The 62,358-nt window shown below is 46.5% G+C and overlaps 2 protein-coding genes across 2 annotated transcripts in view; both read right to left on the bottom strand.

Moving 5' to 3' along the window:
* Positions 1 to 3,846: 3,846 nt before the first annotated feature.
* On the bottom strand, positions 3,847 to 42,820 carry Hadh (hydroxyacyl-CoA dehydrogenase). Its single transcript, XM_051185501.1, has 8 exons — positions 42,660 to 42,820; positions 24,794 to 24,922; positions 20,966 to 21,123; positions 18,321 to 18,447; positions 14,709 to 14,798; positions 12,211 to 12,283; positions 6,092 to 6,208; positions 3,847 to 4,694 (listed from the first exon to the last, which is right to left on the bottom strand). Exons 1-8 carry the CDS (start codon positions 42,786 to 42,788, stop codon positions 4,576 to 4,578), a joined length of 942 nt encoding a protein of 313 aa, XP_051041458.1. The 5' UTR covers positions 42,789 to 42,820; the 3' UTR covers positions 3,847 to 4,575.
* Positions 42,821 to 59,709: 16,889 nt separating this feature from the next.
* The window catches only part of LOC127223029 (cytochrome P450 2U1), a 10,364-nt gene continuing 7,715 nt past the window's right edge, over positions 59,710 to 62,358 (bottom strand). The window contains exons 4-5 of the mRNA XM_051185502.1: positions 60,850 to 61,017; positions 59,710 to 59,904 (exon numbers count right to left, since the gene is read on the bottom strand). Coding sequence (XP_051041459.1) covers positions 59,726 to 59,904; positions 60,850 to 61,017 — 347 coding nt within the window. The 3' untranslated portion in view covers positions 59,710 to 59,725. The remainder of the gene's footprint in view (positions 59,905 to 60,849; positions 61,018 to 62,358) is intronic.

Below are 62,358 nucleotides of genomic sequence, written 5' to 3'. Positions count from 1 at the left end.
CTAGAGGTTTTCCCTAACAATGCCTGTTCACCCCCGAACAGGCATGATTTTTGGTAGGATGTCCCAGTATGGGCACCTACAGAATGAGATTGAGACATCGTATCAAGACCTGGAGACAGCATCTAGACCCCACAGTCTTTGAGGACCCAAAAGGTCTGCACCACCACCTGACCTGAAGGGATGGTATTCCTTCCATACATGGGCTCCTATTTCAGGCAGTTACAGTCTCAAATGCCCCTAAAAGATGAGCCAACATCAGCCCCAGCGAGTACAGACATCTTCCCCCTCTTGCCTAGTGGGAACTCACTCCCTTCCGATACCATGAAACACTTAGCAGCTCATCCAGTGTTATTTGAAACCACAATATAGGGGTCAGGAGTAGAAATATCGCCCGGTGTTAAGAGCAATGGCTTTTCTTGCAAAAGACCCAAGTTTGATTCTGAGCCCCGACATGGTGGTTCACAACCATCTGTAAATCCAAATGCAAGGGTATGGCGCTCTCTCCCCTGCCTCTGCAGGCACAGTACACACACAGTGCAGAGATACATGCAGGCAAAGTACTCAAACACGTAAGATACATTAGAATTCTTTCTTTTGTTTTCCTGAGGCAGGGTTTCTCTGTTTAGCTTTGGAGCCTGTCCTGGAACTTGCTCTGTAGACCAGGCTGGTCTCAAACTCACAGAGATCCACCTGCCTCTGCCTCCCAAGGGCTGGGATTAAAGATCTACATTGAAAACTTTTTAAGAAATAAAACCACAATACAACAGGATAAAGTTCGTGTACTACCTCATTCCCTTGCATTTCCAACCTGTCGAGAAAGCCCCTGCCTTTCCTCTGCGGTCTAAATAATCTGGTCTACTACTTATACAGAAAATGTCAGTGACCTAAATGACAGGCACTCCTCCTGCTCACCGGAGTTTGTCACCTCCCTGATCCACCACCCCTCAGAAGACTTGGAAAGCCCTTCCCTGTTAGCTGTGGGAGTGCAATGTGAGCCAGTAGCTGACACTCAGACCTGTCCCCAGACTGAAGCTCGTTTCTCTAAGTATAAAGTTCTCAGGGCTGTGGTAACCCCAGGGCTCCCTCTCCAGATAGCCTCTCTGCACTCCACAAGACGCACAACATCCTTCAGCTTGAGGTCTGGTCATCAGCATCCCCAAGGACAGGTTCCAACGCTGTCCATCTTACCAGAAATATAGATCCAGACAAGAGCCTCTCCGGGTTACTCAGGCAAAGAAAGAGGCTGGAGACCTCAGCCCGGCTGGCTCCTTCCAAAGCCCAGGGCGGGAAGAGAACTCACAGCAGCTACAACTGGTGGGTGGAAATGCAACCCAACATTAGTACCATCGACAGCATTCTGTGTCCAGTGGTTAAACCTTGCTTTGTCACCTCAACAAGGTAGCAAAGCAAAAAGTGACAAAACGTATGGGGGCCGGGAACCTGTGATTATGAAACTTCTAGATCAATTGAAAAAAATAGAACTCAAAAGACCAAATGGATTCTTTCCACGTATGGTTTAGAGAGTGCGGTGATGAGGGCTGAGGGTATAGTTGAGTTGCCTGGACTGCCTGCCTGGTACACCGTATGTCCTGGGTCTGATCCCCAGCACTCAAGAGGACCAGATGTTGAAAGTTATCCTGGGCCCCACAGAAGTTTGAGACCAGCCTGGGACATGTGAGGCTCTGGCTCCAGGTGGGGGATGGGAGGGAGCACAGCAAGGATCCCGCTGCCCAAGTATTTTTAGATTACTATTTACGTCGTTAACAAGAAAATTAGTCCCAGGGAGTTAGTGCCACACCTCAGATTTTTTTTTTTTTTTTTTTTTTTTTTTTTTTTTAACAGATTTAGGTTGAAATGTTAAGGGGATTAAAATTAAGGTGGGACAAGACAAAAGCCTGTGTCACGTGTATGAACCCCTTAACACACCGGAGGGGAAGCATAACCAGCCTGCGCTGTTGTGTAACCCACCGCTCACACGCTGGTTTAACTGTCTCCAGTGATGAACAGCCTAATCTCAAATGAATTTCTGAAGTCTGGCGTTAGCCAGACTTAGCTGCCTGGCAGAATTCAGTGACAAATCCCTTTATAACATGTTCTGAGTGGCTTTGTAGGGTGTAGTGTCTGGCTTTGTGGCCCAGATTGATCTCAAACTCACAATCCTCCTGCCTCGACCTCCCAATGGCAGGGATTGCCGGCATGTGCCATTCCACACTTGACCGACACCAGCATTTCTCAGTGTCAGCAGCTGCTTCCACGTGACCTCGAGCTACATCAATCAGTGGTTCCCTAGAAACAGATTTCAAACTTGGCAGTCAGCAAGTTAAGCGATGTTTTTCCCCTTAGTTGCTGTTATTAACAATAACAGTAAATTTATGGGTATTAAAGAGCCATAGGTTTTGTTCTGTAACATTTCAAAATAATCAAGAATTTCCTTTGAAATGTTCACTTATATTAGAGGAATTAATCACACACGAAGTGGTGGGGGGAGCGTTTTGTTGGTGATGGTGTCTTTTTTCTTTTTTTTACTTAAACCCTGGTGTTGACTTTCCGTGCTATAAAAGGTTCATGCTGCCATTAGGAGGCGACTTTAGAAGCTGAGGCTGGTCCCCCACGAGGGTGACTAAAAACTAGGTAAGACAGCCCAAGGGATGGGAACCTTATTACTAAGGTTTGGTTTTCAGGCAGATTTCAAAAGCCCTGACTATGGGACTTTCCTTCCCACCTGGGGTCACAGAGCCATGGAAGGGGACAGGAGGCCACTCCCCAAGTGCCAACTTGGAGAAGAGGACAAGGTTCCAGAAGCCACCCTGCAGCCCCCGGGTGTAAGATGGCAAAGGAGTTGAGAGGCTGGGCCTCCTGAGCATCTGGCAGGGTCAAAGCGCATTTGAAGATGCCATCTAGGAACAGTGTTGTGTCCTTTCCCACCCTGGGAACTGACGGTTGCACCACCGAGTTCTTGTTCTTTCCTGAAACTTAGTGGTTAAGAAAGAGCTGGGCCATTTTCAGGATGAGTGCCCACATCCTCTGTTGACTCTGGTTAGAGGGTGACAAACTGAAGTCTGTGGGCCAGGGGTCACAGAAAAGGTCAAGAGCTAGCCTGAGAATAAGCAGGCTATGAGGCCACAGATGACCTAGAAACGGGGTGAGATTTGGGGTGCACAGCAGCCACCCTCTCGGGAACCGGGCACTGTATAAGAACAGCATCAACACATCAGGTCCCAATGTGTGCGCACAGGCATACATGTGTGCACTTTCTCCCTGTGACACTCAGGGCATTTTAAATGAATAATTTCCCTCTTACCAATCACTAACTGGGGGGGGGGGGGAAAGAAAAAACTAAGCCAAAAATATCCTGACACAACTATGGCCTGAGATAACAAGGACCTCCACTTGTTTGGGGAATGTTCTGTCCGAAAGTTACATTTGAGATTTCCAGATTTATTCTTTTGCACTTGTCATCTAAAGTCTAAACCTAATCCAAAATCTGCTACTAAACGTCTGATGGCCTTGGACATATCACCGAACCTCCCTTCACCCCCCCCCACTAATGAAGCCGCTGGACCTCAGGGCTCCTGGGGGCTTTCTAGGCCCACACTCAATCCCGGGAGGCACTCCGTCAACCCAGTGACTCTTACGTTGTGTTATTTTACTTTGTTGGCAAGGAAGAAACAGATGCTCTTAAAAACCACCCTTCGTGCCCTTATTTCTATTTTACTGCTAAGAATCATGGAAGGGGCAGACACGGGATTCATACTAATCCCCCCCCACCATTCCCTCCCATGCTGCCACTTCAGAACCAGTTAGACGTCAGAGAGGATGGGCCGTTTTTATAATTACTCAAGCATCTTACGATTCTACGTTATGTCAGTTTATTTATTTCCATCCCAATTTTTACAGAGTAAAAGATTGCATTGTAGTCAATTCATAGGCACTTTGTAGCACTGATTTCTCATCAAAAAAACAAAACAAAAAACAAAAAAAAAAAAAAAAAAAAAAAAAAAAAAAACGAGAGCTGGACAGTGATGGTTAAGATTTGAATGGCCACAAAGATGGGCCTTTTCCCAGAAACCAAGGTCACAGGCACTACACCGCCACTCCAGGAGCCCTGTCCAGATGAGAAGTAAACGAAGGCGGTGCCCAGAACGTAGGGTAAGGTTTGAGGCTGCAGGCTGCAAATGTTCCCAGGCAGGCAAGGCCTCAGGTGCAGGCTGCCGCCCTTAGATGCACCTGTAGGCACGATGGTTCCTACCCCCTGGGTTCAACACCGATTAACGTGGCATATTCATTTCCAGAAGACCTGAGTGAATGAGTCTAAGTAATGCTTTTATAAAAACCAGCAAGGTTCAGAAAAAAGATGCTTGCCCCAAGGCACAGAAAAAACACACAGAAGCAAACAGACAAAAGCAGAGAATCAGATCTCAGTGGAGGAATCTTATTACTGCAACTAGTCAGATGGTTGCTTCAGAGAGACTGCAAGGGAGGGCCCACCGGGCAGCCTGCAGCAAGCCTTGCTTGCAAGCACCGCCCAGAGTGCCCCATGGCTGGCTGGGTGCTCCCCGATGGACTCATGAAGCATCATTTGTATTTGTAAAATCCTTCTCCTGTCTTCTTGCCCAGCTTCTTCTGGGCAACCAGATTATTCATGGAAGGACTGGGCTGGAAGAGGGGGTTCTCTGGGTCCATTTCATGCCACCCTGTTGAGAGGAAGGACAAGGGCTCACTTTGGTTTGACATTCTCAGGGCAATCCTGGGGCACAGGACCCATGCAGGCCACCATGGCAAAGACATAAGGCCAGCTTCGCTGGTGTAGCCAACACTGACCCTAAAGTGTGCTTACCACTATTTGCCTGTGCTGCTAGAAGCCTAGCTCCATTGCAGGACGCCTTGCTACCCAGGACTTTCTGCAAACCAAGGCAATTGCCCAAGAGCACAAATAGAATCTGCCATTAGCAGCTGGATTCCCAAGTGGGACACTTAGCTGTGAAGATCCATGTTAAGTCCTGGATTGCTCCCACCAGTATTTCTTGGTCCTACACAATTTCAGATTCCCTTTGTCAACTAAGACCCTTCTTCTCCCCAACATTTAAAGGGTTTTGATGAATGCTGGAGTAGTATGCTACATTGACTTCAGAAGTTCATCATTCATCCAGCTTAATAATTATTTTATGCTGTCTCTCAAACCACTCCCTTTAAAAGCAGTCTGAATAGCTTGATTTCAGTGGAGGTAACACAAATCAGATTGTAATAGCATGGCAGCGTACCCCTGACAATGTGCTGACTTTCATTTTGTAGTGTGGTTATTTAAGATATGCCTGTTGGGGAACTGAATGAAGGGCTCACAAAACCTGAGTTCTACTAGAAACACCTATGATCTATAATTATATCCAAATGAAAGGTTACAGACAGTTGTCCTGTTAAGCAACAATGGGCCATCTCCTTCCTCCTGCCATCTGGGCAGATCTCTAATTTGCTGCTATGGCTGGACCTGCTTTGTTCTCCCAAAGGCTGAGGATTCCCAGGGTGGCAGTGTGGAAAACCGTGGAACCTTCTTCAAGTGGTAGGGCCTGGAAAGGTACTTACAGGACTCTACCCACACAAGTGAACTTACAGTTTTCTCAGGGTCAAATCTAGTGACTAGATTACTTCTTGAGGAAGTGGACAATTACAAACCAGGACATCCCATACCCACACTGTAGACCTTTCTGCACATAGCTGTTTTGCTTTTTAGCCTCTGCCACAACAGGACTATCTTGTCATTTGGAGCATCTCCAGCTATCAGAAACAAGAGCCACACAACTTCTTCCTTCCTTCCTTCCTTCCTTCCTTCCTTCCTTCCTTCCTTCCTTCCTTTCTTTCTTCCTTTCTTTCTTCCTTTCTTTCTTCCTTTCTTTCCTTCTTCCTTTCTTTCCTTCTTTCTAAAGTATCCTACCTCAGGCATGTGGTTATAGTAACACAAAATGGATTTGGTAAGCCAGAACTTTGAAACTCTTAAGATTCCTTGTAATTTTTATTAATTGACATTATGATTTATAATTCTAAGAGACCAATTAAGCCCAGTTTTTAAAAAGAAAGAAGAGATTTTAATTCCTACCATCCAAGATGAACTTCGTAGTATCCAACCCAACATAGTCAAGCAGCTCAAATGGACCCATGGGGTACCCAGCTCCCAACTTCATCGCAGTATCAATGTCCTCCTTAGATGCGTCACCTGTAAAGGGCAGCCCTGAGTCACCACCACCTTCCTCCAACTCTTCCCATGCCTGGGTCAGTTCTAGAATCACTACAATTGTATAGACACACACATCCAAAAAATGTATAGAAGCCCATGTTCCTGGGGTGGGTAAGGTTTTTGTCTCAGATCACATGCCACAAAGGTCATAAGCTTTTTAAACCAACTGCCCTAGATGAGGAGATCTCCAGACCCTGCTGCCCAGTTCAGCGTGAACAGCACAGTCCTGGGAACACTGGACCCATAACAGCATGGGATTTCTCAAGTCCAGAGCCATTTACAAAACATATCATTTGATACTAGAGTTTTCTTTTACAAATGTGCTTCACACTTACACACATGCATGCACACACATGTATACACATATGCACAGACATACATTCACACATACAAACTTGAGCATGCACACAAGCTTAGGTTTCTGTTTATGTGTTACATGTGTATTTTTATTTTATTTTATTTTTTTTCACAACGAGCATTCTGCTGGGCCTGGGCTCACACAGTAAGCCACCCACTTAAAGAAAGTCCAAACAGCTAGAACTATGATGTACCGTTTGTTCTGCACTAATGAGAATGGCTTGCAAAGCCATGCTCAGTTGGTAGCAGTGTATAGGCACTCATCTACAACGCCAAGCTCCTTCCTGGTATTCTAAGGGGTACAGCAGCTGTCCAGTGAGTCTGAACCAGGAAGTGATCTTGTGCTTAGCGTTCACTGGGTCTAGAGGATGGGTTTGATTAAATAGCTTCAGGTAAGGTAGAACCACTGTGCTGTGTTGAGTACCTGAGGATGGGGGTTCTGGGCTTTTCCTTTAGACTTCTCCCTATGCCATCCTGTTGATGGCCTTATGGAAAGCAACCACACATTCTGCCTCCAGTATCAGAGATGGGAACCACCTGTATGACATGGCTATCTATCTAGAATTTTTCTTCAAAGCATAAAGCAGTGGTCAATAATTACCAGAGCTAAATGAAGTGCTAAAACAGTGATTTCCATACCTAGAAACATCAGACACCTCAACTGGGCCCTTCCTCAACAATAAACACTTCCAAGTCATACTATCACATTTCCCAAAAACACACAAAGTACTAAAAGAATGCCAGAGGATGTCAGTGCCATCTAAGGTGATCACAATACTGAGCACAGTGGCATATGCCTGAAATCCCAGCAGCTGGGAGGTGAAGGGAAGTGAACAGTGAGTTCCAAGCCAGCCTGGACCACCAAGTGGGACGCGCGCGTGCGCACACACACACACACAGAGAGAGAGAGAGATGAAAAAAAGCCACTCTTATTTTCTTTGAGTGATATTAAGGATTTAGTATAAAGCGTATACTAGTATAATCCTAGTAGGAGCACCAGTATAATCATAATTAAGATTTGAGGGGCTGCCGGAGAGTACTCAATAGTTAAGAGAAATCATTGCTCTTGTCCAGGACCTATCAACCACATGACAGCTCAAAACCTTCTGTAACTCCACTCCCAGGGGATTTGACACTTTTCCCTGACCTGTGTGGGCACCAGACACACACCTGGTGTACAGGCATACATGTCAGCAGAACACTCACGCACTTAAAAAAAAAAATCTTTTAAAAATTAGGATTAGAGGCATCTGGGAAATCACACTTGGAATTTTACATAGTAAGAAAGTGAAAATGGTCATATGCATCTCATCAGGCGACCTCACACCCCCATCCTCCCTCCTGGTCCCGTGGCAGGGTGGGGACCAGGGTCTCAAGCATGCTAAGCAATTGTTCTACCAGAGAGCTCTATCTTCAGCCCTGCTTTGCTCCATATTGGTATCTATTACCTACTGGGCACTAGAGACAGCAGCAAAGCCAGGCAGTGGTGACTTAATGGGGAGAAGGAGTAGATGCAACACCATCGCAGCATCCTAACCAGCGCCACCCCCACCCGAAGCCCTGGTTCTGAAGGATGAAGAGAATCTCCAAAGAGAGCTTGAGCGGCACCATAGACAAACTACAGCAGAGGACATGAGATGGCACATGTAGCTGGGCTCTGACTCCACACATCGTTCGGGATGTGCACACTGAGGCGTCCATGATGCTACAGCTGCCTCCAGATGCCGGAGCCCTGACAGGCTCCAGCCCAGGACCCTCCCTCCATGCTGTGCCCTGGGTCAGTAAGCCTTCCTATACCTTCAGGTCTCAACCACTCCCTTCCTTCAGGCTTCTGCTCGGGCGGTGCCAATCAGAGCCTCTACATCAGTCTGTGAAACAAGAGCTGCCAAGACTGGGAGCCAGGGCACCCCTCACCTCTGCGAGTCTTCACAGCTGTCGGTCAGAGCCTTACCAATGGCTCACTGATCCAGGCAGTGTCCTCTCCAAAGAACGCACACAGCCTGGGGACAAATCTAACAGCATCTAACTTAACCTAAAGCCATTTGATCAAATCCAAGTCAAAGACTATGGGCCCTAAAAGACAAGGCTATAATTCCCATTTCAGACCCGCACTTGGTTATTACTGTGTTTCCAAAATTACTGGAAGTACAAAGCACTGTTTAAAAGAAAGAAAGAAAGAAAGAAAGAAAGAAAGAAAGAAAGAAAGAAAAAAACAAGCATCTGAAAAGTTAGCAGAACTCTAGAAACAATTCTTTCTTAAGTAAATCAGTAAACAGGCAAAGAGAAAAAGACAAAAAAAGCAACATGCACAATATGTTTAAGTACTGGATACTACAAGAGTTTAAGAAATACTGAACGAGAACACACACACACACACACACACACCACAAAGCTCTGCTTCACTTTTTCTACACCCCCACCCCAATACAGAGCCCTTAACGCAGGATAATGAGGAGTCTCTTCCTCTGAGAACCCCCAAACCTGGGACCTGCTGCCATAGCTGAGTTGGTCTCTGGCTCTCTGGCGCCACCTGCCGGCCAGTCTTAACATTACCAGCTGAAACGCCTACTCCAAGGCATTGTCTGTGTGGACAGCACTACTTGTGGACTGATGGCTGAATCCTCACCCTGTCTGGCGGGAGCTGTGAGAGGCATGAAGAGGAGGACTCCAACCATGCCCCCAGGAGGGAGGACAGCTGGAGAAGTCAGATGTGTCACGCCACAGGGAAGAGTGGCAAATGACCCAAGAGAGCCAAAGCTAAGAGTAAAGGCAGATTATGCCCAGCCTGGACCTCAGGGACAGCAGGTAGGGCTGTGTGGGGAAGATGGAGTGGGGTATGTGGAGATAATGGCAGAGTCTGAGGGTGAGGAGGAAGACTTAGTATACAAGTTACCAGAGAACCGCTGCATTTGAGCCATGATGTGGTAGGGAGTGTGGCGTTGGGGACTTTTTGTGACTGAATAGGACATCTTACCGTGACTAGAGGGTAAGCTTATGACATCCCCAGGATATTACAGCATAACCCTGCTAAGAGGAGCTAACCATGTGCTCTGGCCACCCTGCTGGAGCTGAGTAAGCACGTGACAGGGTCTGTAGGCTCCCAAACCTACCTCCGTGACCCTCAGAGTTGGGACACTGCACCCATCCAGCCTCCACCAAGTCTGAAGGAATGAAGCAAGCAATGGACAGCACTCAGCTGTGAGAGACATGGAGAAGGTCTACCACAGGAAGCTGTCAGAGGTCAGAGGTCAGAAACACAGTGAGCCTCCATGAGATTCTTTCTACACAGGGTGTGAGAAGTGTGGTGGACACTCATGGCCTATCGGCAGCTGCTGGGCTCTCTGAAGCCTTGACCAAACTGTCTCCCACACATCCTTCCAGACCACACACACACACACACACACACACACACACGGTGTGTCAATAGCATAGGTCAGAAAAATTCTCCCCCAAGGAGCTAAGAAAGTCAGAGCACAGGCTGAGACTAGGCCCCAACAGGTGCACGGACAGAAACGGACCGGTTTTCTTGGCAATACAACACCTTTTTAGCAAGCAGAGTGGAGGGGACAGACCTAAGAAAGATAGCAGTAACCAGGGTGTCCGCCTGCCTGAGCCTCATTATAGTGGCCTGGCAGGAGCTAGGGCTGGGAGAGAGAGGGACAGAGATAGCAGGGAGGTATCAAAGGTAACAAATGGCAAGTGAGACTGGGTGGGCCTAGAGTCTTCAGTGGAGACACAGAACCAGTGAATAGAGACCAGGGTCTGCGCACACAGCTAAGCACACATTGGTGTTGGCTAGGTGAGCGGTTGAAGGGACACTAGAAGAGGCCTGGAATCCAGACCACAGTGTGAAATGTTGCAAACCCGACCCAACATGACACTTAGCAACTCCAGGGTGGACAAATGCTCCGTCACAGGATGCAGCTACAAAGAGAGGCCACAGGACCAGCAATGACAGGCCACCCAGAGAATCACCAAGAGCAAACTGAGAGCATGCCCTGGGGCCAGGTCCTGCCTCTCCTGGTACACCGTAAAGGTGAGGACGAGGGGCAATGAAATGAAGAAAATAGTTTCCAACTTAACATCAGATACTTGGCACACGGGGGTGGTATCAGAGGACAGCCAGTTACAGAGGGGGAAAGAAAAACTATGAAAAGGTGCTACATTCTGAAACATTGCATTTATTAGAGAGAGAGAGAGAAAAACAAAACATGGATGTCTTTCAAGGTAGGCCAAAATGCCACACACTTTCTTTGAGGTGTAATTAGGCGCATTTGTTGAGGATAAACCTAGAAGTTTTGGTTTGATCTTGAAGTAAAAGTAGGCAACTGCTTCCATAAAGCAGAGGCAAGTTTAATATTTAAAGGCAATTTTGAGGAGGCAAATGCGCTTTTATGTGCTGGAAGGAGCTGTGTAAATGCTTTGTTTAGGGAATAGCATTCTTGAGAGTATTTGTAAATGAAGTCACTCAAAGAAATGCTCGTACTTGTGTTTTACCCTGTACAGCTTGTTGGCATGGAGAGGAGACATCACACACTGTCCTCAGAAATGGGAAAGAAGTCAGGCATGGGGGTGTGTGCCCATCTAACCATGGACCACATCATGAGGCTTACGTTTCTACAGTGGACAACGTCATTCTTTCTCAACTAGAAGAGGACATTTTGGGTCCAGGTGATAGCTTAGCAGGTAAAAGTGTTTGCCACGGTGGTAGACATAGTGGCGTAAGCCTTTTATCTCAGCACTAAGGAGGCGGAGGCAGGTGGATCTTTGAGAGTTTGAGGCCAGTCTACAGAGTGAGTTCCAGGATGGCCAGGGCTGTTACACAGAGAAAAACCACACACACACACACACACACACACACACACACACACACACACACACAAAAATAATTTTTTAAGAGAAGGCGACATTTTACATCACTCATGAGATGTAATGCAGCACTTCATGACTTTTTTCCAATAAGGACAATGTCCCTCCCTAATGTTCATCAATCCTGTCATTCATTTCCCATCTCCTGTCACACAGTTACAGATTTTCTACATTAAAGAACTTTAAACAACTTCTAGTCTGGTTATTTTTCCATAACTATCTTTTTGAAAGCAGTAAACCCTCATTATTTGTGGTGTTTATTGCGCATACATTTGTGCATATGTGGGTGTTTCTGTATGCATAACATGCACCATGCAAGCTTGTGTATGAGTGGCATGTCTGCATATGTGTGTATGTGTATGAGTGTATGTAACAGGCATCACGCATGCATGCGTGCCCAGGCTGAGTTACAGGTGTGTGTGAGCTGCCCAGCACGGATGCTGGGAATCGACCTTGGACCCAGCTGAGTCGTCTCTCCATCACCCCCAAGTAGTAAACTTTTAACTAAAAGTGGCGATCCAGGATCTAGATCTGCACCATCGAAGCCAATGCTGCAGCCTGGACTGTCACGGACTCCCCCAGGGGAGGTCTGTGACCCTGGGAAGCCAGTGACAACGGTACTAGGGCCGGGGCAAAGCTGAGCTTAGTCCAGCAGAACAAGAAAGCAGAAACTCCCTTCCCAGGTTCTGCATGGCCCAAGCCTTCCCACACACAGACTGAGACCCGAGGGCCTTAGCCTGGCCTGGGACAGGTACCTCGCTCGTGTAGCCTGATGGCCTCTATGAGGTATGGCACCAAGAGACGGTTCACGATAAATCCAGGAGTGTCCTGTTTCGGGGGGGAGAGAAGAAGACAATGACCTCATTACTTCGGCCTTCCGTTTAGCATAGACCACTCCTTACCCTGGATTGTGCTGCCATTCACATTTTTAAAATGTGCTGTGAAGTTCCTTACTCTAGCTTATCCAGCAATATTCCCTCACTCCATTCTTAAACAGGCCTCCAAAGCGCAGCATTCCCCAGGTTCTCCGGAGCCACCCCAGGTCAGCTCAGTTTGTCTAGAGCTAACCCGACTGCACCCTACACAAACCAACCATCACGGCAATAGGATCCAAATGCCCTTTCACTCCTGCACACCGACAGCAAGGCCGCTGCAGGGTGCGCATGCCCAGCAGGCCGCTGCAGGGTGCGCATGCCCAGCAGGCCGCTGCAGGGTGCGCATGCCCAGCAGTTCTAGCAACTTGGCCAAGATGGTACTAATGACATGGTGCTGTTAACAGCCAAAATATATCCTTCAGGGTCAGGTTCACCGTTGGGTTCAGCAGAGAGTACCGGAGTGCAGTGCACACAGCAAACACAAAGTGAGCACGCACACTGCATGTCAACCTGCTCCAGACAGAAGTTAGTTTTTCCTCCAGCAAGAGCACCTAAGAGCTGTATGAAGCTGGCCTATGCTTCTTTAAACAAAAATTAGAAGGCATTAAAAAGCGTGTTGTGATAAACACGTAAACCAGTGACATCACTGTGTATTTTCAAGTATTACTGTAGGTCCCCTAGCATTACCAGAAGCTTGGAACACACTGCGCAGCTTTAGGATGGCTGCAACTGCCCTGGGGGCTTTCTCAGTTCTACCTTATGAGGCCACTATACATAGGCCATCTGTCCCTAAGAGGAATCCGTCCCACAGCACATAGCTCTATCTACCGCCTTTTACAAAAGCATTTGTGATCCTCGTTCTATGCGGCTGGCATATATAGGGAAACCCTCCTCAAGAGCTTGACTGACCCGGACAGGTCGTCTCAGGATGTCACACACAGAGGTTCTCTCTGAGGAGACCACCCCAGCCTGAGGTGGTCTGCCCCTGCACTGAAGAATGAGCGCACTCTGCGACTTACTGGTCAAGGAGTCCAGGAGAACCCCAGCCTGGAGCATTCCCACCCACCCTACCCCAACCACTACCTTCTTATGCTGATATGCTACTATCATTACTATGTTCTCCACTTAATAGAGAATCAGTAGCAGGAGAGTACAAGCAAGCATAACAGCCACCAGTGTGACTAAAAGAACGAAAAAAAAAATTTTTTTTAGTGAGACTAATTACACTACTTCCTAACGCGAGTCACCTCTTTAGCCACCGGAGCCTATACTACCAGATGGCTTGTTCAGAGAATAAAGGATAAGTACAGCAGGGCAGTGGTGGCGCACACATTTAATCCCAGCACTCAGGAGGCAGAGGCAGGAGGATCTCTGTGAGTTCAAGGACAGCCTGGTCTGCAGAGCGAGTTCCAGGACAGCCAGGGCTACACAGAGAAACCCTGTCTCAAAAACAAAAAACAAAACAGAGGATTGGGGGTGGGGGCTTGGGGTCTATGGAGGTCAAGTTTGCTTTCTGACAGCAAAAACTCCACATGCCACTGAGGAAAACCTCTCGGCCAGGTTAGTCTCCCCTGCCTCAGCACCCTGTAACTCTGCAGTGTTCATTCCAAAATCCCCTCCTTTCTGCTGGGGCATTATGTCCACCAGACTGGACTTGATGCACGGGCTTCCAATTCCCCAGGGACAGAAATGGTTGAAGCTGATGGGACCACAGAAACCCTTTATAAACACAGCTGCTCATCAAGGGGCTCCTGAGTCCTCTGTTTAACTGAACTAAAGGCTCCCTTCTCTCAGACTACACATATGGTGGTATGGGGCTTGGCTTAGGGGTCAGGTTTCCTGGCCTACAAACTAAAACAGAGGCATGGGCTGACCCCTCTTCCAGGACACGGAGAGGCCTGCTGTCAACAGGGCCCATGGCTCACACTGTCTGTTAGCAGTGTTCTCTGAGCAGCATGCCCACATAAAGTCACCTCTCTCCCAGGCTACCGACACTCTGCCCCAGGGGTTCATGTGTTGGAACTCTGGTGTCTGGGAAGATGGAGTAGAATTTCTAAGAGATGGGCCCCAGAGACAGATACTTAGATGGCTGAAGGCTTGAGTCTTAGAAGGGACATTCCTGGATGGAGTTCTTCCCAGCGACCGGACCCGAGCATCTCTCTGACAAAGATGTGTTCCTTCCTCCTGAGTGTTCTCTGGCCTCCGTGACTCCACTTAGCTACAAGGTCCTTCCCTGGTGCTCAGCTGATACTGGCATCATGCCCTCGAAGCTCTAGAACTGCAACCTGAATAACACTCCCCACCTTCTTCATAATTCCCTGACATGAGTATTTTACTATAGCAACAGAAATCAGACAAAAACATAACCCACACCTTACCTTGCAAGAAACAGGGTGCTTTCCTAAGGTTTTACAAAAGTCGACCAGGGATTCGAACGTCTTCTGGCTAGTCATCGGTGTTTTAATGATCTGGAAATAAAAGCAGGGAATTATGACTGGAGAGGGCGGAGACGCAGTGGGATAGTTCTTCTATAGAATAGTAGACTAGTTCAAGGACACTGAGCCAAAGGCTCTGTCTACACAGCTGACAAAAACATCTTTATTTTAGCACAGTAGGCATACCCAAATGTCCACGCTAGACACTGGAGTCTGCAGAATGCACAAACCCAGGGGTTAAGAGCCAAGTATGTGTTGCTGGGGGGGTGGGCAGGGAGGAAGTCTTTCAGGCACTGTGATCCAGGTGTTTTAGAGTCAAATCCCAGCTGCACGGGACACTCACTGGGCATGATTCTTGAAAATGAAGTGACATTAAAACCACTCTGCATCAAGTCTGCATCAAGGGACTGTAAGAAATTCAGAACGGGGGTGAAGCGCCAAGCATTGTGCCTAGTAGAAGAAAGAGCCCGGAAACACCAGCTCTGCTTCCTGTCATTGTTAATGGCTACAGGGTGGAAACTGGTGCCGATTGGGGGGCTTGGGTGGGGCGGGGTGGTGGCTGTTCTTAAGGTTCTCTGCATGGAACCCACAACTGCCGCAGATGAGGTGTGATGTACCCAAGCCACAGCCATCTGGATTCCCAGATTAGCAACCTGTGTGCCCTGGCTCACAGTTCCCCCACAGTTCAAGAGGGTTCATCGGAGAGGGATGCTTTCATTTTAACCATCAGACCCCCCAAAGGGCTGCCATAGGTGCTGGCAGACCTCCTGACCTTCCTTTCAGTGCACCCACGGCACAGCTGCTACCCCACTGGAATCCACAAGAGGCAGCACCAAGCACAAAGTCTCACATTATAGCTCTCGGAGTCACTTGTGGGGAATTCAATTTTGGGTAAATGGAGAACCCAGGGTGAATTACACGCACCACATATGTACACAGATATTTTAAATGGCAGTTAAGAACTTCAACTAGATTCATAATGAGGAGGCTTTGCTTCTACAGTAGACCCTCGCCAGTGTCTCTATCCCCTCTAGGAAATGAGGATCAAGATACTGGAAGTGTAAGATCTGGCTAAACAAGCTAGGTGTGCGGGAGAGAAAGGAGCCGCATGAAAAGCACAGATGAACCCACGCAGCAGCGGGTATGGGGGTAGGGCACTGCAGGGAGTGTAAGAGAGAGAACTCACCCTGACACCCCGGGGAGCGCAAGGGGACACACACTGCAGCCTGCAGCAGCAACAGGGTATAACGCCACCACCGGAAGCCCAGGAGAAGGCACGCAGCCGCAAGCGGTGGTGTGGAACACTGCAGGAAGCTGCAGGTGTAATGCTGCAGGAAGGTGGCAAGAGAAACAAGCAGCTAGAGATGGAGATGAAGACAGAGCTGGGCCAGAAACAACCATCTTCAAACGATTCTGAGGGAGCCTGAAGAGGCCTGTGTCAGATCCAGGCTAGGACAAAGGCTGCTGGACAGCCTTGGATCTTCAAGGCAAGCCGCTGGCTTAAAGGAGTGAGTGGCTGAGGTCTGGGAGTTTTGTAGACAGGAGAGATGCAAGGTCACTCCATTCGACAAAACGGCAACCTAAGTCCCGCTCCAAGGGAAGGAAGGCCCCCTTGGCTCACTACCACCCCATTTTGTGTGCTCACCAACAGCTCACAAAAATCCTAGCCTGGAAAGGAGTTGGCCAGGAAGTCCCACCCCTAGCCCAGGAACTAGTGGCAATGGCTGGGAGCTGGGGAGTAGATTTTCTTTAAGGGTGTGGCCTCCGGTAAGTCAGTTATGCTCCAGTGGGAAGCCATGCACCCAACTGTATGTGCACTTGAAGGCTTTCATTTGCAAAACAAAACAAAAAGACACAAAATTAGGAGGGCAGGGAAGGGTAGCTGGGGCTGGGAGGAGTTGTGAGGGGTAGGGCAGAGATGAATATAATAAAAAGGATCATATGTAACTAATAAAAACAAAAACCTATACGCAATATAATGGAACACTTTCATAGAATACGTTTCAGAAAATGGTGCTAGTCGCTAAGCATTATAATGCGCTACCTCCCTCAAGAAGATGCAGTGGGGGGAGATTCTTGCTCTTTACAGTAACTCTACAGGATATATACTATCTGCAGACTCAAAACCCGCAAAAGCTAGAAACTGCAACCAATGAATCGCCAAGTGTTGAAATGAACACACACACACACACACACACACACACACACACACACACACACACTGCTTTCTGCAGAAGGGCAAACTGCATCTTCTACTGTAGAGCGCAACCGTGTCTCCCTTTCTTTTTAAGAGGTCACATCTGCAGACAAGAGGCACCGCCCCCATTGGGCCAGAGAGTCTGAGGTCATAGATGGGCAAATACCCGCTACATTCTACTTCCCATGGTTCCCCATGCCTCTTCTTTCCACTGCTCATTTCCTTTTCTAGAACGTAATTCTTTGTTTTTATGTGTTTGGGTGTTCGGCCTGAATATATGCCTGTGTACCCACAGAGGTCAGGGATGGGACTAGAATTGTATAGAGATCAGCTGTGAGCTGCCATGTGCATGCTGGGAATCGAAGCCGCCTCCTTTGGAAGAGCAGCCAGTACTCCTAACCACTGAGCTCTCTCTCCAGGACATAACTTACTTCTTTAAATACCAGTCTGGAACACAGAGGGACAATTTCAATGGGACAGGAGAGTTCCTGCCGCAGGAAGATTGGACCTGCCACTTGAGGGTGGGGGGGGGCACACGTGTGGGGGGTTGGGGGGGAACACGGCAAAGGGCTGGGAGAGAAGGCAGGCATGAACAACTCCCAGAGGGACTCCAGCCTGAGTCTGGAGGTTTGCTGGCTCCACACTGCAGCGTCCCCCACACTTCGCACGGCAATAACTCCACAACCTCAGACCAAATGCTGCTTTAATAGCAGTCGCTCCTGGAGACCCTGTAATTAACCCTTTTAAAGGGCAAGCTGCCACATTTCAAGTGCAAATTGTTCAAGTGCAAATTGTCTACAGTGACTCCATCTCCCAGCAAGTGAGCAGATGCAGCCCAAACAGGCAAGTCCTGCCTGGCCCTTCCCTCTACCTCTCGCCTTTGAGGTCAGCAGGCTCCCGGCTGCAGGAAGCTCCTTTTAATAGCTCTGATCACAGCACAAAGATGTACCTCACCTGAGACAATGCTAAAGGACTGTGGCATGGCACCAGAATTCCCACCAGGGGCGAAGACAAGAACTGCATCTCCAGCAAGGAGCAAGCCCACCTCAGCAAGATGGGTGTTTAGGTCTCGCCTCCCTCATCACGCCTGTGACTCCTACTGTCCGTCCCTCCCTGCCTGGTTCCCCTGTCAGCACCGCCATCAGTTGACATAAGCAAGTCAAGGACAAACACAGTAGAGGGGCCTTCCAAGATAGTAGGTGCTTTTTCTTCCTTTGGTCCCAAAGAGGACAAATTAAGGACAAGGGACCTTCCGGTTCCTGTTGAATTTCATACAACCTAGTGCCCAGCAGGAGGGCTGGTGTGACTCAGAAAGCAAGACCAGAGAGCAAACCGCAGGGGACCAGGGGCCCACTGACCTCCACCAGCTTCATCATGGGGACTGGGTTGAAGAAGTGCAGGCCAGCAAATCGGTCTTGCCGGGTGGTGGAATTGGCTATGCTTGTGATCTGCAGAGAAGAGGTGTTGCTGCAAAAGACTGTGTGTCTGTGGAGAGAAAATACGGTGGAGAAGCAGAGTGAATCAGAATGAGTCGCGTGTGTGCCCACAGTCAAATCCTTGTCACTGCATCAGCCCAGCGCACGGGGACAGTGTGTGCCAGCGCTCATTGCAGAGCTGCGGGAACCCTGGTGAGGCAGTCAAGCTCCACGCTGAAAGCAAGGATTACATTTTCATTTAGATCCCTACAGTTTAAAAAGCTGGACGGTGGAGGCTCACGCCTTTGATCCCAGCACTAGAGAGGCAGAGGCAGGTGGATCTCTGTGAGTTCAAGGCCAGCCTGATCTACAGAGTGAGTGCCAGGACAGCCAGGGCTACAGAGAAACCCTGTCTCAAAAAAAAAAAAAAAAAAAAAAAAAAAAAAAAAAAAAACAAACAAACCCACAACAACAAAACCCCTGCATTGAAATTAAGTTACCAGCCTCATATATGTGATGAGGCTTTTCGGAATTTTTAGAAACTAAAGTTCTCTTGTCCACATGTATTAATTTTCAGGATAGGTGAGGGGGGAAGATCTACCCAGCCTAACACAATGAAGTCATCAGACTCATGAGAAATGGAAGGATGGACCAGACACTTAGACTGGACTAAAGAAAAGTGTAAACAAACAATCCTCAGAGAAAATCGGCTGAGCTAGTGAACACCCTTAACTTTGTCATTAGACAAGAATTAAAATGAAAACACACTGCTTTGAACATGCTCAAAGGGAAGTTTACTCACACAGACAACATGGGAGGGGGAGGGGGTGGATGCAAACATGACCCATGTTCACAGTACTGTGCCAGCCTGAAAAAGCACTATTTATTTCACACGTATAGAATCTTAGAAATATCATACTGCCTTGCGACTGAATCCAATTATTTTCTCCTTCTTCTGCTTTCTCAAAAGTTAACTTGTTAAAACCAGAATAAAGTGAGGGGTGCCAAGGGCATCGGGGCAAATCCTCTGGCTGGATGACTAGGCTTTCCTGCAGCGCCACCTTGTGGGTAACTCACAAAACAGCAGGATGCCCTTTAGCCCAGTTGGATCTGCTGACAGTGGCCCAGCCAGATTCTCTGAGGGTTCCTGATTATCTAAAGGCAATGATACAGTCTGTCCAAATTCAGAGGCAGACAAAAAGAAAGCAGCAGGGGAGAAAGGAAATCAGTACTTTGGAAAAGAGAGAAAGGAAAGGAGATGTCAAGCCTGAGAGTGGACACATACACTTGCAATCTCAGAACATGGGTGGCTGAGGCAGGAGGATTATGAGGTGGAAGCATCGCCTTGGACTTGAGAAGACACTGCTTTGGTAAGTGTGGGGAGATGGCTGAAGTGGGTAGGCAAGTAAAGAATAAAGATCTCTAAGGTCAGGAGAGCTGGCTTTCAAGGCACTAGCCTCAACCTCCCTGGCAGGCTATTTAAAACCCAAGCTAGCACTGGGAACGTCTCTGAAATTCTCTACCTCAAAACCCTTAAATCACAGGTTGTAAACCTTAGGACATCCCAAGGTCAGTTCGGGAAGGCAGTGGTGACCTTCCCCATCCTCTCATTTCCCTTCACCGACACCAGGGGGCGCTGGGCCTTTCACTGCCGCAGAGCAACCTTGCCTCATGGCCAAACTGCCTAAGGAGAACAGTGAAGGGCAACTTTTTGTAGACCAGCGGGGTTTGATTGCCTTGCCAGGCTCCGTGCTGACCTGGGAGTCAAGCCCAGTACCACAAGTGTCCTCTTTGTCACATGTTTCTGTAGAGCTAAATGTGCACGGCCAGCAGAATGCTGCTCAGAATCAGGGGCTGGAGCCACCCAGTGATACAGACGAGGATTTACAGCCCAGCAAGCCGATACACAAGTGTTGCTCTTCAGCCACAGATCACCAGTGTTTCCCTGAGAATGACTTTTGTATAGACCCTTACCCCACTGTTCAGGTCTAAACAAGAAGGGAGAAGTGTGGCCAAGTAGGTCATAGGCCAAGCACACGCCAATTAGTTGGGAAGCTGTCATAACTGCCAAAAGCTAAGAGTCAAACGTAACTGCAGGCCCTAGGCTGTGACCCTTGAGCGTCCTCACCTATGCACAATCTCACTGACAACAGAGGCCACCACAAGCCTGGGAATTCCCTCATGCCTCAGACGTGGCTAACATTCCTGGTAAAGGCTCAGTGTTCACTTAATAGCACCCAGAGGGTTATGACTAAACCAGATAAAAATGGAAACAGAGGAGTAGTGAAGAATATTCAAAGGCACTTTGCCTTCAATTAAACAATTCTGTCTGGTGCACTCTAGACTCCCAGCAGACAAAGGTCTGTGCCCCCTAGTGGTTGCAGGAAGCATGACACTGGACAGATAACTCCATTTAACCACTGGCAACTATACCCCTCATGTGGACCAGGACGGGATAAGGGAACCCAGCAGTTTTTCTGCAAGAGGTGTTGGGTAGCAGAGAGGTGGGTCTGCTATCAGAATGGGGGAGAAGCTCAAAAGCCAGAGAAGGAGCTTTCAGAACCCGCACAGCGAGGTCAGTCACATACTCTGCAGCAAACTTGTCTAGCCGCTGGAAAAGTTCATTCTTCAACTTGAGATTCTCCACGATGGCCTCGACCACCAGGTCTGTGCTGTGCACCACGGAGGCTGCGTCGGTGCTGGTAGAAAGGCAGCTCATGGTCTTCGCCACAAATTCATCACCGGCCTACGCAGACAAGAAGCAGAGAGCAGTCATTGGGGCCTGCAGGCAAGGGGCCAGCTCCTGCTGCTGAGGTGGAAGGACGGAGGAAGGTGAGAGACCAATATACCCAGACCCAACAGAAGTCTGGCGGAACTCTGAGATAGCAGACTCCCAAGCTCCCTGCGGAGGGAGGGACGGAGCATCTGAGTGCTTTAGACACCAGGGCTAGAGTCAGCCCGTGGACAAACCCAACTATACACAGAAAGTAAAGCCATCCACTGGGGACAGGGGGAAGGAGTAGTTGGTGCATAATGAATATAGTATCTGTTCAAAATCAGGAGACATGAGAACGTTACACCACAATATAACCGAGGCCACTGAATTAAAAATGCTTAAAGTGGAAGACAATGATCGATCAAATAGAATCAAAATGTACTGTGTATGGCAATGTCATAACATAATTTAGAACTCACCATGTAGACATCACCATACATGCTAACAAAACATTAAATAATTACAATGATGAATGTTATGTTGTGTATATAATGCGTACCACAACAGTAACATGTAGGACAATTGTTGGGACACAGAGGTCCTTGTGGTCAAGCACTAAGAGATCCAAGAGTGTTTATCATGCAGCAAGGGGTGTCCCCTCAATGGAGGAGATTAAAAAAAAAAAAATCAAATACCTGCATTCTATTCAGAAGGCTGAGGGTGGATTTTGTTAATGGCCTGGTGACCTTTTTGCTATCTGTGGAAACATCCTATCCACCTTTTACTACAGAGGCAGACCTCACCCTAGTTCTCCAGAATGCTTATTCCAGACTCTTTTCTCCCGAGACTATTAACCACCTTCAGGAGAGATGTCACATGTACTTTAAGGCCTGAGGGTCAGAGACCACACTAGATTCCAGGCCTTTTAGCTGCAGAACCCACCGTCACGGTCACACGGACTTTGTAAGGGAATCTCTACGGAGTCACATCTTAAGCTTTATCATGTACCTGGAACTGGACTGACTGCTGCGTGAAACCCTCTCCCCAAACTGCACTGTGTTTGGAATATGCTGACAATGATGGACTGGCGTTAGAGTCCCCAAAGTCTGGGCCAGGTTGACAACGGGCCAGTCCGCTTTGGGTTTTCATTCTTATCTCTTCAGTGGTTCAGTCCTACCTGGCACCTGCAGGGACCCCACTATAGATGCCTCAAGTTAAAAAACAAAACAAAACAAAAAATCCCGAGCAAAAATCATCCAGTCAACAGATAGGCTAATAAACAACAGTTTTCAAAAGACATACAAATTGCCAACACATGTTTTTAAAACCGTTTTAAGAGTCCATCACTAAGAAAGCAAATGGCAGCAAATGTTGGCAAAGATGTGGGAAGGAGGGCACAATTACACTTTGTGGAAGACAGTGCGGAGGTTCCTCACACACGCTGACTACAGAGCTACAATGAACGATGCTGAGTGAACACATCACAGAGACCCTTGCAGATCCATTATTGCTGCATTTGTCAGGAGCTATAAAATTCAACCAGCCTAGATGCCCATCAACAGACGAAGGGATAGGGAAAATGTGGTCCATATATACACAATGGGATTGTATTTGGCCATAAAGAAAAGTGAAATCACAACACTTGAAGGCAAATGGATGCAACTGGAGATCATTATATGTTAAGTGAAATAAACCAGACTTAGACAAACAAATCTCATGTTTTCTCTCTCATATGTGAACTCAAGATGTGTGTGTGTCTGTGTGGTGTGTGTGTGTGTGTGTGTGTGTGTGTGTGTGTGTGTGTGTGATAAAAGTAGAAAGGGCACTGTGAAATAAGTAGAGATCTTAAGGGAGGGGGAAGGAGGAAAAGAGTAATGGGATGCACGTGGTACCAAAGCAAGGCAGCACTCTTTAGGAGGAGGTAGGAAACCAGAAAGTGAGAGTGTATGGAAGAAATGATGTATGAGCATGCCATAATGAATTCCATGACTTTGTTTGTAACTATGACGGTTATCTTGAGAACTTCATAAGACCTAGTTTACTTAGGAGACAAGCCTACGGGCCTGTGAGGGACTACCTAGACTAGGTTAACTGAGCAGCGAAGCCTCACCCTCCTGGGTGGAACCCTTCCATGGGCTAAGGTCCCCGACTAAATAAAATAAGAAAGCAAGCTAAGTTTGAGCTTCTGTGGCCCTCTGCTTCTTGACTGTGGATCAGTGTGGCCATCTAGCCTCCTGTTCCTGCTGCTATGTCTTCTGCACCATCATGGAGTGGTTCCCTTGAACTACTGTGAGGGCTAACTTATGTTTCAAATTGAAACTGCAGTGCTTACGAGATCTGTAAAACAAAAATGTCTCTAACCTGTAAGCCCCCTTCCTGGCGTGCTGCTGGCTACCTTCATGTAAGATAACTACACCTGTGTTTTTGCTTTAAACAAGGTTGGTTGCCCCAAACTGCACAAGATGTGCTTGATCACACACGGGCGAGAGGTAGGTAGTCAGGACGGCTGTCAGGACGTACGCTTGCCCCTGATTGGATGAAGGCAGGAAGTACATAGCCTTGTGGGTTTTGTCTTTATAAGCTCCTGACTACTGTAATTTGACACCAGCAGTGTCCTGAGTAGTATCCATGGTTCTGGCCAGTATTTAATCAAGCTTGCTTCAAATTTGGCTCAAAACCTGTGGTAGTCTTAATTTTGCCCAGCAGGATTAACATTATAAAACAGAATAAACACTTTTACATTACAGTTACCCAGTTATTTTATTACAGCATCAAGAAAAATAACTAATGTGTTTAGCTTTAAAAATAGCTAAAACTAAATTTAAATTAAGAAAAAAAACTGGGGGGGGGGACAACTATGCTACCAGGACTCTATATATGAAGAGGCATTCCAGTCAAGCTTGAAGAAAATCTTAAGCAACTTTTAACAAGGTAATAACAGAAATGAAAATTCAGTTGGCTGACTTGTGAAGTATATCTAACTAATGTGAATGCCCGGTGGAAGTGCTGGATGGAAACATAGCAGGTTTCAACATGAAAACCAGCATGCAAGAGCCTCTATCTCTCATGGTCTTCGGTTTCCTCTGCTCAGGCAAACGAGGACAATTGGCGCTCTGACTCCCTAGTATCTAAGCAGGGAAACGATAGTGCCCAAGCCATCAAAAGCATCTGTCTAAATGCTGTCTTTATAACATTCAGGTTTTACCTTACAAATCCCCACTTCCTGTTTCGTTCTCCCTCTCTCCTTGACTTTGGCCCTGTGTCTTACACTGAGCTCCACAGTTGCACAAACCCTCTCCTAACGCTGGGGCAGCGGTTCTCGATCTTCCTATTCTTGTGACCCTTTCATGCTTCCTCGCGTTGTAGTGACCTCCGACTACATTGTTTTTGTTGCTACTTCTTCACCGTGGTTTTGCTACTCTTACGAATCATAGTGCAAGGATGTGCTGTTTTCCCATGGTCTCCGGTGACCCCTGCGAAAGAGTCACGTGATTCCCCGCAGGGGGTCATGACCCACAGGTTGAGAACCTCTGCATTAGCGCCTCCTCCAACAGCAAAGTGGCTGATTCCTTGGGCTTTCTCCTCAGTCCCAAATTCCATTTAGTGGGTCTAAGCTGGTGTGAGTTTTACACAAGCAGTTAGACACACACACACACAAAGATGGAGTGTCAGAGCCTTAAGGACACAGATAGGGACTTACTTTAGGATTTTCTGTGAACTTCTTCTTTGCCATTCTCCTCAGGCTATCCTCAATTCCCTTCTTGGATTTTGACAGGATGTCCTCTGTTTGGTCCACCAATACTACCGTATGGCCAGTTGCTGCAGCCACCTGATCAGGAAAAAAAGTTTTAAGGAAACAGAAAAGCATCAGCTTCATAATTCACATGCCTACTACCACTGTTCTCGAAAGCAGCTCATGAACAAGTATAAGCCAACGTGAGACATGTACTTCTAGCCTGGCAGTCATACAGCACACAACAAATTCCCACCTGATGCAGAAGCAGAATGTGAGGGCCTTCCCTGCCCTGTAGACCTGACTGCCCATTGTTCCAAAAAGGTGCCTGCGTTTTCTCTTTAGAGCTGGGGGCCAGGTGCCTTTCCACCCCTCTGCCCCCCATTTCCCGCTTCTGCAGCCCTTAAATCAAAAGTAGGTGAAGCTTAAAGTTCTAATCACCAAGCCAAAACCCACTCTGTTCACAAGAGCTATTTAATAACAAAACTTAAAGGACAACAAAGTCTATGACTGTCAGCTTAGGGAGGGCAATTCCAGATTCCCTGCCTTCTCCATTCCCCCCCTGGGTAGGTGAAGCCCCTGAGACACAGGCATATTGAGCAAAGCTGTGCCCCAATCACAAACAACAGTTAGTGTCAAGTCAACCCCTCTTTTACCAAGTTCCAGTGAGGCCCACAGGCTAGGAAGGTTATCTGAAGCATCGGCCATTGACTCACCTACACACAAGTGTAAGTCAGACACGTCCGCACAGGAGCAGCGGGACATACCTGACCTACTGCAGACATGATGTGACAGGCAGCACCTGTGAGAGACCCTTTGGGACCCCCAGCACTCCCTGAAGACACTGCCTTAGGACCCATGGACATTGGTGGTGTAGACAGAAGGGTGGGCTAGCTGGAGATCTGCCAGAAGGCAAAATGGCAAGTCTTAAACCACTGTCCCTATGTGAGATTCCTGAAGCCAAGCAACTAAAATTCAAACCAAAGAGGGAAAGAAACAGACAGACGAGCAGCATATGAAGGTAAACAGGTTCAAATCCCGAAGCAAGATCTCTAATGCAAAATCAAGTTTGAAAGGCAGGCTTTAAATTACAGCACCACCCTGAGCATCTCCCACGCAGCAGTACAGGTCAGAGCCTGCATGGCCTGCAGGCTGCTTCCCAGTGCCTGGGAAATGCAGAAGGAAAAAGGTGCTGAGACCCAAGGATTGACAGGGCAACAGGGGTAAGGAGGGCGAGTCCTCTTGATCTTTTATCTCTTTAGAAGCACACGGTGACCTCAGCTGTCAGGGTAAGGCCAAACTATTTCCCAAAGCAGAACACCCATGGACCCAGCCCAGCTTTTCTCCAAGAAGCCAGGGCCAAGAGCCAACAATTCGAATCATGCACAAATCAGAGTCTCCGATTCACTAAGTTCAAGGTGAATAGCCAGAGCAAACTTAGAAACCTTCTAGAAAGGAGCAGGCCGTCCCGGCTGCTGTCAAAGCTGACCCTGGGCTCACATCTGGATCTTGGGTACGGAGAGAGTTCCCATCGTTCTCTGACAACACGGCTTATGCTGCTGCAGGCTCTCCCGAGACAGGGCAGTTTTGGAACGAGCCATGAAGTGGGTGATATCATTGCCCGGTACAAATCCTGGATACCTAGTGTCTAGCCCCCATAGATAACCTTTATACATTTTGTCACATTTTGCTCCTGCGGGAACTGCACATGTCCAAAGGCAGCTCTTGCCTGACATGTGGCATATCCCAGCAGCCTTCCTCTTTGCCACTAATACTTTATGCCCTTTGCGGTAGGTAGTAAATTGCCACCAGGGATGGCTATATGTGGGTCCTGTGGGCCCTCCTAGAGAATCATCAAATCCTTTGGGGGAAGGACCAGTAGAGAAGCTTGAACAGAAATTAATAAATCTCAAGTTCCTGGGTGGCCAGGAAGGTAAGTGATGGCTCATGGCCTGCACAGCAGGAACAAGTAAGGAGCTCCTATGAAATACAATCCCAATGGCATTGGAAACAGGTGGTTTCCACATAGTTTCTCTTGACTTCTGGCCTAGAACATTCCTTGAGGTAATCAAACAGGGTTCCTGGGGTTCCTGAACTCTTACCCACCAGGGTCCCAATCCATACTTCCCCTCTTCATCTCCGTCTGGAAACTACTTAGGTCTTTTCAGCTCTTAGAGTTGGGAAGATTTAAATACTTATGGCATGAGATAGCCCATGGGGACAGCAACAAGGTACAATGGTGGCGGCAGTCCTCCTACATGCAGTTTATAATCTAACTCGTGAAAGTGGAAGCCACCCACGATGAAGCCGACAGTCTACCAGTGTACCCACAATGGACCAGTACCCCAGGAAGCAAGCACCCACAATAGCCCAGCACCCCTGGGGGACAAGCACTAACCCTTAAGGAAGTGGGTCTCCCTTGAGGTGAGGCCACAAGTGATATTTCTAGAAAAGCATCTTACTGGTTACCATAACCACCTCTAGCTGATGCCACTGAGCACTTTTTGTTGGGCTTCAGACGAGGAGCCATGCTAGCCTCACATCTTTAAGCAGGGCAAAGGAAAGCTACGGGTAGTCATATTCGCAGACAACCAGCCAAACATAGCTAACTACTCAATCACAGGAAACTAAGTCTCCAGGCAGTGTTCCAGGAAAGCAAAGTACATGTTACGAGATCACATCCGAGCGACTCTGTGTAAATCGCTGGCTTATTTCCCACTTATCCAGAAGACACTGGAGGTGCTAATTGATACCAAGACCAATACCATGCAGTCCAACAGATGTGCCCTAGAGACATGGGCCAGTGACTACATGAGGAAAACATCATGTCTTAATGATCTTTGCAAACCTCAAAGTCAGGCCCACAAACAACACACGGCCTGGTCCATATCACATGCTTCAGACAACATTCATGGGATTACACCAGACTGGTGTTCCTTGCTTCTGGCACTCCACTCTACCTGGATTTCATCTTCCTCTCACTTCATCTTCCTCTCTGGTGAGTGCTCCTAAATGGATTACCACAGAGATGGGGGCTGCAGCAGGCAGTCTAAATGGACTACCAGAGAGATGGATGCTGGAACAGAGTCTAAACGGATTACCAGAGAGATGGATGCCGGAGCAGACAGTTGGGCTCTTGCTCCAGTGAAATCCAGAAAAGCTGCATGATTCTCATTGCAGACAAGCCTGATCCACTCAGGCAACTTTAAGGATGTAGACAGCCAAGGCCTCCTGAGCTTTTTCCTGAATTACTGGTGTACTTGTAATAAATTTTGTATAAGCCAAAGGAAGTAACGTTCTACACCTACTCTCAACCAACCAAAAAAACATAAACCCTTTAAAAAGGGTTTAAAAAGAACGGGATGGGGCGTGGACTGAGACGCTACTGAGTGCCAGGGTTAAGGCTACATTTTCCCAAGACTAGCTGCTTCACAAAAGATGCTATCAATACAAAAGAGGCTGGGCCACTTGACAGCAACCACTCAGTTAAGCCATGAAGCCAGGATTAAGTTCTCAGCCTATTTGGTTCCAGGACTTGTCTTCCTGTAATCCAGTCAAAGGCACACATGACATTTTGACTATGTGGTGATACAATTGTTATAAAACAGAGCTCCTTTAGATCTTTTCATAAGTGCACTCATTGAGTTCCTGTCCCTTCTCTTCCACCTCTGGCCACCTCAGCATCAAGCATGCCTGTGGCAATTCTTGCTTGCCTGTCTTCTGACTATTCTCCACCACCCTGGAGCTAATGTCCTTACTTTGCTTCTTCACAAGCCATAACACTGGGGGGAAGGGGGGGTATCCAGACTCTCCTAGAGAATTAATTCTTTGATAGGCTCCACAACAAAATAACACCAGCGTCCACAGAGACTGGTGACCCGAAGGATGGCTTCCTGTAAGAGTGCCTTCCCAGGGCACTGAGAACACTTACTGTTCTTGCACAGGACCCAAGTTCAGTTCCCAGCACCTACAGGGAAGCTCACATCTGTCTGTAGCTCCAGTTCCAGGGGATCCAACACTCTTCTGGTCTCCTCAGACTATCACAAACATGTGGTACACATGTACTAACGCAGACTCACACATGGACACAAAATAATTAAATAAAAAAAATTTTTTTGGAAAGTGTCAAATATCAGACCTAGGGGATATCATTTTACCTTACTTAACCAATTCTCAAAGTTAAAATGCCAGTTTTAATGAAGCGTCACTTTATAGTTCTGTACTTTATTCGCCTGAAAATGTGATGACGGTGTCATTAAAAGCTGAATTTAATGAGCATATACCTGCTTTTGATATTTGAAACAAGAAAACTCGTCGAAGTACTTGTCCAAGGGGACAACACAGGCTATAGAGGTGTCTATGGTGTAACACTGTGCTGAGCGCGAGGCTCGGGCCTATGGACCAAAAGTCCTTACAAACTGGCTGTCACATGCCTGTGGCTGTCCACTCTCCCGCTACTTTTCTTTCCTCGACCTTTGACAAAAATGCCACCGAAGGAGGAGCTGTGACTTCATCTGGCACAAATGCTATTTCGCATGGAGATGGGGAAAGGGCACTGATGTCTCGGACCTCACGAGTGCTGAAAACAAACACCCATATCATACAGATCATGCTACATTTAACTCCCGAAATATTGATTAAAATCTTATAAAACCTCTGGGTTCCTCCACCCTGCCCACCCGCCCCCCCCACCAAAAGCCTGAAGATCAAAGTTCAAGGAACACTGTGTTGAAGCAGCTGCTGCTGTGTCCTGGTCAGGAAGCAGAGAGCAACAAATGGGAGTGATTGGCCAGCTTTCTCCTTTCTAGGCAGTTCACAAACCAAGGCTAGGGAAGGGCGCCAGCCACCTGAGAGTGGGTCTCCGCCCATAACCAACCTACCATGACAACTCCCCACAGGCATGCTCAGAGGCTCCCAGGTGATTCTGGACCTCATCAAGTTGACAACTGACATGAAGCATCACACACCGTGCTCTTATCTATGGTTGCTGGTGATAACCAGCTGTATTAAGTTACTTTTCCTTTACTGTGATACAACACCATCACCGGGGTAACTTACGGAGGAAAGAGTTCATCAGGGCTTACAGCTCCAGGGGGCAGAGTCATGATAGTGTGGAGAAGAGCGGCAGATGCAGGAGGGAGCTGAGACCTGAACTACAGATGTGAAACAGAGAAAGTGAACAGGAGTTCACTTTAGACCAGTCGTTCTCAACCAGTGGGTTGTGACCCCCTTGGGGGTCGAGTGGCCCTTTCATGGGGGTCTCATTATCAGATTTCCTGCATCAGATATTTACATTATAATCCATAACAGTAACAAAATTACAGTTCCAAAGTAGCAAAGATCCCCATCCCCCAAAACCCTAACAACTCTTTTCCATCCAGTTATCTCTTCTGGCATCCTCTTTTTTCGAGAGCTGTCCATATCCACTGCCGAGGACTCAGGCACGGTATGGTTGCTTTAGTTACTCTCTGGAAAGCGCGCAGTCCTTGAGGTGAGAAGTCTCTCATGAAGTGTTCCGCTCCACGGTGGCTTACAGCTAAGGAGAGAGTATGAAGTGCTGAAGGGTTGTGTTTTCTCGGCAACCAGGGGAGTGGGGATGCAGAATTCTCCAGTTCAGATAAAATGCCCTCCATCGGTGACCAAAGGTCACAGACCAAATACTTGGCTTCTAGGGTGAGTGACTCTGGACCCTGCCCAGTGCCTCTGCACTCCCATCATGGACTGTGGCTCCCACTGAGCATATCAAGCGGGGTCCATTCCTCACTGACTCCTGCCTGCTGTTGACTCAATACACACCTTGTGCCCAGTTCCAAGCCTTGGGATGACACAGTGAACAAACAAATCTGTTCTCAAAAGCCTCGAGCATCTCATCTGATCCCAGCAGCCGTTGTGGGGGAATCGTGCTGATCTCACTCCAGCAATAAGTAAACTGAAAGTTGACATGTGACTGGGATTTGAAACCGGATCTACTCACTCATGTCCTTAACCCAGCTAGGCATGAGAGTCTGGAGCAACGGTCTGAAATGATGCCGAGCTGGGAAATGGCCAAACTTTGGTGCCTGTGAGCCAACTGGAAGCTGAAAAATACTTCTTAACCCTTTAACCCTCTCACCCCCGCCCACGCAGAACCGGGCAACAGATGTGTTGGGATGAGTACATGAATGAATGCAAGTTAAATCCTTACAACATGGTGGTGTATCACAAACAAATGCTGCCTGTATAATGCAGACTCCCCCTTCCTCCTCCTGTCTGGACCTGAGGCACTGGACCAGGAGCAGCCCACCGAGGTAAACCACACCTGACCGTGGAGTGGCACAGCTTCCAACTCACTGGCCACTGTCACAGATTCCTTTGGGGACTTGCAGCCATTTGACAAAAACACACAGATAAACCTCTTAACCTACAAATACCCAAAGAGCCAAGAGAGAATGTCATAATGCATAAAACATATGATATGATTGCCTGTCTTATCATTTTTATTACCAACAAACCTATTTGCTACAATACAGGCAGATCTGTTCCCTCTGCATGGAAACATTCCTTCCTGGCAAGACAGAAAATCACAAAAACTTACAGGATGCCGAGGCTCAAAACCCTTGTAGGACTCACAAGGCCTTTCTCTCTGAAGATATCCCAGCAATGATGGGAGATGTCATTCTGTAAATGTTTCTCTTCTTGGTTAATGAATAAAGCACTGTTGGCAAATAGGAAGGCAAGATAGGGACTAGGAGACAAGGATGATTTGGGGAGAGGTAGTAGAGAGGAGTCAAGATGTAGGACATGAGAAAGAGGTCTGGACCCTCTCTCCAGTAAGATAAGACCATGTGGAAACACTTAGATTGATAGAAATGAGTTAATATTTAAGACAGAGCTAGACAATAAGAAACACTAGTAATTGGCCAACAGCTTTATAACAAATAGAGTCTCTGTGTGTTATTTTGGGGCCAACATGACTCTGAGACCAGGCTGGTGGGAAACTGTTCGTAACACAGTGGGGGAGGAGACACACAGGGCATTCCAGCTTCCCTCATCCACACTAGGATGGGGCTTGGGTGGTCAGCTGTTTAAAGCTACCCATACCCCAACCAGAAGCCCAATGCTTGCTCCTGTGAGAAAACCCAGTAAACTCACTGGCTGGCCAAGCCGAACTTGAGTGTGATCATTTCTCTGGTCTGCCACAGCATTCTATCTGGGATAAATAGACAGACTCGTTAGGAATGCCATCATCTAGGCACGAGACTCCCATTGCAATTGTGAACTTACAGTGTCTGCCTGAACCGGGCTGGACAAGTCAACAGCAAGTCACACACTGGCGAGGGGCTCACGAGGCCCTTCCCATAGGTGAGATGAACCGTTGGCTACTGACGGACTGTGGAAGATAAGGGGTCATTATCGCAGTGTATTCACCGGTGGCTTACACAACGGCTGTCAAGTCAGTATACATGGAAGCGTCTACTGGTAAAACCCCACGTGAGCCCAACAAAAAATGTGGCCACTGGTGCCAGTTCAGAGTCGCTCATATCTGACGATGACGACCTACCTCCAGCTCAGTACAACACTAAAATGCACACATGGGTGGAGATTTGAGATACTAATGAGTCAGGCAATGCACAAAACCATATATGTAGAACTACATATAATGGAGCATGCATGAGAAAGACTGCATATTGTAACTCAAGTAGTCTGTGCTTGTGCTATGCAAATGACCCCAGAAGCTCAGACCAAGTGGCATAAAGGTCCCTACAAGGACCATTGGAGATGCTAAACTTTTGTTTGCCCTGGAAAGACTGCTTCCTTGGAAGTACATTCATATAAACATGTTTTCTTACTTTCTTTGTCCTAGGACACAAGAACCTTCCAGAAGTGCCATTAACCCCAACATCTACCAATATCAGTGAAATTTCTTGCGTGTCTTGCGTGTCTTTCGGTTCTGTGAACTCACGCTTTAAACAAAGGTTTAAACAAAGGCTCAAATTCAGTCTTCTCCTGGCTCTATATCCCTTCCTCCTGAAATGTCAATTATTCCTAAAATTCCGATCACACCTGAAACCAACATGCTCTACCCTTCCCGTCACCATCTCAGCTCTCTTTGACATTATTGGTGCCGTTTGTTCAGCAGAGCTCAATTTTCTCACAGTACGTTTCCCTTAATCCCATCTTTAATTGTGTGTATGCATATAGCATATGCGCATTTTCAAGTACATGTGTGCACGTGCGTGTACTGGTGTGTGTGTGTGTGTGTGTGTGTGTATACATGTAACGGCCCTCGGCTGACTTGGGTGTATTCCTTGATTGCTCCCCTCCTTTTATACTGAATCTGGGTGTCTTACTGAACCCGGAGCTCACTGTTTGGGCTGACCTGGCTAACTAACCAGCTTGCTGGCAGGGCTGCTAGAATTACAGGTGAGCCGTCACACACCTGGATTTTATGAGTTCTAGGGACCAAACTTTGGTCATGACACTTGCCCAGCAAGCACTTTACCCACTCAGCCACCTCTCCAGGCCAGTCATCTCTAGCTTTCATCCAACAGTTTCGTTCGTTACTAAAAAATGGGTTCAAGTGCTAGCCTCTCCACGAAGTCTCCCACCAATATCGTTTATTTTTAAATCTGACTGCAAGGTCTTTACTGCTAGTCTCCCGCCCCTTTACACCAAAGTAAGCCATTTCAGATGGGTTTTTAATGTCGCCTTTAATATTAGAAATCTCTAAACTGACTCAATCTTTTACTTGAGGCAACTGTTCAAGCTCAAATACCTCGAATGCTTCAGGAGCCTGAGCCCACATCCTTTCCCGGTCACATAGCATTTCCCTTCTCCCTGTTCCTCAAATCCACACGTGTGTTTCCTCTGCCAGACATGTTCTTTCCCATCTGCTGTTGGGGAACTCCAGCTCACCCTTCACAACCCAAATAGAGGCTGTCTTTCCTTTAATGAAGCTTCTCCCGATGCCTAGAGGAGGAAGGCATTTCATTGAGCCTCTTCTGACGCATAGAAGCAGCAGCTCATCTGTGGGAACCATTGTGGGAGAGAAATCACGGCCAAGCACTGAGCCAATGAGCCAACAGCTCTCGTGGCCACTCTGTTAAATCACGGTGCCTCCAACCCCACAACAGGAACACGAAATGACAAGGAATTGATTGTAGGCTCTTTGTTTTTGCTTGTTTGTTTTTCACTAAACTTTCAAATTTTGGTCAATAAATAGCCAAAGTCAGGAGAAATTCCAGCTGTGAAAGACGAGTGATAAATTAAAATCTGAGGAGTTGCCCAACAATACTGTTAAAAGATGAACTTGAGATAACGTTGTGGCGATTGTTGGAGGGTTATGGCACCATCTCCTTCAGGTTCTGAAGTTGCTGACACTACAAACACAGCCCTAAGGTAGTTCGGGCACACCCCTCCCCACAAGACAACTGGAATTTCCAGTAGTTGTAAATGTCACATATGTAGAGCTATAATACCATCTGTCTTCACACACACACACTTTAATGTCCCTTTTTCTTTGTCACAACAAGGTACGTTCTACATGTCTTATTATAATTTAAGTATCTAAAAGATTTTTCTTGGAGCATCTTCTTTGAGAAGTGCACCCCACCAGCTCAGTGCCTCTTCTTCCATGCCTCTGCCCCTTAGCCGTTACATTTTAAATCTATACTTAAATGTCTTCATAAACGAAAACTCTGCTCCAAAAAAAAATGCAAGTTTCCTTGGGCTAAGGATGTAGCCAGCAGTAGAGCCCATGTTCCACATGTTGGAAGGTCTTAAGAGTTAACCTCAGAACCCTGCCCTGCTCTCCATCAAAAAGAAAAGCAAAAGCGCTATTTTTATTACTTTTATTTATGTGTATGTGCATCTGCCTGCTTGTCTGTATGTGTACCCCATGCATTCAGTTGCATGCAGAGGCCAGAAGATGGTGTGGGGTCTAGGGTTACAGCCACCCAGCATGGAGACACATGCTAATTATAACAGCATCGCAGGAACAACACATCTGCTTTTCAAAATCCTTGATTTGTAACTTATTTTAGAAGTGACTGTTTAGGGAACCGTACCTGCTTTACCTCAAACCTCACGAAATCTTCCCGTGTTTTAGAATTGTGAGAAATCACATCATTAGCTTGAGAAGAATAGTAAGAGACAAGAAATAGGCAGAGGGTGGTCTTCCCGCCACTGGTGGCTGGAATGCTGGTGAAAGGTGAGCTCTGTGTGCTGCATAGAGAAACCCGAGTTCTTTATGCCCTTTGATCGCCATGCCTGTGATTTCCCAGTGTTTAGTTCACTCTAGTCTAGCCAGTCAATGTGTCGTGTTCCCTTTATCAAAGGGACCCTGCTGTCTGTGCCTATCTATCCAGGACATAGACCCAGCAATTCCTTCCATCACACGGAGGACTGAGGACAGCTGAGTTTCTTCACCTCCATATGGTTAGAGATCAGCAAAGCTTTTACCGTTTGGGGTATTACTTACAGATCACCTGGCACTGTGGCCCGCCAGCAGTGCCTTTCAAATGTTATTAGCCATGAACCCCTTTTCCATAGAAAAGCATATACTTGCGAGTAAACAGAACAAAGGTCATAGAAGAGGAGAGTCTCCTAGGAGACATGTGGATCTGCTAAAGTCCATCCAAGAGCACAGGTAAAAATCCCTAACCGTCACATCCATTAGAATAGCCATTGCTAAGTGCCCTGCAGATTCAAATTTTTAAACTTGTGTATCTAATTTAGAGCATCCACAGAGGATAGGAAGCTAGAAGGGTCCATGAGAGAAGACAGAGGAAGAGGCCTCAAGGAAGGGAGGGGACAGAACACGTATGAAAGTAGAGGGGAAAATCCTGAGGGTTGGTAGTTGAAGTGGGGATGGGGTCAGGGAGAATGGAGAAAGGAGAGGAGGAGGGTTGACCAAAAAAAAAAACTAAATTTGTATGAAAATCCTTATGGAAACCCACTACTTTATAAACTAGTTTTTTTAAAAAAAAAATTTTTTTGAAGATTAATTTTGAACAGAGATACCCTGCATGAGTGGACAATACTTTTCCCCCAACACATGAGTTATTGAATGAAATCCAGTAATAGTCAGAGAGGCCGCAGAGGCTCCCCAAATAACACAGGCTACTGTCACTGCTCTTGGATGTCCACCATAACTAAGATGCTATTGCTGAAGACACAGCACACTTTGTTTGTGGGATATGGAGAGATGGAGTTGAAAGTGACCTGAAATCTTCCTTCCTGCTGGCTAATTTTCAAAGGACCAGAAGGTGCCGTGCAGGCTACTAGGGGAGAGATGTCATCAGTGGGCTTCCCCAGTAGTAGACCTGCATGCTACAGTATAGACCCACTGGACAAGGTGTGTTGCCTAGCCAATTGTGGAAAGACTATTTTGGGGATAACCACGTCATGATTTAATTTGAGACCTGTTCTACATGAGGGAAGTCATGCCTGGTGCTGTAAGTTTGGTCAAAGGCCTATGGCAGGCCACAGGCCCGAGCTGAGGGCTGCTATTGCTCTGCTCAGTGGACATGTTGTCATCGGCCTTCTAAATGTGATGTTGATGCACCTAGATTAGTGCTGCTCTCTCAACTATAGGCAGAGAAGCTTCACCTCTCAGTTAATACAGACTGACAACTGGTGCCAAGTAACTGTTAAATAACCCTAAATAGGACATTTATATTGACGTCCCCACGCATATGCACAACGCTTGGGGAACGTGGTAGGGGTGGAGGAAGAAGGTGAGAGCTGGAAGAAAGGGAGAAACGGCGTTTTCTGGACATGGCTCGAGGTCACTGCATTCATGAGCTCATATCAGCTATGGTTTCCCTGCACAAGGTCAAGCCAGGAAATATTCCGGCATGGTTGAGTGATGAATCATGAAGCTCCATACCCCTGGCAGAGGAGCTATTGGCAATTGATGGCTACTGGGGAAGATAGAGGCACTTTTCTTCAGTTGTCTCACAGCCACACAAGCGGCACTGAATGTGTCTATTTAGTAGGCTACTCAAAGAGAAGAGGCTGTGAGATCGGCACACAGGTCTGGGGTAGAGAGGATCAAACATATTGTGTACATGTATGAAATTATCAAATAATAAGTGAACGCTGAAAATAATAGCTATACTGTAGGCAAGGAAATGAAGAAGAATTCTTACTGATACCACTAGAAATCCCTCAAGAACGTAAAAACAGTATTACTGCATAATCAGTGGTTTCATTTGGAGTATATGCTTACGGGATTAAAACAGATAAAGCCACCAGATCTTCCTTGGCAGGTGGCTTAAGGCTTCTCCTGGTAGTTCAAGAATAATTATGTATATGAGGCGTGGTACTTAGAAAAAAGTTTCAGGCAGCAGGCAAGACGGCTCAGTAGGGAGTGGGGCTTCTTGCCAAATCTGATCTTCTTAGTTCAAATCCACAGGACCCAAAGGGTGAAAAGAGAGAACTGACTCCTACCAGGTTTGTTCTGACCTCAGTATGCACCCCTGGCAAGTGCACATGTGTGTATGTATGCACATGTATAAACACACACACATAACAAAAAATAAACAAATGTAAGGAAGCTGCTTGAAAAAGAAGGAGGAGGAAAGAATGAGAAGAATTATTTTAGTATCTTGGATGCAAGCATAGCAACAACATTCAGGCTTCCTGAGTTACATGATGGCACCACCTGGGACTCCTAACTGTCCGGAAATGATGGAGCTGGGAGTGTGGAGTGAACCACCGGAGAAGGGAGGCCATTTTGGTTTATTTATTCAGTGTTGTAACAAACAAGACTTTTCTTGGTTCTTTAACTTAAGTGACTGTTGTTTAAGCCATTGCAAACTCTTGTCTAAGAGTACAGTGACCTGTACACTCACTGGAAGACACTGGAAAATTCACATGCACACACACATACCTAGTTGAAGGCTATGTCCTCAGCTCCATGACTTTTCCTGGGCCCAGTGAAAGGCAGGCTCAGCCCAAGAGGAAATATTTTTAGACAAGGGTGCTTCAGAGTTGTAAAAATAGGCCTATGAATAGCACATGTGTCAAAGCCCCCAGTACTCTGGCCAAAGGACCAGCCAAATATGCCAAGCAGAAGCATGCTGGATTCATGTATTTTTGCAAACGCATCATAAAATTTGAACCAGGTTCTCTGAAGCAAAACATACATGGTAAATCTAAGAGAGGAACATCAACTGTCACAAAACCTGGGCTCTGCACATCTCTAGCAAATGTCTTTTGGGACTGACCCTCTACCCTACCAGGAGGGCTGTACTTCATCAACACCACAGTCTATCCACAAACTCCAATGTAATGAAATGATCATGCTTCCCAATCCTAGCACAAATATTCAAAGGCAGGCATTGTCCTCTAACTTCCAGAAGTTCACTGTGGCAGTGCGCAGCGCGCGCGCGCGCGTGTGTGTGTGTGTGTGTGTGTGTGTGTGTGTGTGTGTGCACATCAAATAATAAAATAATGTAAAAGATAAACTCCTGCAGGGACCTCAGAGCCTGCTCTTTCGCACTTAGAGCAACCCTCACCAGCAGTATTAACTCCATCTGGTTCCTGTGGAGCTGGCAGTGAGGGAGGTATGTGTGCCTAAGGCAGATCAGCTGGGAAGACTGAAAGTGATAGAAGAAAATAAAAACCCAAGCAAGGGACAAGTAACTGGGAAAGTAGGATGTTAACATCACAAAGAAAAATCAAAATCTGATGGCTCAACTTTTACACCCTCTAGGAATGGCAGCACTTCCAAATATATCCCAGTTCAGAAGACAAATATGCCGTAGAACTGTGCTTCAATGTATACCAAAGAACAACCCAATAAGGAACTAAGGAACCCAGAAAAGCAGGGAGAAACGCATGACAAACAAATGGTGTACCCTTGTGTGCAAAAAAAACTGCTGGTGTGTTGGGCATGATGGTGCATTTCTTCAATCCCAGCACTTAGTGGCATAGGGAAGGGGATTTCTGTCAGTTCAAGGCCAGTCTGGTCTATATGGGCAGTTCTAGGACAGTTAGAATTACATAGAACAAAAAAGGAAGAGAGGAAGAGAGAGAGGGAGGGAGCAAGAAAAGGAAGGGAAAGTAAGGAAGGACAGAACAGCTGGGAATAAAAATATGGCTGCATAAAGAACATTTAGAAGGAAGAGTTCACAGTCCAGGAACTATGCCAGTCTCCTGTGATATTAAAACATCTAAGTTTCTATATTTATTTTTTTAAGAAAACTTAAACCCACTATAACAATAGAAGTTAATAAGGCTAACAAGTACACAGAGCTCTGATTACTATTCCATTAAACACCAGAGAATTCGAAGGTGAGGATAAGAGGAGGTGGGAACAAATTCAGTGGCTAGGGAGAAGCTTTCCAGTCTATTTGAGTGTCTGCCCACTTACTGAATATTGCACAAGAACAAAAGAATCCAGCAAATGTTCACCTGTACCTTAGAATGCTCCCCCTGCAACCAGTTAAATAGTTTAAAGAACTCTAAATAAATGTACAGTGTTGGATTGCATGTGAGTGCCAGTGTGCTCTAGTGTGCATGTGTGATCAGAGGGTAACTTTGGGAGTTGGCTTTCTCCTACCCTGAGGCCAGGTCTTTCTTGCTGCTTCTGCCATGTTCCACACTCCAGGCTAGCTGGACCTCCCACTTCTAGACAACTCTTCTTTCTTTACCTCCCGTTTCACAAGGAGGAGTGCTGGGATCACAATCACACAGCTTCATCACTGAGCTATTAGCCAGCTCATCGTTGGCTTTTTGAAAGGGACACACATGCACACACACACACACACATACACACGCACACACGTACACACACACACAAGTTTGAGGACTTTCTTTGGTAAAAAATGAACTTATTACTAATCTACACAAGCTCAAACTATCCGGTCCCCCAAAGTGTAAGATACTAAAGACATTGAGCCAGGAAATCTCTCAAACACTATTCCCAGGCAGGCCAGTCATTTAATGAAGGGTGTGAGCTTTCTGGAATCTTTATATGAGAACAGCCTAAGCAAAGCTTCGAAAGGACTCTATCAATTGAGAAACACAGAGCTTTCAACTTCCTCTTTCCTTCTTTACAAAGCAAAAAAGCAATCTGTTTACGCTCAAAGTTCATTTAATGCTACAAGCCTCTTTGCCAGCCTAAGCATCTGACTGAAGATAAATTGACAGTCAGAAGCAAGTCAGAAGTATATAACAGGCAAACACATAAAACACGTCAATGTACTTAAATATTAACCTGTGGTCTAAGAGGGTTTTTTCCACTTAATTGAAAATAAACAAAAAATGGCAGACAATGTAGACACTCTTAGAAGGTACATATGCACTAATGGCCTAACCTCTGGCCAACTGTAACCCAGCCTGGACCTCGTTTGTCTAAAACTACTTAAGTGATAAATGCACTGGGTGCATAAAAAATCTACTTACACCTTTTTTTCCCATATCCTTCAGCACAAACTAGAACACATCAATTAGTTAAATCTATAAACAGAACTGCCGCTGGACTTAAACCACTTCATATAGAATTTGAGAAAAGTGGGAGCTAAATGTGATGGATGATGATAACCTAGACACTAATTTGTGTTTGTACTTTCATGGCCTCACTCAGGCAGAATAATGAAATAAAAGGCACTGTCTTGTTCAGCAGTCCCTGAGCAAACTGCAGTATCAGCCGGTGTCTGTGTCAGGGATAGGCAAGATGGAACAGGAAGCAAGGATCAATGATTGTCACCTAAACCCAATGCATCCACCTCAAGGATGAGGAACAAACGTGGACATGAGGCTAAAGGGGCAATGGAACGGGATGACATGACTACACCGTTGTTGGCAGTAATTACAAAGGCAGCTCTGACTCCACTTGGGGCTAGGGGGCTACACGTGTGCTAATTCACTTACTCCTTTCCCAAACTCCTACAAAGCCAGTACTTGGCCTACTCTGGAGAAACTGAAGTGTGGAGATAAAGCAAGTTCCTTGTGTTAGCACCAACATGCAAACACTGAACTCCTTATGCTCAACACATTAATTACCGTGTAGCAAAAAACTATCTATTATGGATTTGTTTTCCCCCAAAAGAAGGGGGTGGCACGACTTGGACCTGCTTGCTACAAGGCCAAGTATAAGAAATGGACCAGCTAAACCACTGGAAACATAATGGAGACATTGCACAGGAAAGCAGTGTCCTGAAACATAGTGGACACATTTCACAGGAAAGCCGTTTCCCCTACCGGATCAGAGCTGAACCACAGTGATCTGGAGGAACTGCTATTCCTTATGAATGGCCACTATGTAGACTGTGGGTCTTTGTTACTTTTGCATTCAAAAACTTCTTCCAGGGAGTAAACAGTTTCTCCTTTTCCCTCTTAATTTTCCCTATCACTCCCAGGTCCAGCTACACAAATCTATGATCCCTATGCTTGTCAATCACTTTCCTTCCTCTCCTTAGGTCAAAGTTCTAGCATCTTACCCACTTAACTTTAAGTGTTCCCTCAGGTGGTACAACACACTTTTTTTTTTTTTTTTTTTTTTTTTTTTGCCAGTGATGGACTCAGCATCCACAGAACACAACAACCTGCATCTGTACAATAGCTGTGCAAAGCTTTCTAGTTAGTTCATAATCCACAACCATTTCTGCATCCTTCCCTACGTTGCTATTGGAGGCATAAAACCCTATTGCCTTGGCGCCTTGTCACTTAAACATTTCTTAAGGGATACATTGTTTTCTTGGACAGTCAATCTCTTCCTCACAGCCCTGAAAAGTTTTGGTGGCACACAGGGATAGAGGTACAGACTACCTAGCTGTACTTTCCAGTTTAGCCTTGTATGCTTGTAGGCTTTTTTTTTTTTTAACAAACAAAATTCACTTTATTTTTTCTTGTATAAAAACCCTTATGTGGTAGCCACAGCTGGAGCCTGGGTCTTCTGAACAAAGACTGTTGTATATTTGTTTGTTTGTTTTTTCAAAACAAGCAAACCAACAGATTTTAGAAGAAAATTCAATCAAGTTAACTGGCTAACATGTTTAAAGCAAGCATGCAAGTATGCATTCGGTTGGGAAGAGATACTGACCTCAGAATACCTTCCCTAATTAAAATTAGGTAAGCATACTGCCACAAAACACAAATTGCAAAAGCCTAAAAAGATAAGACTATAACAGTGAGGGCATCATAGTTCTCCAATGTGCGTAGAAAGATAGCTATTAACAGAAAAGGGTACTACAGAAATTATAGTGTGCAAACTGCAGTCGATCCTGAACTGCTCCTCAGCCGGTACCAGTCAAAGTCCCATCGAAGCCGATTAGAGATTAGAGACTTCTCAGGGCCCTCTGCCTTACTTCTGTGTCCCACTCATGGGGTTCAGAGCTGGGCACGCACACAGATTTCTCCACGCAGGGCACTAGGTCAAAGGTCAAAGTTGTCTGGCCCAGCCCTGGTCAGAGTCTCAGCAACTCCACAAACTCCCACTAGGTGACTTTCCAAACTGTTATAAAAATGAAGGCCAACGAAGGATATGCAGGGAGAGGCAGAAAGAAAACTGCCCAAGCAATAACCAGATAATTTATTTTTTAAAAAAATTCAAACTGATAAAAGTAAAATTAAAAGAAATCGCAGCCCAGGTCTTGGCAAGCAGACGCCTGTCTGCGCCCAGGAGTGAGCAAACACTCAGCAATCTGCACACAGAACTTTGCATAGCCTACTCCAGCGTGCACCAGCGCTGTCTACCGAGCCCTCCCTGGCCCGGCAGCTGATTTAGAAGCATGCTCATAAGGATCGAACCAAAAGCACTGGATCTGGGACAGTGGAGCATGCTGCACCTTCTCAGCCAGTTTCGAACAACTTCCATGACACCCGGGGCGCGCGACCCGCTCACCTGCGCGATGCCCGCGCCCATCAGCCCGCCGCCGATGACGGTCACATGCTTGATCAGGATCTTCTTGGCGGCCGCGGCCGCGGAGGAGGACGACATGTTGCGCACGAATTGCCTGGTCACGAACGCCATGGCGTTGAGGAGCGACAGAGAACGAGCAGAGGGGACCGCGCTAGAGGCCCCAGAGCTTCGTGGGCGGGGCGGTGACGTAGGAGGCGGGGCCTAGCGCGCCCCACCCACCAGTTTGACAGACTGCAAGTCCTCCGCGAGGGCGGTGCCAGGACCCAGGCGGGGAGAGTCTGAAAGCACAGGCAGTCCCAACCTCCTGGGCTGGAGGAGTTGTGATCCTGAGCATTGTTTATGGTGAGAAAGGTAATCCCGATAGAGAACGCAGGAGAGGAACGCCTGGAAATCGGCCAGCCTTCTGCCAATCACAGCCTTGTGATACAGAGTTGCTATTCACTTTTAAATGTTCATCCGGCCCCAGACACTCATCATCCAGAGAAAAGCCACCCCCCCCACACACACACACACACACACTCCCCCGAAGAAGTGAGAGTTAATCCTGTGTGAATTGAAGTTCCCAGGAAAAGTATCATCTGTGTCTTACATTCTGCAGAAAAGAAGTGATTTCCTGTCTGTGGAAAGATGGAATGTTGGGGACAGAGTCAAAGTTCTCTCCAGCTGTTTCTAACTACCCACTTCTGTGTCTAACCTAACATCTTTTTAAGTCAGATACAACTTTTGGAATGTGTTGCTCAGCACACCCCATCCAGTCCAACACTAAGACAGTGGGGTTTTGTTTGTTTTTAAGCATAGAAACCCAAAGAAAAGAGTCTCGTGCTCTGTCACAACCTGTCTGCTCAGGGTCTGCGCCAATGTTCGTGGTGAACCTATGGATCTATTACCTTATTCGTTCTGTAGCTATAAGTTTATGTAACCTTTCTCACCGTGAAGTTTGTTCTTCAGAACCGCTTCCGTGCATGTTTCCTACCGCCTGGCTCGTTTGCACAGATGCAATTCTGTCCTTCTCGCTTCCCATCCGAGCAAGGGCTGTTTTGCATTGACCTTTTGAATCTTATTTTTATATTTCAGTCTTCAAAATAAGCAAAGCCCGATGAATGCTACATTCCAGCTAAGTCAAAAAATTATGAAACTGGAAACGGAAGTGCAAGGTTACCTACCCTCAGAAACCTTGAAAAATGAGTAAACTTATGAAGAAAGCAACGCGAAGTAGAAGCATGAGAAAGGATGCAAGAGGAAAGGAGGAGGGCTCTGTGGCTAGAAGTACTGGGAGAAAGCTAGAGGAGGTGGGTGTCAACACTTAGTTTACATTCGAGAAGCATATCCAATGAAATTATAATCCAGGTGCTATGGTGACATAGTTTTCCCTTCCTCCTTTCCTCCCTCCCTCCCTCCCTCCCTCCCCTCCCTCGGCACTCTTCCTCCCCTCCCTCCTTCCTTTCTTTCTGTCTGTCTTTCTCTTTTTCTTTCTTCAGTATTATGACTGTGCTCCACATGCATGCAGTATGCAAAAAGGCCAAAAGAGGGCATCAGGTCCCCTAGATCAGAGTTGCAGGCTGTTGTGAGCCACCATGTGGGTGCTCAGAAGAGCAGCCATCGCTCTTAACCTCTGAGCATCTCTCCAGTCCTATATACATTCACAGATGATACTTGTGTTACAACATCATGTGAGCCTTATAGATAGGGTGCTTTTCACATCTCTGTTTACTTTTACTTGGGAAGGAAAGATAAATGTGTCATAGTCCATTTGTGTGACTACAACTGAGGGTGCCCATAAAGACGGCTGCACTCCATCTTGGCACAAGGGCAGAGAGTTCAAAGCTGTCAGCAAGTCACAAGACCTAAAGGTCAAAGGTGTGGCTACAGAAGGATGATTTAGCTGTCTTAACCTAAATAACAACAGACCTGAATCTGAGGTGTAGCTACTCCTGACTGTCAAGGCTAAGGAAGGAGAAGTTGAATCTGAGGTATGGCTACTCCTGACCTCAAGGCTAGGGAACAAGAAGTTTAGAGCTAAGGTGTGGTTATTGAACCCTTGGAATGACTGAGGAAGAAAAGTCTGTTTGTTCCATATACATGATACTGCGTTCCCCTTTTGGATAAGGTATGTAAGAGTGATGAAAAATAAACTCATGGCATTTCAGTATTGATGGATCTGCCCTCCTGACCTTTATTCTGTCTCTCTGTCTTTACCGTCTATAGCTAGCCTTTCCCTCATCTACACTCCCCCACCCAGGTATGGACTTGGGGCTACTTGGCTGGCTCCGAATGCAGCCCTGCAAAGAGCGCTCCCATCCCAACATACAACAAAATCCCCAAATTTCTCCTGGAACCAAGAAAACTCCAAGTCAATATATCATCAGATCCTATACATCTAATGAGGACACGCTTTTGGCTCAAGGATGGTTCCATGTAACTGCAGATGGTTGAAGGGGATAATGGTGAATCTTGATTGTCAAGTTGAATGAGTCAGGAACTGAGTAAGAGAAACACCTCTGGAAGGGTCTGTGGAGGCATTTCCAAGAAGGATCACTGAGGGGAGAAGATGTCCGCCAGCATGGCGGTGGGACCAGGAGGGCTGGTGGAAAAACCTACTCCTTACAGAGAATAGTGGCAAAAGGGTTGTGAGTGCGAGGTCAGCCTGAGCTACATAGCAAGACCCCATCTCAACAAACACACCCACCCCAATAAAACAAAGGAGAGGACAGCTACAGGGCTAATTCTAGAGTCCTGCGGCTGGTCCCAGTGGGCTCTATGACAGGCAATCACCCACTCTCACTTTGTTTTGATTTTCATCTGTCAAGAGAAATGGTCCAAGGGAAAAATACCTTTCATCCACTTCACAGTGAACTCCACTCAGTTTAATCTTAAGAAGCAAGATCACCTCTGGCCTCTTTCTCCTCAGTGCCAGCAAGGACAGTTACAATAGAATCATTCTTTTGCTGCAACAGTCAGCCTTTTCTCTAGCTCAGCCTGGATCGTTTGAGAGCCTGATAGCAATTTCTGTAGACCTTCACTTGCACCCTCATCTGGACGGTAGTAGGATTGTCCTTCCTTTTGCTCTGCAGAAAGAGTGAGGCACTAGCACAGGACCCAAGGTTGCCTTGCCAGAAGAAGGGCCTGGCACAGAGAAATAGGTAAGTAACAGTGGCTTCTATGTTGGTCCCATAGATGGATAATTGTAATACTTTGAACACAGATAGCAAAGCAGCATTATAGTGGCATCTTGCCTTGCCAGTGAACTTGTGGTGGTGGCCGTACCCTTTGGGCGTGGTCTCAGGTGCAGATGTGACCCATTATACAGTAGAGGAGGGGCTGGCTCAAGCTCTCTTGGGTTTTAGAGAGCATCTGAAGGGCAGAGACTGCGTCTTCTGGAGCAGGAAGACCGAGGCGATTATTTACTCTCATCTGTGTAAGTGCTTTCCTAATAAAAACCTATTTACTATTTATCCTGGGTCTGGTGAACTCATTTAAACCCTGCCTTCACAGCATGATTTGGGGTTGGGGAGATGGCTCTGGTTAGTAAGCATTTTGAGGACCTGAGTTCATTTTACATAGGACCCCGGGCACTGATGTGAAAATCTGACCATAGCCCAGGGAAGACAGAGATAGGAGGATTCCAGGAGCTCGATAGACAGCCAGTCTGGCCAGCTTCGACGAAAGATGGTATCACTGAGTAAAGTAGAGAGAGACAGAGTGATGGGAAATACCATTCTGCATCAGCCTGTGGCACCCCTGTGTATACTCATGGATGTGCCTTCTCACACACTTCATGGGCATACATACATATACTCCAATACACACAAAGGCAGCATTAATTGACAACATATCCAGTGGGCTCTGAGAATAGAAAAAGCAGTAGTGGGCCCTATGCCCTAACAAGGCGGGGTGGCTGGGCAAGGACAGTGATGGGACATGTCAGTCTGTAAATATGTTTCTCTTATTGGTTAATGAATAAACCCTGTTGGCCTATAGGAAAGCAAGATAGGTGGGATTAGGAGAGAAGGAGGATTCTGGGAAATGTAGTATAGAGTCATGATGTAGGGTCTTGAGAGAAGAAGGTCGGGACTCTCTCTCTCTCTGGTAAGATAAGGCCACGTGGAAACACTGACATTAATAGAAATGGGTTAATATTTAAGACAGAGCTAGCCAATAAGAAATGCTAGTAACTGGCCAACAGCTTTATAGCTAATACACTGTCTCTGTGTGTTATTTGGGACTGACATAACTCTGGTACCAGGCTGGCGGGAAAACTGCTCGTAACAGGAGAGCTAGGCAGACAGCATTCCCTTGGCATATACACAGAAAGGCAGAATTTGGTAACAACCAAGAGCATTGATGTGGTATTGGTGGGGTTTCACTGAATAAGTTATAATTTTCCCTTTGTTTGAGGAAAGTTAATGTCCTCAGGCTTCTGGAAAATGAATGGGGATTATATTGTCTTTCTTGTTTTGTTGGATGAGTTTTAGGTTTCCTACATCAGAAAACAAAACCTTATGGCTCCTTGGAGGGGATACAACAGCAAAACTCAGAACGTCCAACCAAAGGTTCACTCACTGAAGGACCTGTGATTATTGACATTGCCTGAGATTTCATGGAAATAAATTAATGATTTGCATGGTTAAGGGATGTAATCCAGTTGAGAAGGTCATAGTCCTTTGTTTGCTCAACCCACTAAAAATGTCCTCTATATGACAGGCAAGCCAAGATTTCAAACAACACTGCTGGATATTTTAACCAATAATTTTATTGACATGGCTGACTTCAAATACGTGTCTCAGGCTTTCTTATGCCAGCTGTCGTCCTCAAACCAGCTACTTGGAAAACCTTTCTCTCCATCCCAAGGCACAGTGGTATTTCCAATTTATGAGTTAAAATTAAAAAGTCCAGAAAGTCTAAAACGCAGATCATTTGGGAACAAAGTGATTTTAAAAAACACTTAAAGAGAATATTTACAGAATTCTGAATCAGGAAAATAAGATGATGTGTGGTAAGGTTGGTGCAGTCTGGATTAAACGTTGCAAGCTCACCTGTACACTCCTGGCTATGGGATTTGTACATCAGAATTTTCCTGTTTTACGAGTGGGACACCCGAGTCTCTGAGAATGGACTGTTCGCAGCCAGCTATCTCTACTGTATTTCCTTGAGATGAGAATCACCAAGTAGGCTACTGAGGATGGTAAAATGTGAATTCCTTTTCACTCAAAGGGGAAAGAACTTGTGGGCTGTGTCTTTACGAATGAAACTGAATTAGAATGAAGCTCTGAATTTATTTTCTTAGGATTTCCATGGACAAAGTTTTATGCTTCTAAAGTGAATCATTTACTCAGCCTTCTGAACAACAGCAATAACAATAGTTATCTTTCTGAGCGATTTTTATTGACTTTTATTTTTCAACTTTTATTGTGTGTGTGCATCCACACCTTAGTTCACGTGTGGAGATCATGTGACAACTTGCAGAAGTTAGTTCTCTCCTGCCATGTAGGCTGCCAGGATCACACTCAGGGTGTCAGGTTTGGTAACAAGCAATTTGTCTCTCAGCTATCTTTCTGGCCCTTGAGCAATTTCTATATACTCCCATATGTTAAATAGTTGCACATTAAAGCAGCTAACACACATCCGGCCCTTTAAGATGTTTGCCATTTTTCTAAATGCTTCAGGTGAATTATTTTATTAAATCCTCATGATAATCCTATGTAGTAGCATTATTTTAAACACAAGGAAACTGAAGCCCAGATAAAGAAATAGCCATGATTGAACAGAAAAATCGCAGGATTCAAACCCCAGATAGTCTGTTTTCAGGGCTGGTGTCCTGGACCACTGTGCTGAGAGCAATCAGTGACATGCAATGATGGCTGTCAAGTATTTCACACTATCCTCTAAAGGTGAAGAAACCAAAGTCTTGACCACTAAAGCCAGTTACAAACTGACCTAACACAAACCAGGCTCAGAGCTGAACCTATTCCGAGTCAAGGCCCCATGCTTCTCTTAATTTCATACTCCTTAGAAAGCACCCTCCTTTCCCAGTGGGAAATGGGCAGACAACAATGAAGCGCATCATATGTGTGAGGAGAGTTATACATGCAGAGAGAGTCATGCATATGGAGATAGTTATACATGATGAAAGCATTATTCATGTGTAGAGTGTTATACATGTGGAGATCATCAAATGTGTGGGATTCATTATACATGTGGAGAACATGATACATGTGAGAACACCATATATGTGAAAAGCATTTTACATGTTGTTGCAGCATGAAAAATAAAAAACCCATAGACCAATATTGGGATTCAAGCTTCAAGCTGAAGATCTGAGAAGCAAAGCAGCCAAGCCAGTAGATCTCACCTCTACCCAGCTGAAATGGCAGTCCTGTACCCATGAATCCTCAGAGGCAAAAGCTCTCAGTCCCTGTCTCCTCCTCCTCCTTACATTCCTTTCTCTGCCCAGCAATACCCTCCTGTCTCCACCTCCCTAGTGCTGGAATTAAAGGCATGAATTGTTATTCTTCACTCTTGTGTAGGTCAGGGTGGCCTTGAACTCAAGAGAGATTCATCTGCCTGTCTACTGAATCCTAGGATTAAAGGTGTGTGCCATCACTGCCTGACCTCTAAGCTTGTGGCTGGCTTTGCTTTTTGAATCCTCAGTCAAGCTTTAATAAATCATAAATAATATATTACCACATGTTTTGGCTGGCAGTTTGGAAGAAAGTGGCCCCCAAAGGGAGTGGTACTACTAGGTGGTATGGCCCTGTGGGAGGAGGTTTAACTTTGTTGGAGGAAGTGTGCTACTGTAGAGGTGGGCTTTGAGATCTTATATATACTCAAGCCATGCCCAGTGATACAGTTTGCTTCCTGTTGCCTATATGATGTAGAACTCTCAGCTACCTGCCCAGCACCATGTCTGCCTGCATGCTACCATGTCCCACCATGATGATAAAGGACTGAACCTCTAAAACTGCAAGCTGCTCCCTCAATTGTAAGGAGTAGGTTTTCTGCAAGCCCACCTGGTCCCACCGCGGTGTCAGCCCCAATTAATACATAGACACCCTGTATTTGATATAATGCTGTTGGCCAGGTACTAGTTTCTTATCTGCTAGCTCTGTCTTAAATATTAACCCATTTCTATTAATCTAAGTATTTCTATGTGGTCTCATCTTACCTGACAGTGGGGCTGGTGTCTGTTCTCTCCAGTCTCTCCATGTTGACTCCTCCCTACTCCTTCCTCTCTCCTTGTCTCCTAGTTCCGCCTATCTTGCTTTCCTATTGGCCAACAGTGCTTTATTCATTAACCAATAAGAGAAACATATTTACAGGATGACATCTCCCATCACTCAATGAAATGTTTTCCTTTATAAGAGTTGCTGTGGTCACAGTGTCTCTTCACAGCAATAGGAACCCTAAGACAGAAATTGGTACAGGGACTGGGGTGTTCCTGACTGAGCTTACTTGGAGGAATTGGAACTTTGGGTTAGGAAAGCCGTGGAATGTTTTAATTGCTGCTTAATGGACTTTAAGTAGGAGCACGAGAGACAGCAGTGCTGAGGGTGATTTGAACTGTGGGGGCCTGGCTCAAGATGTTTCAGAGGAGAGGAATGTTATGTGATATTTTGGTGATGATTATGGCTGCTTTTGCCCTTGTCTGAACAGTCTGCTTGAGGCTAAAGAGTTTGAATTAATTCCACTGGCAGAGGAAATCTCCAAACAGCCTAGTATAGAGTCTGTCGTGCGATTGTTAGTGATCATTTTCATACAGATTTATAATGAAAAGGAGCAAGCTAAGCAAGGAAAAACATAAAACGTACAGATTGTGTAGAAAAGGGTACCCAGCAGTGTTCAAGGACATAAGCAGGTTAAGAAATGAAATAAAGGGGGTAGTGGCCTCAGGGAAAGATCCAGATAAGCTTCCAACATGTGAAAAGAAATTAAAGAACAGATCAGAGCCAGATGTGGTGATGCACACACAGGTTTGCATGCACAGACACATACCTCTAATTCAGATGCACTATTATTCTGTTATTAAGCATTTACTGTGTTGTTTTGTGTGTTGAGTAAGGGTCTCACCGTGGGTCAGGTCAGCCTGGAAGTTGCAACCCTCCTGCTTCAGCCTCCCAAGCACTGGGAATACAGCTATGTGCCACCATAATCATCTACTTGCCATCTTTCTCCTATTACCTGTATGTGGTCATATACTTTCTGAACTATTTGAGGGTGGGTAACACACGTGATGATGTTTACTTACCAACTTCTACAAATTCAAACTTGATTCTTTTCTTTCTAATCTATTCTGTGCTTTGCAAATTATTTAATTAAATCAGTAATGTCCTTTATAGATTCTCTTTTATTTTTTAGTGAATTTGGGGTCAGGTGTTGCTTTTTGTCTGGCTCTTACAGCATGCCCGCTAGCTTACCTTGTTGGAAGAAGTCGTGGTGTTTTTATGACCTACCTTCAAAAGTTTGACACTGTAATTTCCACAGCAACCTAGTGTTTACACCGGTTCATACTGACCAGCATGGAGGTTGGGGGGGGGGCTGCTACAAAGATCATCAGGGCCATCCTTTTGTCACACATCTAGAGTCCTTAGGCGCTAGGTCTACGAATTAGTTTTTCCTCTGAGCTAACTGCACACTGTCCTGCTCACACAGCTGTATCTTGAGTTTGGGTACCTAACATGATTTGGTGTGTGTGGATATTTTGATTTTTGACTGTGCCTTCGCTAAACACACAGATTGCCACTCAGGCCTGATCCCAGTGAAATTCAGGTTTCACTGCTCTTAAGTGAGAACCATCAGCATCCAAATCTCTATCAAATGCTCGATGTGGCTCTATCATCCTTTTAGAGTTGGGAATTTGATCTAGTTGAACCCTAGCCTGTGGTATGTAGGAGATGAAGTTACACAGGAAGACAGCTGCAGGCTTAGTGCACCACTGCAAGGAGATTAGCCTTCCTCCCTCCCTCTGCGTCCCTGAAGACATCAGTGCAGAAGATTCTGCAGAGAGGTGGTTATAGTAGTAGGAATAAGAGAGTCTCAGTCCGCGGGTACAGCCCAGATGTCCCGTAGGAGTCTGAGAGGTAGAGCACCCTCCCTCCCTTCCTTCTTCCCTTCCTTCTTCCTTCCCTCCCTCTTTTCCTCTCTCCCCCCTCACATGCACCCCTCCCACCCTCCCCTCCCACCCCACCCCCACTCCACATGTAGGGTGATGTCATCCAGGAGGGGTCATCTAAATTTGTCAGGTCATTTGAAGTAGGGACTAGGCCTTCCTGCCTCTAGGTTAAGGGAGTAACCCTCCATGGGGGATGTGCCCACAAGGTCCTTTTGTGCTCCAGGGATACATCCTGATTCCACTGTCTGAGGTCCCTTAGACTGCTCAGTCCTTCTAGCTGACACTCATGTTCAGGGGGTTTGAGTCAGTCCCGTGCTGGATTCCCAGCTATTAGTCTGGGGGCCATTAGCTCCTCCTTGTTCAGGTCCTCTGTCTCTATGTGTTTCTGCAACCTGGTCTTGTCCTCCCTCTCTGCATCTGGATTCTAGTTCAGCTCAGTGTTTAGTTGTGGGTGTTTGTTTCTGCTTCCAACAGGTACTAAATGAGGGCTCCAAGACTCCAACTAAGAATTTGAGCAACAGTGGAAAGGCTACCATAAATGCCTTTCCCTGATAATGAGATCAACGACTAACTTATCCACCATCTTGTCTTTAGCTTTTTAATGGGGAGAATTTTTGTTCACAAGAGGGCAGCCAAGAGCTTCTTCAACACACTTCTCTCACGAGGGGAAGGAACTTTCCTTAGACTTCCTTAGGGGTGGGGGGTGTGGACAGTGTGGGGGAGTTGTTTATTTGAGTAGGAGGCTCCCGTGCACGTGCTTTATGTGGGTATGGGTACGGGCACATGTGTGTCACCTTGGCCAGTGGAATGTGGGAGTCACGGGACAATTGTGGAAGTTAGCTCTCCTTTCACCATGTTGAGTCCCAGGGACCAAACTCAGGTGGTCTCGTTTGACAGAATTTTCTTCCACAACCGTATAAAAAGCAAACCGATTACTCTCACCTTCCCGCCCCCCACACCCTCTACCCGGCTACCCTATTTTCTTACAAATCTTTCTCTCAGGGGTTCTGAGCCAGCCTACGGGAGCCTGTTGGGATCAGCACTGGGTGCACATGTGTAAACAAAGGCTCCCGTCTCCCAGAATCTGTCAGTGGCCCTTCTGCTATCCGTGCCTGTGCCTGATTGTTGACAGGGTAGTGCTAGCCGGCCTAGTGCGAGTGACCACACCTGCTCCCAGTCCACGACCCCAATGGGTGTGTCCGCTCACAGCCCTTCTTCCTGCCTTCAGGCGCCTGTATTCCCTCCACCCTCTCTTCTGCAGTATTCCTGAGCCATTTTTCTTTCTTTTAGTTTCACTTATTGTATATGTATGAGCGTTCGTCTGTTTGTATGTACGTGCAGGTGTGTCCGGTGGCCTCAGAGGTCAGAAGAGGGCAGTGGGTGGGTTCCCTGGAAATAAGAGTCATGGATGGTTGTGCTGTGGAGTGGGTGCTGGGCACTGAACCTCTGTCCTCTGAAAAGGTGTCAAACCATGGAGCCTCTTCTCCAGCTCCGTGCCTCCTTTCTTACTCACAGGGAGTAGTAATGTTCTTTTGTTGCTTCTGCTAAGCTTGCTCACTTGGAGTCTTAATTATTTGGTGCAACTAGAGCAAGGGTCAGGGTCAGACATGTAGGTTTCTGCTCTGGATCCCAGGGCGTTTAGGCTCTCACTTTGCTTGTGATCTCTCTACTTCTTAAAGAACCAGGAAACAAAAATAGGTCAGCTTTAAATTTCCTTTGGTTCTAAAATTCTGAAATTAAAGAATCCTAGCCTATCATTTCAGACCTTGTAGCCCAGGCTGGTCTCGAACTCTGTATGTAGGCAAGGATGCTGTTGAGTTCCTAATTCTGCTGTGATTACAGGTACGCATACTGTGCCTGGTTGATCTGTGTGCCCGGCATCGAGCTCAGCCAGGGCTTTGTACATGCCAGGCAAGCAGCCTGCCCACTGAGCTTCACCCCAGCTCACTTTAGCCCGTTTAGTGAAAACGTTCAGTATGATCCCTTAAGAACAATTAAGGCTTTGACTTTATAGACGGTTATTGAAGTACTGGGAACCAAACAGGCTCTTTGTTATCACAAATTGTACTCGCGCTGTTTTCAGGTCACAACCTGCTGGCCACCACTCACTTATCCTAAGACATGCTTATGAGGGAAAACTTGAGAGCACGGGGCACAGAAAAGACTAAGAAGAAAACACAGCCAGCCACATGAACTGGAAGTTGTAACAGCGCCATGGCTGCACCTCCCCAGGGTAGCGGCGCGCTGACTTCGGCTCTCTCCATCACTGCCCCCATGCTGTCCTGGTTCCTTTTGGGCCGCTCTACTGTGAATCTATTCCCAGCCGCTCTTCCTCCTGACGCGTCGGGATGCTGCTGTCAGGGTCTTCCCTCTTAGGTTTCCTGGGGACTCACCCTTTTCCTCCTAGGGTTAAAGTGGGTCTTTCCAACTGCAGTTAGCCCAGCCTAGAGCTTCCCTCACAGACATGCCCGGACAGTTGTCTCCTAGGTGAGTATCGATCCTGTCAAGTGTGAACCACAGGCATTGTGCTGTGTAGAATTCTCCAGCTGATGCTTCTGGGGAACTGTCTTTTATTACTTGTGTATAATGTATTGTGATCACATCCCTCTCCCCGTCACCTTTCTCCTTCTCCCAAACCTGTTGATCCCCTTCTTCACAACTAGTCCCTCTGCTATTAAATCTTTCCTGCTCATCCCATCCCCAACTTTTGTCTCAAGGCTTGAGTGTAGTCATAGCTATTGTATGCCCCTGACTGCCATGGCCATGTCATATCCAAAAACGCTCCTCCCCATCATCCACCTCTTTCAGGGTTTCTAGTTTGTCTTCTGCAATGTCCCCGGGCTCTTAGAGTGGGTGATACATGTGTCCCATTTAGGGCTGAGTACTCACGAGTCCCTTCTCCTCAGGCCTTTAACGAATTGAGTCTCTGCTTTGGCCATTGTAAGGATGGAAAAATTTAGCCTAACTCTCCCCAGACCCTGTCCCCTAGCAGTGAGTAGGCAAAAGGTCACATTCTTGACTGTTTAGGACAGGGCTGTTTACAACAGCACCTGTGAGTGAGTGAACACAGGAAATGAGCCTTGTCAGCCCAACCAGAAGCCCGGGGAAAAAGCAGACTTCCTGGGCTTGGATAGTTCAAATTGATTGGTCCGCACTGGATGCTATGAGATGATTGGTTTTTATGTGCGGGCTTTGTTGTAACCCTATAAAAGCTGTCTCAATCCTGTACCCAGGGTTCCCAGTCCTCTACCCCACGTGGAGTATGGCTGCAGACCCCAGTGCACTGGAATATAAAAGACGTCGTGCTTTTGCATCAAGACTGCTCCTAGTGAGTGATTTGGGGGGGGTACCTTTCCTGAGTTGGGGCGTGAGGGTCTAGGCGCTCTGTGGGTCTTTCACCCTCATGAGCTGCTAAGTGAGGCTTCTCTAACTACTGAGAACAGATGACAGTATATAGACCAGCTTATGGGTATTCAAGTAAGTATTTGAATGTAGTGTAACTACACATCTATTTAGAAAAACACTGATAGCAATTTTTAAAACATTTTTATCGGTTATATGTGAATAAATGCAAATGTTTTCTTAGAGAAAAGACTTCCTCTTGTAACATAATCCTCTGTCTCTGAGTGTCAGGACATTAATCCCAGTGCTCTGAGAGGCATGCCCGCCTCCTTGAGAATCAGAAGTTTTATTTCACTGGACTCTGCTTCTGCAGCGGGAAAGCCAGCAAACCAAGCTTCAGCGAAACCAAAGCACTGGGAAATGAGTGAGAATTATGATGAACAAATACAGGCTCATTGCAAGCACTGGCATCAAACACCTGGACAGTCCTGAAAGGGATGCGGCATACGGGCAGAGGAATCTGAGTGTTACATCTCACAGGCAACTGGAAGTTGACAGTCTATCACACTGAGTGAAGCTTGAGAAAGACCTCAAAGCCCACCCCCACTGTGACACACTTCCTCCAAGAAGACCACACCCACTGAACAAGGCCACACCTCCTAATGGTCCTAATAGTCCCTATGCGCTTATTGGAGCCAACTCATCCAAACTACCACAGGCGTTCTTGGGAATTCAGTTTAATGGGAATGTGGGATGAGTCTTCTGTGGAGCTGGTCTTCAAGCTCGGAAAAGCTGTCAGAGCTAGCTCATCATCCACTGGCAAAGATGCTTCGGATACTTAAAGCTCCTTTATCTGATCTAGGAAGGACCAGAAAGGGGCATCATTGGAAGTATGGTACAAAAGACCCCAGAGGGGTGGCTATATGTATGTATGTATACACACACACACACACACACACACACACACACACACACATACATATATATATTCTTCAAAGAGAGGGAGATGGGATTGTAGGAGAGGGACAATGTTCTGGAACAAACTTCCTCTTGGCTTGTCTCAGTTAGGATTTCTATTGCTGTGAAGAGACAACATGACCACAGTAACTCTTAAAAAGGAAAAAACCTTTAACTGGGGCTGACTTACAGTTCAGAGGTTCAGTCCATTATCCTCATAGTACAACATGGTGGTGTGTAGGCAGACACGGTGCTGGAGGAGCTCAGAGTCCCACAACATGACCAGTAGGCAGCAGGAAGTGGTCTTGACAGGGTGTGACTTAAGCATAGGAGACCTCAAGGCTGCCCCCACAGTGACACACTTCCTCCAATAAGGCCACACCTCCTTCAACAAGGCCACACCTCCTCCAATAAGGCCACACCTCCTTCAACAAGGCCACACCTCCTCCAACAAGGCCACACCTCCTTCAACAAGGCCACACCTCCTCCAATAAGGCCACACCTCCTTCAACAAGGCCACACCTCCTTCAACAAGGCCACACCTCCTAATAGTGCCGCTCCCTTTGGGGACATCTCCTTTCAAACCACCCGTGGGCTCTACACACAGGGTTTCATTTTTAGTCTCTCCCTCTGACATGAGCTTCACCTTCCTTGGTTAATGGCATTTCAGCAAGAAGGTAGAAGGCAACTGACATCCATTTTTCTGGCTCTAGTCTTCAAATAGACAGGTGTATGTCAGAGAATGTACCAGGCCACACTGTAGATGCTCACACACCATTTATCTTAGTCAACAGACATACCAATCTTGGTGATATCCCTGGCTAACCTCTAGAGGTAGGCACTCAGTGATTTGCCATAACAGGTTTACACAAGACACAACCTTCTCTTACCTGTGCAGGGGTCTGGTGTGAGATATAAGATAACTGGGCTCAGCAGTTGAAAGCACTCGCTGCTCTTACAAGGGACTCAGGTTCAGTTCCCAGCACCCACGTGGCAGCTCACAACTATCTGTAACTCTGGTCACGGGATGACATCTTCTGGCATCTGCTGAGCATACATCAGTGCACAGATGTACATCAGGCAAAACATTCACACACATCAAGTAAATTAGAAAACATGGCTTGTCTGGACATCTCTCTGTACTAGGTCCTCTGAGCGGATATTTTAAAAAGTTACCCTCCTGTCTAAAGGCCAGGCCTGTACTACATTGTGGGTCTCTCTCTCTCTGGAGGTCTGTTTCCTCTTTCTTTTTGAGTAAAATTTGGTAAAAACAACAAAAATTGGCAAGCAACTAAAAACAGGCAAACACAAACCAGACACAATCCCTTTATTAAAATTCAAAGTTCAATAAGAATGCTAAGAACATCATTAAAGATGAGAGTTAGACTTTGTTAGACTCAAAACAACTACCTAAAGTAATCTTCACATTTCAGATGAAGCAAGAAGTGCAAATTCATAAAATATCAGTAGGTTCGGAAAGAACCATCTATGGCAAGCGTGTAAAGGGATTTTCAAAGTGCTACATCTTGAGGCATGGCATTAAACTGCTGCATATACGCGGGATTCTGATGTCAATGCGTAGAAGGCACAGTCTTTTTCAAATACGATGTGAAGTCTGTGGTTGAGAGGTCCAGAAATCCACATGTGAGTCGAGGAGTAAGAAAGGGGCTTGCAAATGTCGAGGTTTAAAATCTCGGATCAGGACGAACTATCCTGCTTAAGGGATGGCATACTCATCCACTGCTTAAGGGATGGCATACTCATCCACAGTGTATACAGCCTCACTCATTCCCTCTACCTTCAGGATGCTGGTATGAAACAATCTCCAGGGTACCTAAGACCAGCCTGTATTTTGTGCATCTTTTTTGAAAGTGCTTATAATTTATGAAAAGAAGAACAGTATGGTGGGTAATATAAAGAACATAGCATCAAAAATTAATCAATTTGTGGTTTTACAATAGTCTACATTTTCCTTTTTAGTTATTAGACTTTTATTCAGCAGCTGTTATTTCTACCTCGGTAAGCACTTGGGAGTCTGCCTGAGTACCTGGGCAAAAAGTCTGTGGGAAGATGCTGGAAGCTTTCATTCTGTATCATGTTTTAGCAGCTAAGGCATCAATTCTAAATTTGTTTAACATAGTTACTTTATTTTTAAAAAGTCTAGTACATTTTCAAACACTGTCTTAAACAGGTAGGACAAATTATACTGTTTTAAAACGATCTTAAAAGTGACAGCAATAAACACATAGGTGGGCTCTCCCCTGAAGCACCTTCCCCAGCTCACTCCCAAGTGGCCTGGGCATCTAACAATAAGGCATGGTGAGGAGGAGGCAGCAGTGTGGAGCCTGGCCCCAAGGAGTCCACGGGGCTGAAGACGGCCACAGGTAACTGAGAACACAGGTACAGGTCCCTGTGGGCCAATACTGAGAAGGCTCAGAAAGTGCTTTCCGGTCACAGGCCAAGTGTCTCGCAGACCCAGCGACAGCATTTTGTAATTGTAGGCCTTGGCACTGCAAAGCCTCAGCGCCCTTAGTGTGAGGATTACATATACACACAAAGAAAGCATCCATATGGGGCCACTCTAAGAAAGGCTCAGTGTCACCACGGCTCCTTCCACAGGACTGTGGAGACCCGAGAAAGGGAAGGGCCAGCCTCGGGCACACTGAGCTCCCACTGCTGACTGGGAAGGATGCTTTGCCACTGCTCACCCTCAGCTCTAGGAGCAGAAGGCCCACAGTACTCCTCCATTATGCTCAATTCTTTCCCACACTCCCATGCGGCCCCTGGAAGGGCCTCTAGAGGCCGCCTGATCAAGAAATGGCTCCTTGTCTTAGAGAAAATCAAGTCAGTCAGACTACGGCTGATGACACAGCCGGAAAAGACGGGTTGGAACCCTTTGATGACAAATCCCGTTTTGACTAATTCCGTTATTAGGTTTCTTGGGATGGCATCCAGAACCCAAGTCACGACAGAGCTGCGCCTCTGCACACAGCTGGGTGGAGGGGACCTGGGCTGTGCACCAGGCTCGATGGGCATGTGGTGGCAGGCAGCAGACACACAGGTAGACAGCCACCTCAGGAGAATGCTTCTCTTTTTCCTCAACATACAGGAAATGGGGACATTTCATCCTAGCTCTATAGAAAGTAAAGAACCCAGACCTAAACACAAAAGATACTCGTAAGACAAGGCCAAAGAAACTGACACATAACCTATGCAAAAAGAAAAAAAAAAAAACTTAAAAAGAAACAATTTCTCTTTCAATATAATGGAGGCCTGCAACCCTTTCTGAGCAAGTGTCCACGCTGAACACACTGCCATGCTGTCAGGGGCCCTGAAATGGCTGAGAGCAGGTCTACTCCTGAGTTACCCAGCATCTGCTGATAGCAGAGGCCACGAGAAATCTCATTACCCCCATTTTACCATGCATCAACAGAGGATGAGAGACAAGGTCTGCTCCCGATGGAATCTGCACAACGAAACCCAGCATCCATGCTTCCTGGTGGGCAGGAGGCATCCATGGTGTGGCAGCCCTTTCTTCCAGGTCTCTTGTCTGTGCTGAGTTGCTGGGCCCATGCTCAACAGCATGGAAGACTGTCCAGGACACATATTTGGCTGTTGTCTCCCCCCCCCCCCAGCGGCATCTTCATCTCTTTGAGACAGTTACATTAAACGGATGTGGGGCTAACGTGAGACCAAATCTTCCAGTCATGATGGGCTTCTCGGAACCCTCAGGCAAAGCGAAGGTGAAGCTCTGCATCAGGCTCACAAACATCAGGAATAATTCCATCTTTGCCAGCTGCTCTCCCATACACACCCGCTTCCCTAAAAGGGAGATCAGGGAAGAAGGGACGATTATGATTGTGTTCTTTTGTAGCAAGTGTCTAACTTGAGTCTGTGGGAAGTTTTAAAGTAAAATCATAACGTGAGCCACAGTCTCCAGGTTATCTGTCCACACAGCCAGTTCTTTACTGTGCTCCTAGTCATGGATCCCGAGCAACAGCCACCCTGCTTATCTCGCCTTCCCAGTCACCTGGAGGACTTGGGAAGAGTCAGGTCAAACTTTCTAGAACATTCCATTCCCACAGAAAGGACTTTGTGTGCCTCAATCCAGGAACCTTAAGAAAGACCCTGAAGGTAGTGAAGCCCCCACACCAGCCTAGTAGGCCTGTGACAGGTAAGGCACTTGCTGACACCCAAGACCGACAACCCAAACTAAATCCCTGGTGCCCACATTATGGGACAGAGCCAACTGTTTCAAGTGTGTCCTCTCGTGTGTCTTGGGGCATCTGTCTCCCTCCCTACCACAAACACATACACAACAAAGTAATTACATAAAATGTAATTTTAAGAAAGTTGTGCTTAACTCCAATAGTTCATTAACCTCCCCTGCTTCTCAGGCCCCATCGAGCCTAAGCAACCAGGGAAGGAAGATTTCTCGTCATAAAGATTAAGTCCAACTCCCTCCTTTCTTCTATCTCTCCTGGGGATGAACAGAGGGGCTCAACCATGCAAGGTAAGCAGAACACTCCGCTACTGAGTCATTGCTATCCACAGCCCCACTTACTTTATTTTATTTTGAAGAAGATAAAAAGTTGGGTCGGCAAGGCAACTCAGTAGGTGAGAACCCTGCTGATCACTATACCTACACTTACATATACACACCTCAAACATACACGTGTACTCACGCATGCATGCACGCATGCTCACATGGGCACGCACACACAACAATGAAGTTAAAAAACAAAGTTAAACCAAGGTTTAACTGACCTATCCCAAAAGGAATAAAAGTTTCTCTTTTCAAAAGTTGTCCCTGGTCATCCAGAAACCGATCAGGACAGAAGTCATCTGGCTTCTCCCAAATGGCGGGGTCCCTGTGTATGGACCACAAGTTGGCAATGACCACGGTGCCCTTAGGAATTGTGTACCCTTGCAGGACTGTAGACAGCAAAAGAGAAAGTCAGTACCACGGTTTCACTATTAGTTTTCTTCAAACATCACTGTTTCAAGAGTGAAATTATTTACCTAATTAACACTGTAACTGGTGGAGACCAAATTCTGAGGTTCTTGAGGGGAGGGGTAAGATCCTATCAACCAGCACTTTCTCTCTCCCCCCAGACCCATTCTGAGATGGGAGTGCTGGGGCTAGGTGTTAGATCGAGTCAGACCCTATGAGTCAAGTCAGGCCATAAAAACTTACAATCAAGAAAACACTAAAACAGAAATAGGACATTCTGGGTAAACTTCCCCCCAAGATTTATATACTTTTAAAAATTATACAGAATGTGTCTTCATTAGGGTTATTATTACTGTAATGAAATAGCATAACCAAAGCAACTTGGGGAGGAAAGGGTTTATTTGTCTTACTCTTTCATTTCCTTTTTGTTTTGTTTTTGTTTCTTGAAACAGGGTTTCTCCACAGCTTCGGAACCTGTCTTGGAACTGGCTTTGTAAACCAGGATGGCCTCAGACTCACAGAGATCCACCTGCCTCCCAAGTGCTGGGATTAAAGGCCATCACTTGGCTATGCTTTCAATTCAATGTCCACCACTGAAGGAAGTCAGGACAGGAACTTAAACAGGGTAGGTCGTGGAGGTAGGAGCTGATGCAGAGGCCGTGCAAGGAGTTGCTTACTGGCTCGCTTCACATGGCTTGCTCAGCCTACTTTCTTATAGAACCCAGGACCACTGGCTGAGGGATGGCTCCACTCACAGTAGACCGGACCTTACCCCATCCATCACTAACTAAGAAAATGCCCTACAGCAGCAGTTCTCGACCTGTGGGTGGAGACCCCTTTGGGGGTTGAACAACCCTTTCACAGGGGTTGCCTCAGACCATCAGAAACGTCAGACATTTACGTTACGACTTTTAACAGTAGCAAAATTAGTTATGACGTAGCAACACATACAATTTTATGGCTGAGGTCGCCACATGAGGAACTGTAATAAAGGGTCACAGCTTTAGGAAGGTGGAGAAGCACTGCCCTATAGGCTTGCCGACAACCCAATCTCAACTGAGGTTCCCTCCTCTCAGATGACATCAGCCGGTGTCAAGGTGACATAAAACTACCCAGCACAGGATGGAACAGCTTACAGGCTTTCCTGTCCACTCAGCAATGTGATGGGGAGGGCACACTAAGAAAAGGGACCTGCAGGGAACTCAGCTCTCACTGGTGGCAGCTGCGGGATGGCCACTACCCCACAGGTGCTGGGCGCTAACTACAGTGGGTCTAATTTGCATTCTGGACTATCTCAAGAAGCCTTACATTCTGTCCTCCCC

The sequence above is a fragment of the Phodopus roborovskii genome, unplaced genomic scaffold (genome assembly GCF_943737965.1).
Source record: "Phodopus roborovskii unplaced genomic scaffold, PHOROB, whole genome shotgun sequence".
NCBI classification, from domain to species: Eukaryota; Metazoa; Chordata; class Mammalia; order Rodentia; family Cricetidae; genus Phodopus; species Phodopus roborovskii.
This window is presented reverse-complemented; position numbering and strand designations above follow the sequence as displayed.

Bases quoted from the DNA above. Each gene is read 5' to 3' on its own strand.
- Hadh (XM_051185501.1), bottom strand. From the start codon at position 42,788: ATGGCGTTCGTGACCAGGCAATTCGTGCGCAACATGTCGTCCTCCTCC. The intron at 24,923-42,659 runs GTGAGCGGGTCG...TTTCCTGATCAG, and splicing joins TGGGCGCGGGCATCGCGCAG to GTGGCTGCAGCAACTGGCCA. The intron at 21,124-24,793 runs GTAAGTCCCTAT...TTGTCTGCGTAG, and splicing joins AGTTCACAGAAAATCCTAAA to GCCGGTGATGAATTTGTGGC.